At 41.1% G+C, this 72,089-nt stretch overlaps 3 protein-coding genes across 4 annotated transcripts; 1 reads left to right on the top strand and 2 right to left on the bottom strand.

The window, feature by feature from the left end:
* Positions 1–2,691: 2,691 nt before the first annotated feature.
* On the bottom strand, positions 2,692–8,987 carry LOC119735243 (E3 ubiquitin-protein ligase TRIM71-like). Its single transcript, XM_038208948.1, has 4 exons — positions 6,898–8,987; positions 5,713–5,889; positions 4,712–4,915; positions 2,692–3,256 (listed from the first exon to the last, which is right to left on the bottom strand). The coding sequence occupies exons 1-4, from the start codon at positions 8,985–8,987 to the stop codon at positions 2,692–2,694; spliced, it is 3,036 nt and encodes a 1,011-aa protein (XP_038064876.1).
* Positions 8,988–33,943: 24,956 nt separating this feature from the next.
* Positions 33,944–61,425, top strand: LOC119735922 (igLON family member 5-like). The gene is made up of 11 exons (XM_038209873.1): positions 33,944–34,092; positions 45,160–45,300; positions 46,338–46,517; positions 49,190–49,328; positions 50,238–50,407; positions 51,221–51,383; positions 55,562–55,662; positions 55,873–56,036; positions 57,078–57,285; positions 59,395–59,448; positions 60,596–61,425. The coding sequence occupies exons 1-11, from the start codon at positions 34,017–34,019 to the stop codon at positions 60,697–60,699; spliced, it is 1,500 nt and encodes a 499-aa protein (XP_038065801.1). The 5' UTR covers positions 33,944–34,016; the 3' UTR covers positions 60,700–61,425.
* Positions 61,426–66,279: 4,854 nt separating this feature from the next.
* LOC119735921 lies at positions 66,280–70,831 on the bottom strand. Of its 2 annotated transcripts, XM_038209872.1 has the most exons (6): positions 70,548–70,831; positions 69,232–69,476; positions 68,248–68,406; positions 67,382–67,390; positions 67,112–67,348; positions 66,280–66,474 (listed from the first exon to the last, which is right to left on the bottom strand). In XM_038209872.1, exons 1-6 carry the CDS (start codon positions 70,597–70,599, stop codon positions 66,298–66,300), a joined length of 879 nt encoding a protein of 292 aa, XP_038065800.1. In that variant the 5' UTR covers positions 70,600–70,831; the 3' UTR covers positions 66,280–66,297. The 2 variants fall into 2 exon arrangements, with proteins under 2 accessions (XP_038065800.1, XP_038065798.1); XM_038209870.1 differs by having other exon boundaries at positions 67,112–67,390; positions 70,548–70,826.
* Positions 70,832–72,089: the final 1,258 nt, after the last annotated feature.

Genomic DNA, 72,089 nt, shown 5'->3' with positions numbered 1-72,089 from the left:
TAAAGACGTCCCGCCCTACAGATTTCAATTTCTTTCCCCCTTCTTTTAAGCGCTTTGGAAGTATTTTCAGGTGTTTGAAGCTTTGGGAATAATCTTTACGTGAAATCTAGACAGCGCCCTCACACTTTACAAAATTGGTGCCCATGCTTAAACCACCCAAAACCTGGCGACACGCCAATGGCTGGACACGGGAGAAGCGTGTCTTCGAAATGAAGATTGGAGTATCATCACCTGCCAACAGCGTACAAATATGAATGCTCGGTCGCTGGTTTCATTGGATTCTAACTTCTTAGCAACGTGTATACGCTGAGATTGTGTGACGTCACCTCCTCGGGTCATCAGGCTCACTTGCTCGACAGCGGTTCACGTGCATTCCGTAAAGACAAATTTCACATACCTTAAACACACAAGACCAATTGTACATCCTATTGTATGAGACATTTTCACAAATTATTACATAAAAATGGTTCCGCTTTTCTGCTATGGTCATCTCGTGTATGGCGACAGTTGTGCTATAATTCGATTCAAATGCAGTCAATTTCAATAAAGGTCACACTGAGTCAACCGAAACCGACCGGCACCCAGAGCACAGCCTGGAACTTGAAGTGAAGGTTATCAACAGAACCCACATAGTGCTGTAACTAGGTTCCAAACATAGTAGGCGGCCTATGGATGACAAGAAAGCGAGACTCGAATGATTTTTTTGAGATATATGAATGGGTCGGAAACATGAATATGAGAACAAAAATTTTAATACATTTCAAATGGACTGAAAGTTTTGAAATTCTTTGCCAGAGTTTAGCTTTGATACCTTCACGATGAAAATGTCTCTTAAAAAAGTGTCTCTTAGAGGTAATGTTTTTAATGCAATCCTTGAAAAATGAAACTTTGTGACCCATTTAAACTTATGTTCAATTTTTTGTGCAGTTTTAAAGGTGTATTTCGTGCCTTTCTTTATGTTTTTATGCTAAATAAAATGTCCATACATTCATGAGCAAAACTGTGATGTCATTCCGGGCAGAAACTACAGTGCTACGGCTATTTTAGCAAAAACGATTGCTATTTGTAAAAAAAATTTGTCATAACTTTTTTGTTCTTTTGGTAATTCGTTATTGGGTAAATACATGGCAGTAAGCTAATGATCAACCCTTTCTCACAAGCTTTTTCAATGGGAAACTTTTGGGTTAACCCCTAAGGGTGCAGTGAACTAATTCAAGTGAAAATTTCTACGCCAGCTGATTAGCGTAAACAGTGCCCCCACAATTTCTTTTTTTTTAAAGGAGACCGTTTGGCTTTAAAAACGGAGCAATTGTGTAAAAATAGCCAAGGAACAACTCCCTGGTTTTGGGGCTTCCGTCTGAGGGCAGGCTAGATACAACTATGGTTGAAAATGGATCCTATTTGTAAAATGGCTACATGCAGCCGTTGGAACTACCACTTCTCGGGAGGTGATTTTGTCTTTGTGTGAATATTTAAAAATGTAATCCGCTAGTCCACCAAAAATTAAAAAGAAATAAAAACATGAAGGACAAGACAATAATTTACACCCCCAGTAACATCGGCTTGCGTGTTATTTGGCCCTGGACTCTGTTTACACTGTTTTCAATGTGGCTTGAATTGGTTCAGTGCACCCCTAAACTGAACAGTGTATTCCTGGAATGAAATCACTGCAACAGCACCCTCAGTCGTCGGGAGAGCATGGATTTAAAAAAAATATTTAATGAAGTGCACTTTCAATAATGCAAATAAATTCCTATCCTATAAGTGAACTCAAATAATTTCCATACATTTAATCCAAAAAGGGACTGGGTTATTTTGACCATCTCTCAGCCGGGGGGGGGGGGGGGTGTTGCGGATTCCGCACCCCCCCCCCTAAGATCTCGGCCATCGATTAGGGAAAAATTTGAAACTCGATACATGCATAGAGCAACTCTTCATGAACATACCGAAGAAATTTCATGACCAAGGGTCACAGGGTTTGGAATTATGGCCAATTAATTATTCATATGTATGAATGGCAATTCTGGTCTGTGTACACGACGTATAAATTATGGGAAAATTCAGTTTTAAAAAATTCGCTGCGCAACAACCCCTCGTCCGATTTTTATGTTTTTGGTGTCAAAAGATGCGCAAGGCTCGAGGCTAAAAAGTCCTAAAGGCTCAGGCCCCTCGGCCCCTTTAGGGTTAAGAGGAGTAGAACATTTCACAGTGTGTTCTGCGATATTAAAACTGAGATAAGAGTGTAAAGGAGAGTGATACATTACATCGTCAAAACCACAGACACTACGACTTTGAAACTATTAGAAATGGAAAGAATAAGCTCGACCAGTTTGTCTGGAAATGCTCCAATCCTTACAAGTCATGTATCGAGTAGGGTTGTTTTGCGAAGGAAATAATATAGTTTAGTTAGAAATGTTGGACTTTTTAATTGTGTTTGCAAAGTTACCAAGTACGTTTGATACATTTTGATTTATTTTCCATGAAAGACACAAAAATTGGCTGTTATATAAGACTGCCCTCAATTTACAATGTCATAAGTATGATTTTGTCCTTTAATCGCAGCCTTAAATTGTTTGCCTTTGAACAATCAAATATCACAAAAGGGACTATTCTTGCGTCTCTGCTATTTCTTAGTCTAACCTTAAACGTGTACCTCAAAACTATGAGTTGATATTTCAATAGGTTATGAAATTAATCAACAGTTTTGGGGATTTCCTCATCAATTTCATGGCCGGTGTTCGGTTGTTGAGACGTGTAACTGTATTTAGCCAGATGTTTTTCTCCGGGGTCGATTGCCACGAAGAACCCCTGCTCTGCCAGGGCCAACCCAGTGTAGATGTGGTCTGTCTTGATCTCCCTGACAGACGTGCTAGAGCCGCCCGGTCCCAAGATCAAGATGCCACCAAGCACGGCAATGATGAGGGCGCCCTCAGGCGTCGAGACCAGTGCCAGCTGGTTGCTCCGGGCAGGTGAATCCCGGAAGACAATCTCGCCGGAACTCTCCGGAGAAGAGCGGATCAGCTGGAACGGCTCGGAATGCGTGGCTACCAGGATGTCTCCCGTTGCACGGTCCACACAGACGTTGCTCATGCCGGGTGCCAGGGAGCCATCTGGGAGTTGTATGCGGTGGCGGGTGGCACCAGTCTGAGCACCGTAGACGAACAGGGTCTGCGTTTGGCTGTCACCGACGATCACGTTCCCAGTTGTTGACACGGTAAGATTAGCCGGCTTCTCATTGTCACTTACGCACGGCCATCTGAAAAGAGAATCATTGTGTGCCACTGCTAGTAAAATGTGCATATTCCAATTCGTGCAAATTCGAAATCCGTTGCCTTTTGGTTCGGATTTGTTGCTCTTATAGTTATGTATTATGGTATGATTCATAGTAGGTCTTATCTTGTGTTTTAAAGAAAATATTCAACATGTAATATGCTTTTCCTGAAATTTAAAAAAATGCATGGATTTTGGGGGTCAGTATTTTTTTAGCAAACATTGTTACACTTTGGTCGTAGCTGCTGGGGAAAAACAATCATGTTCTTTAAGTCTGGTTTCCTGACCCCACTTAGGATGAAACATAGCAATTTTTGGACATTGTAAAGTTAGGAAACCAGTCTAGCTGGCTTGTACCAGTTCATTGGTGTGTAATCGATTGCCAACAGATATTTAATTAGTCGGCAGCTCACTCAATATGGACACTGGGGAAAGTTTTTGAAGAAAAGCCATTTTTTTCCAACACTGAGCGGCTGACCAGCGTTGGAAATTGATACAAAAATACCACTTTTCCTTGAAAATGACAGCACAACAGGTGCCACAATTTACAGGATGCGTTAGACTTTCATTCACTAAATATCCAGTAAGGTATTTCGTAATAATTTAGTAGTTTTGAGTTTTGATATTTGCAAATGTTGTAAATTCCTTTAACATGAAATGAACCTTGAATATTCAATTGAACGTTTGAAAAGTTCAACATTGGATGTTTGCCTGTTTATGATTCATGACCATAGTCGTAGCCAGCGGGGGAAGGCGGGGGATAGGGGGGTATTTACCCCCCCCCCCAATATTTTGTAAAGACTGCCTTTTTCCATTCAAATGACCTTTTGTCCACAGGCTTAACCCCCCCCCATTAATTTTTAAATAGTGCCCCTTTTTACGAAGTGCCCTTTTTCTTCTGAACAAGTGCTTTTTTCAAAAAGAAGTGGTGCCCTTTTTTTTAGGCATCTGCCGTTTTTGGTGCCTTTTTCAGAATTCCGCACATGTATCGACCTGAAAAGCACCATATAATATTGGCCCTTTGTGTGCCCTTTGTGTGCATAATTGTCGGTTTTGAACAGCGCCCCCATCGACAGATGTTCAGAACCCCCACCCCCGGTTTTTTTTTTTAATTTTACGGAGGCCAAGTGTCCGGAGAAAAACACATGTCTACATTTCACAACGGATGTGCAAGTGCCCTTTTCAAAAAAAATGTCTTTCCCAATAAAAATGACCGTGCTACGCCCCTGATGACGGGGTAGGAAGTTGGGGGAAATATGAATAAGGAAAATTTTTTAAAATACATTTTCTTACAAGTTTGAGTATAAATGGATAGATTTTTTGGGGAAAAAAGTGTGATTTGAAAGTCTTTGCCTCGGACATAAGTACTTATTACTGTAATATATCTACGGTAACACAGTGAATCTTATCCCCCCACCAAAAAGAAAGGTTTTCGCCTCACCTTAACTCCTCCTCTCCCTCTGTGCTGCAGGTAATAACACACTTGGAATTGGGAACCAGCAACAAGAGTTTCCCCTCCGAGTTGACTGCTATTTGCAGAGTCCTGCGTTGACAGATGCTGATGGCGCCTTCAGGCATGGAAGAGCCGTCGGTTTTCAGCCGGTGAATGCAGCCATTCTTCCCGTCTGCCACGTACACGATGTTCCTGTAGAATTTCACAAAAGGGCAATTCCGTAAATTCCAGCTCTTTTTATGCGTCCGATCACATGATTTTAGAAGGTCGTAAAGGTGGTAGTGCAATTGTTTGGTCTATAATTGTTTTCTCTACTTTACATGTCACATATTAGTAATGTATAGCATTCACACTACCAACATAAGCTCATTAAACTGCCTGATATTTAAGTCCAAATGTACGAAAGGCAAACATATTGAAATGATATAAGTCTTACAGTAAGAATTTTTATACTTTCTAATAAATTATAGACGGTTTCATAACAGTTTAATATTGGATGACTAAACTGCAAGGCCCGGTACGGTGCATGGTATCTACACGACGCGCAAGTGCCGAATCACAACCAGACATTTGGGGAAGTCGTTTATCCTTGTGTAGCTGATCCGTGTTCAATCTAACACGGCTTTCTTTGCAGTGTTCTAAAACAAGTTCGGGAAAAATACAAAAAGATTTTCCACTAACTTTGTTTTTAACAGTGCCCACAAAATGTATTGTCGAGTGATTTCTAATAACGTCCAGGTTCATTAACAACTGGTTTTCTATAGATCCTGAATCTAGCAATTGACATGATTTTGACCCCGTCAAAAGGTCCTCCAGAACACAATTTTTTTTGCGAGTGCAGATATACTGTCGTGGTTCCCAATGTGGTTATTCCATTCAAGTGATCAGTAATGGCAAAGCCTCAAAGAAAAGTCATCATGCGTTTATCAAAAATTATAAAAATGTTTCATTACTCCCCGCCCCGACCCGAAGGCAAACCCCAAACACACCTGCTCCTGTCGACGGCCAGTCCTGATGGGGCTTTATAACCCCCTGGGGGGTCTACAAACGGCAGGCTGTCCTGGACGACGACCACAAGCGACATCCCAGGCATCAAACTGTGGCCACATATCTTAATTTGCATGATGTGAGGCTCTGTACATCGAGGCGTGAACGCTACAGTGTAGCTGAATGAGGAAAGCAAAAAATACGGCTGGTAATTCCTAGTACCATACAGTACACAACTCACGAAAGAGACACAAGGTGCTACCGCAAAACATCCTGCCATGCGGACCTTCAAATTTTTGATAAACACCTCGTTTTGTGTTTCGAACACAAAATCGTTTCCAGCGAAGCCATGCGTTTATTAAAAAAAGACGTTAGAATGATTGACCAAGAAAAAAAACCCTCCAAAACTTGCGGTTTCCCTGGCATGACAACTACTAGCGATTACAAGTTCGGGACACAAATTTGCAAATATGTATTATCTCATGCCAAAAATGGAATACAGTCACGATAACGTTAACGGTTGTACTAGAAGAGGCAGAGAAAAAGTATAAAGAAGGTAAACTAAAGGTTCAGTCTGTATTTAACGCAAAAGTCATTTCAATGAGATCCATTGCTGGCAGTTGAAGTAAATTTATACTTCTTTATATTATTATCTTTCTAAATATCCCTTACACTGTAAAACCTGATATTTTAACGCTTTCTTGTCAAAGTTTAAATCACTTTAACATGTTTAAGGGACGGGTGTTCATTTCCCTGAAATGCCCAGGTGAATATTTTAGCCAGATTCAAAACAGTATTATAGACATTCAACATTGTAAACACCTCGTGTATGGTTCTGTTGCTAAAAAAAAACCCTACCATATTTTACGTGTAAAACACGAGATACATGTTAAAGACCATGGGTCAAGTTTAATAATTGTTTACAAAATAAACGAATTCTTAATCTTTTTTCCCATTATGTCAAATTTCAACTCAAAGAAACCTCAAAGTTGCATCTTTTTAAGGCTTCGTTTGTGATAAATGCAATTACTAATTACGCTGAATCTTGCTAACAAAATAATGGGCATTTTAATATAAAAAACATCCTTCCCCTTAAACCTATTAAATTTTGATTGTTTGTTTAACTGTTACAAAAAAGTATTGATAAATGAAACACCGGGTTTGACAGTGTACATCTAGCTTCTAACCTGCCGTCCTGGTTATCAGTGACGTCTGCCCTTTGCGGTCTCTCTTGGAAGCTTGACGTTGTTAGGGTTGCCGTGACGTCATAGCCCCCGGTGGTCAACCGTTTCTTCTGATAATCCTGGGTCAGGAGGGTCATTGAGTACGGCATGTCCAGGACTGCCGTCAGCTGCGGGGACTTGCCCATCGCGGGTGAGGAGACGAGTGTTGAGTCGGGGTGTAGAGGGTTGATGTTGATGAGGCAGGGACTTCTAGGGATTGGTGTACCGTCCACGGTGATGGTCATGAATAGCTTCCCAGCAGCTGGCGGGGTGTAGACAATTCGGAAGGTTCCTGGATATTCTGTCTGTTGTATCGATGCTTGGGATTCACGATCGGCGGACTGGTCCATCACATCATCCGTATAAGGGCTTGCTCCTGATTGAGTGTGATCGCAGTCAGGCATGACGTACCGTGCACACAGGCTGCCGAGTTGAGGTCGGAGGGACTCGGGGCCGAATAGTTTGACGATTACGGTGTGCTCGACTCCGGCGAAAGCGTCGGTCCAGGTAACGTCACTGGACAGGACTTGTTTGTCAGAGCTCATGGGGCTGGGGTTTTGAGCCGCTGGCGAAGACTGATTTTCAATAACGTCGACTTTGAACGGGCTGCCTTCAATTGGCACACCAGATGCGCTGATGTTCAGCTGGTGCAAGCCAACCACAAGGGGTTGGAACTCCAACTCGAAGAAGTCACCGCATTGCTCGCCGCCCTTGCACTCTACGCTACTGCCGTCCGGTGACTGCGAGTAGGCATGTAACGCCCCTTTGAGACGATCTAAGGATGGTTGAGATGGATCTTCAGGGCGAATACGGACTATGTGTGTAGATTTGACAGCCAAGGTTGGCCCTGTGCCCCCAGGAAAATCCACCTGGAAGTTTGGGGTTAGCGCTGGGACCGTGATAGATGTGTTGATCTGTCCTAGGCTTGGAATAAGTCTCTCAATTTCAGACAAGACCCTGTTGTGGTCTTCAGTGAAGGAAAGGAAGGCCTCATTTGCTGGATGAAAAGGTATTGCCTTGTGGACATCGAGATCGATGAGCTCGTGCAGCCTTGAGATGATCTGCGCTCTGGTCTTGAGCAGATCGACGTGGTTGCCGATGTCACAGGCTCTCTCAGCGAACTGGCAGGCCGAGTCGAACTGGGAAGCTAGCGACTCGGCAATGTTGGTTGGATGCTTGAGTTGATCTGCTCGGTCTACACACAATTTCCTCAAATCGGCGATGATGGCCTCTCGCCTGGTCTTTAACTGGCTCTGCAGGCGATCGAAAACTGCCTCAACGGTAGACGTCATCTCCTCACACTGGGTACTTGTTTGATTATTCTCGGTGCTAATGCTCCCGGAGATTAATTCAACCAAGACCTTTTTACTTTCAGCCCGCTGAGCGAGGCTGTGCAACTCCTCCCTCGTTTCTGAGGATTTCTGTTCCAAGTCAACGACCCGATGGCCCTGGTGACATGTCGTCACACAAATTATACACATGGCTCGTTGACAGCACTTTTCGTTGCAATAGACAGAGAGCAGTTCGTTCTTGTGTCGGTCGCACTGAAGCTTTTCCCGAGGCAGTGGGATCTCAGGATGCTCCTGTAGCTGCTCCAGCGAAGCGACGGTATGGCTGTTGAATTTACGCATCGTGCGGTGGGCCAGGTTGCAGTTCTGACAGAGGAAGGTGAGACAGGTGTGATCCGAGCAGAAACTTACAGCGGGGCCTCCGTCTGCGACACACGATCCACAGCGGAGGCCGTGAGGCCTGGTCACATCTACAGTAAGCAGGTGCTCCAAGGGCTTCAACCGTCCCACTATGAAATTCTCTGGTAGATTTTGAACGCCGCCCTCCGGAACAGAAAATCCTTGCCGGCAGAGCGGGCATTTTAACTCCAGCCCTCCCCGCACCAGCCCAGCCAGACAGCCCACACAGAACCCGTGCAGGCACGGCAGAAATTTTGGTGCTCTGTCGGTGTTGTCATACCTCTCGTAGCAGAGAGGACAAGTCAGTAAATCTGCAACTTCGCCTCTTACCCCAGTGAGAGAGAGGTGTGCCATCGATTCAGCCATACCGGCCCAGCAAGAAGAAATGTTTGCTGCTAAAGCTAAAAAAAGTGTGATTAGTACACTAAGAAAACCTTGCATGCAGCACAAGCAGTGTACTCGATGAAGTTCACTGCTACATTGCTTCGTAGCGCCACGATTGGTCCGGTCAATTTACATCACAGTAGCCTGACATGCCCTACCTCGATGCACTTCAACAATGAAAAAAAAATCATATTTTTACCTATGAATGAGCGAAACATGGGGTTTTTCCTTTCCTTCCCACCTGAAGGCTCACAATGGGAACACGTTTTCAGACTTTTTTTCAGACTACATTGCATGCTCGATCGAGCTGAGGCAGGGATCCATTTTTGATCAGTTATTTCGGAATGGGCAATACTAGCAGTACAAGGATTTAACCTTGTACTAGAAGTGTACGGCTTGTTGAATGAGATTTTTGTTTAAACTTTTAATTGTTGCATAAGAGGTCCTACTTGTTGCCAGATTCATAACTTTCCCCACAAATTGTGATTTTAACTAAACGTGGACGGCAAGTGAATAACCCTTAAAGCTTAACGATTCTGGCAATATTAAAGTTCCCAAAGCGGCCCCATATAGACCTCATGAAGCTTGAAGCTATTAGGCTATTGCGGTAAAATTGATTTCATTTTCATAGTGAACTGTTCATATTATTAAAGCTGAAGCCCTAACCTTGCTCCACATGTTGATGTACAGAACATTGATTGCAATCATAAACAGTGAGACACGCTGACGTCAGATAAAGATTTACAAAATAACAACATGTAGCAACATGTAGCAAATCTCTTTTATGAGTTTGTGAGGTTCTAAAAGGAAGCAGGGGAAACTCTACGTTTCGGACAGTACCATCTGGCCGTCGTCAGGAAACTCAGGGATATCAGCGTTGAAGAGTTGTGTTACGCTGCAGTGTGAAACGTATAGCAATACATTTCGGCAGAACAAGAATGTTGAAAGTGTAGACCGATTGTGTGGTAAAGGTCAATGCAAGTATCGGTATTCCAAATACAAAGGGCGAGGTCGGAGTTCATTCGGGTTGGCTGATGAATCTGAATGCTATATTCATAGCCCAATTGCACAACCATGACTTGTGGTCTCGTGAGAAGCAGTCTGCGCATGGGCAGTGGTATATTTGTCCTCTGACGTCAGGGTAAATGGCCTAACGAAATCTGTTTCACATGCAATCCGCCATTAGGTTGAGCACATTCCTTTGGTTAAAATATTGCCACATGTTTATTGACAGTTTTTTTGGAGATGTTTACGCGAAAACTGAGACACCAAAACAGAGGATTTACGGCAAAAGTAAATTTAGACGAATGAGCCGTATCGCCACCGGACCCACGGGTTGAGTTTTCGTCGTCCTACTCTAATACACGAGATCCAGTGCAGGCGTATAGGAGAGGATGGCCGGTGCATCACAAAACAACAATGTTCTGAGCCATTTTCAAAGTAAGTGGTGGGTTTGAAACTTCTAATTTTTTTTTTAACGTGGACAGCATCCTGTTCGCGTATTAAATACGAACAACTAGAAAGCACTCAGAGAGCGCACACCTCCGCCAACCGACGAATACATTTTACGATCAAATAAAAACATATCGCACAACTCCATGTAGTTTGTTTAACTTTTAGGGAAAATATTATGCATTCTACATGTAGCGTGCAATATTATTATGATCATAATAGATAAGTGCAAAATGAATTTAGTCTTAAAAAGTCACCGTTTACGTGACATTTTTGACAACCACAGCAGCACATCATCCGTTGGTACTTTGAACGCACACCTTACATCAGCTGGTTACGAGCGCAATTCCGTATTCATCACTATGTCAAATTATGGATTCGTTATTATGACTGATTCGCCACGGGGGGGGGGGGGGGGGGGGGCTCCGAATCTCAAAATCCAGACAAGAATTAAGAATGTTCGCATTAATACTTGAAAAGAGCAACCTTTAAATAACACCAAAAATGACAAAATCTTAAAATCGCCAAAATGGTCGATTCACCGGTTTGTCAGCTCTGCGACGAAATAAATCCGTGTTCCCAAAAATCATCAAACGTTGCCATCGGAACGTTCCTTGTTGGAACACTTGGTGTTCCTAAAAGAACACGCGCTGTTTCCAGTGGGAACAGCGCGTGTTCCCAAAAAGAACAGTCAGTGTTCCCAACGGAACGTTCCGACTTATTAGACGCTCCCTAACACAATTGTCACACAGAGCGACCTGGTGAACGTTTTTCATATGATGGGTGAAAAAAGCCTTTAAACAAAATTCTGCATCCAGACGCAGATCCGGTTCACTTCCAAAATCTAATCGAAAAACACCCCTAACAAAAAATCATGAATATCCGTCCAGAACTTTTTGAGTTATCCTTTTCACAGACAAACGAGCTAACCAACCAACCAACACACACACACAAAGCAACGCCGCGCCGGTGAAAACATTATCTCCTTGGCGGAGGTACAAAAGTCTGAGGACATTCAGTATACTGCAAATTGTATGATGCACTGAACTGTAGACTGATTTTACGACTTGGGATTTCCTCGTTGTAAAAACTGAATTTGTTAGGTATGTGTTCTCTACATTAACGAAGAGAAACATCATATAGGGATCAAAGATCATGAAAACAAAGAACATTATAATCTATTTGTTAGGACATCCAAGTGCACGCCAAATACCGTTTATCTGGTCTTTACAACAACTTAGAATGCAACCGTGTACAAATAAAATCCAAAATGTAGCAAAATATAATTAATACAACCAACCACTATAATTATATTGTCAAAACTGTGAAAAGTTCAAACTCCGAGCACTTGCATCATGTTTTACACAAAATGAAAAGTGGAGTTGGTTCCTTCTTTCGTTAAATGCTTCCCTCCCAGCTTATGTCAATTTTGAATGGAACTGCTAAGCACAGAAAAGTGCTGATTACAGAATGTGACTTGGCTTTCTTCAAACAGGGCTTTGTTAAATGGCTCTGCTAACCGTTAGCGAAAAAAAAATGCCAGCTTACTGTAACAGAAACGTCCGTACTTACGGTAAGCGCATTTCTTTTACGGGTTACGGGGTTATCGTAACATGTTTTCTTCTGCTGGCGCGGAATGTTGTGGTTAGCAGAGACGCAAAATTGGGCCCAGGCAATACACTGCTGGTAAGTGCCTTCCGGCCGATTGTTTTGGGCAATAATTCCCGCTAAGCAGCTCAATTGAAAGTACATTTAGAGCTTAGCAGCTCAATTGAAAGTACATTAATGTGCATTATATTTCGAACGAAATAATACAATTACTCAAAATCTAATGAATGGTGTATAATACTTCTTGCAGTTTCATCTCAGTTGATAATATACACTATGCCCCATTTTGGGGGTCTCGTAACTGGATTCCTTTGCTAACATAAGAACTGCCCGCGGGCACACTTGTTTGAGTGGTGCACCTTCAATGACTGTTTTCTTCCACCTCATACAATTTCATGCGGAACACGTTTACAGAGTATTTTGTACCGGACTTATCTTCACTTTGAGCAAGGATTTTCTCGCAATTATACCCGGAAACACACCTACCGTACATTTCTGTGGATAATTGCAAATGCTCCTATGTGTCTTCATCAATTGGTATATGTTATTGCAGAAAACGTAGAGCTATAGAGATACTGGTTGTCTTCAGGACATATACATCGTGTGATAATTCGCAATACAGGGGTGAGTAAAAACAAACAAGGAAGCCCAAATGTCACGACGATTTTTTGTAGTGAAATTTTGCATATGAAAACCCAATTAATACGCTTCCTTTTAGCATAAGAATCATTCTAATCACTTATGTTCTTTTCAAGTTACGGAATTTTAAACACAAACACCGCTTTGAAGATCTGTCAACAGATCACAACAAAAGGTAAGTGTTCTTTCAGCAAAACGAAAACAATTCACATAGGGAAGCTTTTGTGTCCTAGATTTAATAATAATAATAATTTGGGAGGCTAATCATCCTTACTCGCAGCTGGTATGCCGAATTGCGATGGACGCGGCTACAACGTGGTCAGGCCGCTGGCACGTAAAGGCGACTATGGCTGCCGGCCACATCGACCCATATATGACCACGGAGCATAGCCTGAGATCGAAAGTGTTTGATTTGTTCGGAGGAAGGAAAACCGGAGGGCCCGGAGAAAAACCCTCGTGGCACAGGAGAGAACCAACGCACAACTCTACTCACATGTGATCCGCGGCCAGGATTCGAACCGTGGTCACCTTGGTGAGAGGCGAGTGCTTTACGCACAAACCACCCACAACGTGTTACATGCAGAGCTAAAATAATTGTCGTGACATTTGGGTGTACTGTTTTATTTTGACTCACCCTGTAGAGCTGTGGTAGTATTAGGAATGATTGATAAGATGATGAAAAATCTGTGTGTGTTTATAGAAGAAACCCGGTGCAGTGTTTATGGGATGAACTTACATGTAAAACTATGTAGGAAATTTAACCAAGAAGGCATCAAACAATCCTCTCTTTTTTTTACAAAATAATTATTAATATTAAACTGTATACTATGGCATAAAAATACCCCCTTTCAAGAACATGGACAATGAACTGGGACTTTCCAATAACGCTGGCCAATGATGCATGAATTATATTTTGTTGTCATGTAGGCACGAACACGTACATAGCGATATCGATTATTTAGAAGCTCCTTGTTGTACTATTGTGTTCAGTTGTTGGCAAAAAGCTAGTGAGTGAGTCATACATGTAGGGTTAAAAGCAACTCGTGTGACCTTGTTCTTTTTCCTTTTTCAAAGGTACGTGCTTTGTGAAGAAGTTCAAAAGTTTGTTAACCCGGTTTGCTCTGTTTGTCTCTATGTGTGTATTTTTTCCCTGTTCGTCCATTTTTTTTTAATATCCTGTGGTTGAAAAGTTTGAAAAGTCTTTTCTTTTTACCGTAGAAGTTACCCATCAATGCCTTGTTAATCGCGCCTGTTTCAGAGTCGACAATTAAATACAAATATTCTTTGTATAATATATGAATTTTGAACAAATACACTGTGGACTGTATAATGTACTGTACTGCACACGAAAATTACGACTGAGAAACAATGAAAAATTTCATCGGTGTAGACATTAAACTTGTAAAGTGTGTGTTACCTACAAGACGGAACGATGAAAAACGTGATGCGTGGAACAAAGATCGTGATAAGAATGAACGTTTTCATTCCTTTTAAATGAGGACATTCAAGAGACATTTTAAAGGGAAGATGCAACATATGCAAACATCAAAACACGTAATCATCACATCATCACGAAATGCTTTAATATACAGTTACGGAATGACAGTCTAAAGATTCCTGTAAAACCCCAAGGGCGGATCCGGGGGGGGGGGAAGGGGACCATGCCCCCAACAAATTCATTTGTTTTAGATGACTTCGCAAAAAAAGGCAGGCACTGAGTACACCACCATCTTTTCCTAAAATAAAATGGTTAAAGTGGTCAGAAATTGCCTCAGATCGCACCACAGAGCATCTAGAATCCAAAATATTTTCGGGACCCTGAAGCAGGCCCCGAACACCACGCCGTAATTTTTTGGGGCACATTTTTGGCCACAATTTTTTTTTTGCCCCCCCCCCCAAAAAAATGTGTTCTGGATCCGCCCTTGTAAAATCATGACTCCTGGTGTACTGACATTTTTAAGTAAAGTGGAAAGGTTTGTATAAATTTCCAAAGCTGGTTGGCAGACCAGCGTTAGTGAAATTTTTTTTACTGCTCCTAATTTGTTATATTTTGGTATTCCGCATTTTCTTTGCAATTGATTACACACCTGTGAAGGGGTACAAGGTAGCTAGACTGTTCCCTGTCCTAACAATTCCCTGACGTCTATAAATTGCTCCGTTTCATCTTAAAGGTATAGTCCATCATTTGTAATTTGTGCATTGTGTTCGTTTGAGTCAACAAAAGTGCTCACAATCTAAAGAAGGGAGCTGAACAACTAACCTGATGAAGTTTCAGCTCAAAAAATGCTTTACATTCCGAGAAAACAATATTAAAGGATCTCGATTTCAAATCAAAAGTACCTGAGTCATTGTTTTGAATTGGGCATGAAATTCAGCGTCCGAGACACGTTCTCACTGAGCTGATTGCAGCTATACGCGATGTCGCGCACTAAACCGACGAATTATAGCAACTGCACGCGCGTGTGCGTCGTGTCAACGCTTCCATGCGCTTCGCCGAATAAACAACCCGATTTACTAACGGACATTTCCAACGATGGAAAGGCCTTCTTTCATTGATTTCTTCAAAAATGACAGCTTGCCAGAAAGAATAATTTCACAGAGAGTTTAGTCTTATCACTATCTTTAAACCAAGTGTGCTTTGCAACAATAATTACGTCAGGTTCTTTTGGATAGCTACAAATGACGGACTGTAGCTTTAAGTGGGGTCAGGGAGCCAGACTACACGAACATGATTGGTTGACTTGGTTTTTCCAACATCTACGAACCCAAAACGTGAAACAAGTCAATGTGACAGTATTTCGTACAACATACTGTTCTTCCAAATCCATTTATTTCTGAAAATTAAAAGCAAATGTTGTACATTCCCTTTAATTGAAAAACGTTTTTATAGAAACATAATCCAATAGAAACGAAAGTAAAATCTCGGTGTATTTCATTGTGGGAATTTAATGTTCAAAAATCGTCTCGTCCCTATTTCAAGTCGAAGGGAGTGAGTTCATTTCCTTTCTTTGGAAAGGAATTGGACATTCAGGGTCTGACGTTAAAGACTGGGTTTCCCATTCTCGAGACAGTTAGAATATAATAGAATATAATTGAAATTACTTTATTAATCCATCAAGTAAATTTCATTTGTGCACCGGTACAATAAAAAAAGAATCAGAATTGCAACGAAACTTGGCGGTCTATTAAGGACTTACATTGATGCGCGCGATGGCTTCAGTGAGATGGCCCTCGGTTTAAATGATCGCGGGTGTGGCGATTTTGTCCCAGGTTTTTGCAGTCTCATCCTATCATAACCCGGAATAATATGTCTGGTTAGAATGACATGTAATGATGACTCTCATCATTCCAAGCCGAGCAATGCGAAGTTTCCAAACAGTGGCGCAAATCTGTGCCGGCGAGTGGTCGAGTGGAGCGGATGGGGGATGACCAAAATCCTAAAAGTGCCCGGCCGTTGAAATTCGAAAAAAGGGCGGGAGATATATACCCCCACCCCCCGGGATTTACACCCCTGTTTCCAAACGACGGTGATAGACCGAGTCTACCTCATCCTGACACTCACCGATCACCCTTGCGGCCTGCTGCACCAACTTATTGATTTGATCCTTCTCTGCCTGAGCAGCATTCCTTCCCCAGAAGACTAGACAGTAATTCCAAACAGAAAAAAAGATTGATTTGTATAATGTTGTGAGCACCGGTTAGGCTGTGTCGCCACATGAGCGGCGCCACCAACAGTTATATTGAATGACAATTAATCAGTTCCCTTTTCTTAAAAAAACACTGTAAAAATAAACCGACTGTAACACGTCAGTTTATATACAGCAAATGGAAGGTGCAATTAAAACCGTCTTTGTTCTTAAAACAGTGTAAACATACAGTGTAGTGTGAACACAACAAAAAAACACCCATTTTCAATTCAATTACTATTCAATTAATTGAATGGTTATAACAAACATTATGTGTCTGTAAACCAAGATGGGAGGACCTTGCGCCTATACGTGCGTCTGTTGCTTTGGAAACAGAGCTCGTTCTAACCATCACGTTGTACAAATAAAAAGTAGGGTAAACACTATTTTTGCTAATGTCATTTGGCCAAGATTAGTATGATGTGACCTCATTGTTGGTAATCCGGTAAAAAAATGACAAAATTTAGGAAAATGCAAACCATTTGCCTGACTACTTTCAGTGCAGCAGGATCTAAATACCGCTACTTTCCCTTATAATTGCAGACCTGGAACCAGTCAAGGGCACGATGAAGTTCGTGGACCCGAACACCGGAAAGGTCATAAAGCTCCAGATCGAAGAACCCATTTCCAAACGGCGATCATGGGGTTTGGGATTTAGAAAGCCAAGGAGAAAGACCCAGCCTGTAGCAGGAGACTACACCAAGCAGCTAGAGCCGCACCAGATTAGACGTGTGCGGTCCGAGGAGTTTTCACCAACAGAAGCTTTACCTCAAGCCGGTTGCAACCCACGTCCAGAGATACCACCGGCTGGCTCCGAAGATGACTACGTATACGAGGATATACCTGGCGGGCTACCGCCGCCAACCGACGACGCCAGCCAAGACGGCTACACGCCGGCAGTAAGCTCGGACGAAGACAGCTTCGATGAAGAATGCGAGGAGATATACAACGCGCTGAAGCTCAAGGCCAGCTACGGGTACGCTAACGTTAAGACCAACGCAGAGCCGCTGTACAGTACAGTCTCCAAGGGGGCGCCCTCGCCTCCGTGATAAATCTAGCAGCGATTGGTGCAGAGAACCGCCAGCAAGTTAGTGTATATACTATTCGCCCTGTTTTCAGGGACTCTTTTAGTGGGGCAGTATAAAATCGACGCCACTATTTCTAGGTACAAAAATATGGCAATTAAACAACAATAGTCCTTATAGAGATTATATCGATCTTGATTGGCTATAACCTGTGAAGACTTATTTTCCTATAATTTGTAATATAAAAACACTGGATTATCTGACATAGGGCAATTTGACCCCCGAAAAAACGTCGCAGGAACTTTTTTGTTTATAGCACTTCTCTCTTCACATCATAAATGATTTTTACACTGCGTACTTGTTGTAAAGATTAACACATGAAAAACACGGACTCTTTTGATTTATTGGATCTGATCACAAATCTCTCCTAGTCTATAATATCATAGTCCGTAGAATATAGGGAACTGGTTTGTTCAAAATCTCCTGTTGGCCTGTTCCTGTGTTAATTGTAAATATTTAACACGAGTGGGGTGGTATGGTCATAATTACAAAAGAAACTGGAATGGTTTTGTCCATGTCACTCGAGTCGGTTTTTAGAGACACGTTAAGACGTAATAAATTAGAACTCACTCGAAGAACAAAGTTCCTGTACCCCAACCCCAATTGATATAAACTAACATTGAATAAAAATTTGCCTGTATAGTTTTTTACTTAGACAATTCCTGTAAATGACCTTGAGTCACACTTCCCTAGGCATGAGCCCTCGCCCGTTCTCCCTCTTGTATAGTTATATTCAAGCGTTTAGCAGCAGTCAATCCCATTTTTGCATAGGGGATTCCAGCGAGCAATTATTGACCCGAATCAAACTGACGTCATTTATTTACATAATGTGCTTTGCTATGAAAGCCATGTATATTTGACTGCGGTATAACGGAACATTTGAAAGCAAGATTATGCTTATTATAGCAAAGAGTGTGTTTAAAGTGTATAGGGTCGCTGAGGGAGCCCTCTGTCTCAAAGCGTGCACGGCATGTAGCCGCGCACTATAGTTGTTTTGCAAAGGAGTGTAGATTTCGTATCCAGATTTCTTCATAATTTTGGACATGTGTTTTGTACTATAGTATTATAACATTTTGTAGAAAGCGTAATCTTCCTGAACGTACCTCAATGGTCATGGCAGTTGTTATTTGTCCGCCATAATAATTCAGGAAATTGAGAAGAACATCATGGAAGGTATTTCTATGGTCTATTAAGTCAGCCGGGTACCCCTCAAAAATAGTCTGGCGCCCTTTTGCGTTTCATATTGTCGCCGGATTCGGCTCTACAGTTAAACATCTCTGCTATGAGATAAAATAAAGTATTAAAGAGGTAATGCCTCTGTCCTTCAAATTATATTTTTATCTGCAAATTCAGTTTATGTTATATTTTAATATAAACGCTACTTTGTTCCTGTTTTGTGTGAACAGAATTCTCTAAAAGATTTTTAAACTGGGCTGCTTTTGCCAAAAAAAAAACACTCTGCAAAAGATTTGGAAGTATAATCGATCTTCTACAAGGGGAGCCTTCCCTACGCGACTTGAATTGTTCTCTAGCAGTAGGAAATATATGCACTTATTTTCCATAACTGAACGCGATGTGAGATTTGATTTCTGTTCGCAGTCTCATTCAAACCTGAATAACTAAGGGTCACGTCAATGTATTGCTAGAAAAAAAATGCAATGAACGTTTTAATGTAAAAACAAAACTTGAGCAGTTTATCTTTAAATCTTGGTCCATGTACAATGCAAGGTGCAGGTTGTAAAAAAAGTGTATCTTTTCTTACGAACAGTTTATTGAAAAACAACCAATACTGTAAATACTCGTAGCGTAGAATAACAAAAACAATATAGTTCATTTAAATTTCTTTTTTAAATAAGATAATGTTTTGCCTAACAGTGAATAATAGACGATAGCTCTAAATTTAAATTTAACCCTAGCCAACAAGAAAATATTATGATAAACGTGATACTTAATGTCAGCATCTGCTTTGTCGAGGTAGAAGAATGAACGAGTCTCACAGACCGGTAACGCGACGAAATCGCCCCTCGAGGAGACGATAAAACCCCGCTACGTTCGTTCAGTGTACATGTACACTGACTGAACAATCACTGCGTGTTTTGGGGTCAGAGGCCCAGCACGACAAGTTACGGCTTCGCGTACGAGGTTTTTTTTCTGGCTTTGCCGGGGGTTTGATGATCTCTCCGATAGACGATTTTTACCGGCCTTTGAGACGTGTTCCTTCAACTATAAACTCGAGCAGTATGCTGATAGCTGTTATAAATATGATTTGTATTTTATTATAAGTACAATGCAGATAGTTAGTTACGTATAATTTTGCTTGATTGCTAGGGTGTACCTAAAATATCGTTGTATGTTATTCATATTTTAAGAAAAAGGCAATAAATATAGTTATCACTGTAGGCCTGCAGAGAAGTAGAAGCAGGAGAAATAACAATAGCAAGGCAAGTTTGTATGATAAATTAAAATATTAATAATTTTAAGAACAACGTTGTCAAACAGTAATGATTTATCAAAATAATGACACGTATTAGAAGGTAGCTTTCTTGATTAAAGTAAACACTTATTGGCAAATCAACGAATTGTCTCCATTCTTCGGCAATTAAGAATCAAAGGCGTAGATTGTTAATGAAGTCCTGCAGACTGAACGGAAAAACCCTCACGCGAGACAGCGTCGTCCAATATTCGCTTCATGCATAATTGAGCGTGAACTAATGGAGCGTGGAGTCCCTTAAATAGGCAGTTGATCTTGTGGGATGGACAGTGTGTTCAGCGACTAGACTCCGTGGATTGCTTAGTCCACACTGACTGAGCAATCGCTGTTATTGGGGCCTGTAGACTAGCACGAGATTTTACGGCTTCGCGATAGAGGATTTTGCCTGCTTAGCCTGGCCCGGGGTTTTACGGTCTCTCCGAGGGACGATCTTTTAGTCGTGCTGCCGGCCTGCTACATTGTTCCTTCTATTACTACTACGACTGAGCAGATGATTGTGGTAAATACAAAGTACAAATCAATCAATGAATGACAAGCAAGGCTGATGGACGACACGTGAACGTATAATCGGAACATGCAGTAGATTTTTTTAGTCAGATTTGCTGTTTCACCGAAAAAAAAATACTATTCAGGTTTGGAGTTCATATATCCAAGTTCCATTTCAAATTCTACTTTGTGCATAATATTCAATAGATAGGTAAATCTTGAACAGCACAAGATGAAATCGTTCAAACCCAAAAGTGTGTTTTAAAAAAAATTGATGGGATTTATGGTCGACAATGTGAGCAACGGGACAGTGATATAACCGCCTATTAATACGAGCAATAACCATTTCGCCAGCGTGCACGTCTGGTACTTATCAAATTTGACTTCTGCGAAAGGACATCATCAGCTGCCAATTTCAGCAGCCGTCTCTCAGCCAGACGGGACAACATCCACGGGTTGCGAGATGGGACCACGAGTACCTGCTTCACTGCTGCTCCTGGGCGCCGTGCTGTGGGCTGCTTGCCTTGGTAAGTTCAAACCCTTGCCAGAGACAACTTCTTCAGTTTTGGGATGATTTGTTCATTGTTCTTATCCAAGGCTAAAATTCGTCGAGTAATACTAAATGCATAACATTGTCAGAAACGGTGATCGGATAGACGTTGAGTAGGAAAGAAAATTAATTGATACATTCATTTGGAATTGTTGGGAAATATTTCAATTGTTTTTTAACGGCAATACCATTATTATTACCGTTACATTCTTCATGAGTTGCTGAGTTTGTAATTTTGGGACGTCTTGAGGATTTCCTGTTTGGACATTAGTTTTATGAACTTCGTCATCAATCATCTTAAAAATGAAACTGTTTTGAACTTTAGGTTTCCTGAAATAAAGTTTTTGTTAATATTCAATGCATGTATTAAAAGTAGTATTCAAATCAAATCCATCGTTCTAAAGGCTTTAGTTTACTTTGATGGATAAAGAACTAAGATAATCAAACACCGAGGGCAAGTTCAAATAAAAATAGGTATAAATGCGTATTTGCGTAGACGAAATTGGAGTGGATGAACAGAAATGCATTTTTCCGGTCTGATTTAAGAAGCCCCAAATGCCGGCTATTGGGGAGTATACTCTTCCTAAAGCGACTAAAGACAAAGTGTTTTCCGCGCCAGAAATTGCAAGATAAGAATAAGTTTTTTTTTTTTAAACTAAGATTTCTGGCCCGTAACTGCTGTTGTCATCCAGCTAACAGCTTTGAAGGAAAAATGTACCCACCGTAATACATGTAGGCCTAGTAAGTAGTATATAATTATAGACATTGGATCAGAATCCGTCAAGAAGTCAGTGCTTTCATCATTGCGTGAAAGCTGCTCCCTTAGGTTTGAAACAAATCTCTAAGATGGTGGTCAATCATAGGGTTCTTGCTTTTGCACAGCTTAAGAAAACTGCAATGATTGGACCACTTGAATGATGCGACATGAAGCTTAAACAATTGTATATTATGTCCATGTTTGTTTATGCCTACCGTGTTGACGTGTCAGACACGGCTCACGGTACTCGTTAATTCCAGTGAGATTATGTGATTACTAATACATGTGCTGATGATAACATCAGGATTACGAGTAATTCGTTTACCGTCTTGAAAATCACAAGAGACAGGGCTGAATCGGCCAGGATGTGCTCCTATATCCGTGACATCATGCTACAATTGTAGGTCAGAATATTGAAATACGATATAGCCATACTCAATCAACCGATACGTGTGTCTTCCCCATTTATTTTGCTTTCCCCAGAGGGCCCGCCTACTTTGTACATGACCATTATTCCAAGAAAATAGTGTAGCGCTTATGTAGCGCTTTCCATCGTATCAACAATCTCGAAACACTTTACAATTGTTCCCCCGTTCATCAGGCCATGAGCAACGGCCGATCGGGGGGGGGGGGGGGGAATGCCGGCCATGCCCCCCCCCCCCAAAAAAAGATTATTATTATTTTTTTTAGTAACATCGCAAAAAAAGGCAGCCATTGCGTACACCACCCGCAAAACTTAACAAAAGCTATTCATTTGCACCCTTTACCCTTGCTTTTCAAATTAAATTTGGTGTGTGCAATTTTTTCCACCCACTTTTTTCGGAAACAGAAATATTTTTGTTCCCCCCCCCCAAAAAAGTGTTCTTGATCCGGCCATGGCCACTAGACCACGCAGCAGCCGATATCAGCGCACATTTGGCCCTCTACCCTCACAGGTACCCATATATACTCCTGGGTGAAGAGAGGCAATTGTAGTTAAGTGTCTTGCCCAAGGGCACAAACACCATGTTCCTGGCAGGGTTCGAACCCACGCACCATCATACACGAGTCAAACACCGTAACCACTGGGCCACTGAGACCTACAAAAGTCTCACCTTGCTCAACAATTTTGGATGACGTCAATGAGTGCGCTGGCCGACCAATTGTATAGACCACAATACAGATTTAAGTGAATAGCTATCCTGAGTCGATTGAATAGAATATTGTGTGCCGGCTCGCCTTGTCATTATCTTATCAACTGTGAATTTTCTGTGCATTTTGAATTCATGTTGGTTATTCCACATCACATTCAAACTTTTGACTTTTCTCACAGGTGTGGTTTTCGTCATCACTGTATTTTGATGAAATTATTGAAGCTTTACAAGTGGATTGTTTTGCATAGCTATTCCAGAAAGTGTCACATCCAATAACTTAAATGTATTGCGACAAGTGCTTGATGTTTTCTTAAATTTATTAATTGTAGAAATTCCCACTATTACATTTTATCTATTGTACAATCTTTGCATTTTGTGCATGAGTGATGAAAGATGAACATTTGATAATATTAATATTAATCTTTTATGATTTCTTTCCTTAATATAACTTTTGTTAATATTATTATTTCAATTTGTCCGTTTTTTTCAATTTGTCCGTGTGTGCCATGGGTTTTGCAGATAAAAATATTACTTCAAAAGTTTAGAATTATGTAACTAGTAGAAAATGTAACTAGTAGAAAATGTTATTTTAACATTGCAGAATGGAGCATTAAGGATGGAGGTGAAAGATTGGAATCCTGTTGTGCCATATAAAGTAAAAAAAGGAGGGAAACAGAGATGGGGATTGGTCATATTACTTATTGAGATAAGTGTTGCCGGACAAAAAATATGAATTTTCATTGCTATTTTGAGCAAAAATGGCAATACTTAAAGGCATATGGGATCGTTTGCTTTTCCTGCATTTTGTTCGTTTCTGATAATAACTACTAAAAATCCATAGAATGATGCTTAAACCGTTGTAGTTTCAGCAATATATTCCTCTTTTTGGGAAAACACTGTTAAATCATGCACACTCCTCTTGGTCAGGAAACATAATTACGTCTGTTTAACTGATCGTTGGAAGTAGCCACATTTCTAGATTTCTTCTAAATGACAACAAGCAAGACGGAATAATTGTATGGGGTGTTTGACATCATTACGAGCTTGAGTCCAAGTTGGAATTTTGATAAGCTTTTCGATGATAGTTTTTATTTTTCGTTAGACGTTAAGTTAGACCTACAGGATACGATCAAAAATATAATCTTGGGCTGTCACGAAATGAACAGAAGTATAAAAATTGTCTTCAGATGATGTGTTCATCCATACCCCTGATTACAATTAACGTAAAATTACAAAGGTTCAGATAAAAATAGACATTGATAACAGAAATGAAGAAAACAATTTGGATGAAATAAAAAAAAAATACCAGAGGAAAATTTTTAAGAATATAAACCACTAACAAAAACCACCACAAACACGCAAATATATGACCATCCGGAGAACTGCATTAGCAGGACTTACAAACAATTGGAATTCCCATCTAGATAAAAAAGTGCTGATAATGAGTGCTGATTAAAAGGGCTGATAAAAAGGTCTGCTAATGATCATATATTATGACCTTAAAACGGCACAAGGAGAAATCCATTTTAACACTTCCATCTTCTCAGCGATAAATTTAGCTTCGGTTGGTCGTTTGCTTCGTGAAACATTATTTTATTAAAAATAATTCATTAAAGCATTAGTCTGCCTCCATGGTAACAACTTAAGTTGATCTTTCTGACTCGCATAACATCAATGTTGGTAAGAAGTGTAACTGTCTGAAATTCAACAGACAGCCAAATCCGGCAAACGTAATTTGTGTGTATTAATGACGTGTGTATATGCTCGAGCGAAACTTAATTCAGTGGCTTCGCTAGGTACCACTTCGTGTTTTCTTCAAGTGTTGACGCAGGAAAAGGCTAGCCTATAATTTCATCTATTTCCAATCACCGACGCATCACAATGAGACACGAACGGAAATCAGCTATTAGCGACGGGACCCAGGCTGGTTCGCATCGAAGTAATTACTTTTTTACTGCACCAAGTATTGTCACTGTTGATAATGCGCATGCGTCAGTTGTTAACTGAGTGGTTCACGGGCTTTACTTCCCTAAAAAAAGTCCTCCTGAGCCATAAACCAAGGGGGAAAAGTGGAATATTTCCCATTGGTCCGTAGGATTTGATTAACACAATTATAAAAAGAAAACCACTTTTGATATAAAAACCATATATAGTTTTCTCAAATCACACTACTATATTATACCAATCATACACAATTATAGAAAGAAAACCACTTTTGATATTAAAACCATATATAGTTTTCTCAAATCACACTACTGTATTATACCAATCATGTGATATGTTTCACGCATGCGTATTATGGTAAATGACTTACTTGATTGCAAAGGAAAATAAGAAAAACAAACTGCCGCCCAGATTTCAGATTGACACATGACGTGCGTTTACACAGCATGCAATATTAAACCGATAAGGTATATATCCTCAACACTTCTGGATAATTTTTTTTTGTCTTGGCACGAAGTGGGCGTTCCATGCGCTATTTATAGGCTGTCGTACTCGCGATGTAGGAATCGCTTCTGGCTCCGTGATGTTTCATGGTTAATTACGTTGGCTTCACGCCTCGACGCCTTCAGTCAAACTCACTGCACGCCATATTTCCCTAATCGGTTATTCAAACCTTAGAACATGGTTGTAAAAATACTCCTTATTCGTAAAATCAGAAGTGATATTGCTCTTTAGTTGGTTCATTATGCTCTATTGAGGACTTCTTCCCCAGGTTGGTTCCATTTAATTTCATTGCATTTTAGTTCATAAAAATGGGATTGTTTGATTTTTGGCTGTGGTCATTAGTTGATATTAAGTATTGGGTTCTTTTTCTTGAATTGTGGTTATGGTTATAGTTGAGATAAGGCAAAAACAAAAAATAAGTCGGTCTCTGGTCAGCGCGCGCGTCGATTTTAACCATGCGCGTCAATCTTTTTTTTCCCCAAAATGTTCCGCGGTAGCTCCAACAGCGCCCTCTATTGCCGCACCTCCTCATTTTTTTTTTACCAAAGAGCACCAAGGAATGGGAAATTGCACCAAGGCAAATTATCGAGAGCACCAAGGCAAATAATGGAGGACACCAATGTACATGAGGACACCAAACAAGCAAAATAGTACCCCACCTTGTCTGTACAATCCAAGCTTGAAGAAAAAAAAAAAGCCGCGTCCCCGCGTCAATTCCGGAACTTTGGTCTGACCAGAGACCGAATATTTTTTTTTTGCCTAATAATGGGAATTTTTATTGTAATGACTTTGGTTATGGTAATGGTAATGCTTACGGTTTGGTGTTTGGTTTCGGTGAGGGTGTTGGTTTTCCTATGAAGAAATATTATCAGTGTATTTTTTTTTGTATCGATCCTTTAAAAAAAAAATAAAGGCAAACTGTACTTTTCCATACCTTCTGCTCAGCCATGACGAAGTGATGAACTGCAGATCTTTTGTTACATTCTTCCCTTTCAACAACTACATCACCCCTAACGCAACAGAATTTTCTCACCTCTCTTGCATCTCGCAGTATCGTATATAGACGGACAGCTGGTATACATTGCCCGGGGCGAGAACCCCGGGCGCCCCCGGGCGAGTGAAGCTAATTCACGCGGCGGAAAGGGTTTGAATTCATTCGAAATGTAGGTGTTTCCCACTGGGAACCTGATCATGGTATTTTACTCGAAACCCTGAAAAAAAATCCGATCGTTCAATTATTCTATGTTCAATTTCACTGTTGTAACCCCTCTCCAGAATGATGGGGTTTAATCTGCAGAATAAAACAATATAGTATGACATACAAAGTCAAGTCTAAAACAAGAAAAGGGGAAAAGGAGAAAGCACGAGGGAGAAAGATTCAAAAAGAGGTACATACCTATGTTCCTCAATACCTATGTTCGCCAACCCTAAGCTTACCCTAACCCTTATCCTAACCCTAAGGATTTTGGGGAGCATTGGGTACACCCATCAAGAAGAATGAACTGGTTTTCATTCTCGTCGTATTGGTTCGGGTCCTCTGTTAACTACCCTTCTCCATTTCAAGGCCTGCCTTTCGAGTTTTGGTTGGAAAACTTGACGGCCCCTCCTTTTTTTTTTCGTGTGCAAAATCTTGAATTTTTACCGCATTCGAGCGTCACTACATCTCGGTTTCCGGTCGTCTCTTGCACCCGCCCGCTATCGTAGGACAGTATCTGTTTAGTGACCATTAGTTTCTTTGTGAACGCATTTGATAAATTTTGGACATAAGTCAAGGCAGGTGATCTTGCTTTTCGATGTCTTATTCACTCATTCACTCACTCAGCCGCAGAGACAGCGTTGGTCGGTCGCGCTGACCTCCTGTGTCCGCATCCAGCAGCTTACTTCCAAGCGCTCTCGACCTCGCTCAGTCGACCCATTAGATCAAACCAAAGTGTTCTTACCTTCACACGTTTTTATGAAAGGGCTTCGCAGTTAAGACCGTTGTATTCCCATAGGCACAAATGATAAATCCCTCGCTTATAGAAAAAGTTGAAAATAGTCTTAAACTCTTACAGGTGATCAAGACATACATCAAGTTAAAGCTTAATTTACCTTATTTCACTGTCTGTTCGATTTTGTGGGGGCTACCGGATTACAATTGGGAGTTTTCTCACCAAAGTTTATTACCCCTAAAAGCAGTCCTAAAGCCCACCGCCATTTTTAAAATGATCCATCCACTTCCCAACAAAATAAAGTGACTTTCGGTGTCATCCCACATTTTCAGATATGCAAGTTCAAATACCGGTTCAGAGTTTGGACCGTTCTGACCACAAAACTATCTTCGAACAGAAAACAAAACTGACAACATGCAAATCGTGATTTTGCCGGCGTATAAGCGATCTGGGGTCTACTTATGGTCCTTCACTCGTCCCTTAACGATTATCAGCGTCTTGCATAGAGCGGCTGTGACGAGCAAACGGTCGGCTTAAGAAGTCCCTGAAATGTTGGGAGAGTTGGCCCTTGCGCGCTCACACCTCTGACTGGCCACTTTGCGGCTGCAATCACAATTAACGCCTTTCAAGGAGGTTAATTCCGCCCCGGTCAGTCTCCACCTTGTCTTCAGAAATTCAGCTGGATACGACGCCTCGTCATTCTGGTATGATGATTAAAAACCATGCAGCTCGTACGTAGGTATAAATGCATTTAACTGAGGTTACTTGACTTACTTCTATTCACTCGTAATGATAACTGCATTTCGTTTCCTTAGTTTTAACTTCAGAAAGTCTAAATAATAGAGTTCTCCATTTCACACAAGGTTTATGGCATTGCATTATTTTTATGTGTCTGCGGTAGTAATTTTTTGGTTTCTCCATTATTCAAAACTACTCTTAAAACGTTATTGGCCGGCATCAGTCTCTTACGCACGACATGTGTTGTATTTGTTTTACCAGTAAAATGCAATTTTACGTATTAGTTTCAAATATCAAATGATTTGAAGACTGTCTTGTTAAGAATTTGGGAACTCTTTCCATTAGAACTTCCCAGTGACGGATATAGTTGGCGACAGCTGCGTTTGTCGTCTTGTAAAATTCACCAGAATTAGAAAAGATCCTCTGTGTTTTTACAGCCATCTTATTATGTCAGTGCTTTTGTTCCGCACGCTCTGCGTGAGTAGACTTCTATTATAGTGAATTCAGTGTTGTGATAAGAATAACAAAGACTCAAGCTGAAAAGGGGTCAGGATGTGGCAGGGGAGACGGAATGGGTTGTGAAGCGTAAGTGTGTTCCAATATACGAGGACTCATTGTTCAGAATGTCGAATTACATCGGAATTATACCCATGAAGCTGAAAATTGACAGGGACAACTGCAAAACGTTGTACGCTGAATGACCTGACAGTGCACTATGTAACGCAGATGCAGTAGGCATAAACCAACGATCATTAAGAACGTAATTATGTGCATCATTATCATCTGCTTAATTACTGAGCACACGCGGGATCATGGAAACGTGTGCAATGATGGTCGGGAGGTCACCCCTTAAATATACTCATTCACCGGTTTTGCTATTCCCTTCACGGTGGGGTCGAGTTCGCACCTCGTGCCCACTATTTTATAGAGTGTCTGATGTCCGCTATCCTTCCCCTCGGTAGAGACTCGTTACGGCCACACTCCCCTGGGGACGGTTCGTTAGGTAATTTATTGCTCCGATGCATACGGGATGTGTTGTGGTATACTGCGATAGGTTGTGGTACCGGTGGGGGTAGAGGTTGATATTGCTGCTAACGTTGCTGATGGCTCCATAGACTCATACTCCAGTCGTTCAGTGGGTTTATACTAGACCGAAATTAAATTTCCAATGAGCGTGTTGAGATTGATATCAATTTCGACAGATCACAACGTTTTGGGGAAAATTGTCGCTGTTTTTTTTTAGTCTTGACGGGAGTAGTTAGTTTGTGAATGGGTCTCTGTCCCGTTTGGGCCCTTATTTGTTTAATATATATATATATATATATATATATATATATATATATATATATATAGGTTTTAATTAATATTTTGTTTTGCTGTAACAGCCTTAAAAGATTGCAAACTTCAATTTGCAGAATATCCGCAATGCTTCGCCTACAGTAAAATGTTGCTCAAAACATGAGTTGAAAAAAAAGTATCTTAATTATTATTTCTTGTTCTTTCAGTGTTCGCGTCATCATCAAAATATAACCGTAATTTTTGATAATAAATCTCCTCTGGAGAAAAAGATAGTGAAGAAAGAATCAACAATTCAATTGATGCCGTTGGTTGTATAGAAATTAAAAAGAAACGGTCTAGAGTATACGGCTGTGCGTGTTGTGTCTTACTTTGACAAAAGGGTTTCCCAAGCCAAAAATAAATATGGTTACCAGCTAAACTGTATACGTCATATCTATACTGCTGTCGACTGGTACTCTAGATATTGTCTAATTTGCTAAGCAGTATTGTCTGAATGTGCCTTTAACAAAACTCGTTTACTGATGAAGATAAATAAATGACCTCGGAGAGAAATCTGGTTCGACGGCGTTTCGCGCCCGGACGTCCCCCTGAAGAATTCAGAACTTTCACGGCGTACCAAGTCGCAGGGGAGACGCGTGCAGTCACCTCCACTCAATGATTACTAGACACAGATTTACTCTTTTTTTCATGATTGAGGTGAAAGGTCATGCTTGAGGGACCTGCGTGTGTATGTTCGCTTTATGATGCTGGGACGATGCGTCGAAATGCTGCCCTCGTAGTGCACTGTGGGAAAATCATTCTACTCGGCGCGTGCTTCAAAGTTAACTTTATTTTATTATAAAAAAAATATTCATGGCTGTCTAAGCAACCACGATTTTTTTTGGAACTTAAGTTAATTCACATTATCTATATGGTGACAATCCTTTTTTATTGAATTCTGCAGTACAAATTCAGTGAATTGAAAATGAATAAATAAATAAGCAAATACAATTGAGCACACTATAGGGAGTTGAATATTCCTTTTAAAAATGCAATTAGCATGAGCAGAATAAGGTTGATAGAAGTTGAAAAAATAAAACCTGGATATTTAAAATAAAAAATCCAGTACTAAACCAGAAAGCACTCAGATTGCGCAAACCTCAGCCAAGGCTAAACAATTCCCCGCCATATTGTCAGTACACTCAAAAGAAATACTCGCATAAATGGTGAAGAATCCTTAAAAGAAAATCCTGGATCCAGACCCAGATCCGGATCACTTCCAAAATCTAATGGATTTGTACTTGTACCAAGGACCACCCCTAAATTTTGTTTAATGCAAATCCGTCCTTAACTTTTGGAGTTATCTTGTTAACAGACAAACCAACAAACCAACTGACAAACTAACCAAATCCGATGAAAACATAGCCTCCTTGGCGGAGGTAATACGTAAACATCAATACATTTGGGGGCTGAGGGTCCTTACTCGCAGCTGAAGCTGAATTGCGAAGGATGCGGTAACAACGTCAACTTGGTCGAGCTGAAGGCATGTAATGGCGTGTGATAAAAAGTGTTCTTTTCACAGATGGAGGAAAGCCGGGTAGTCCGTAGGAAGAAAAAAAGTCAAGGGACAACGGTACTCGCCTATGACCCGAGTTGGGAATCGAACCCGGGCCACAGCGGTTGGTGGCCAGCGATTCACATGTTACGTAACTAGATATTACCATCGCAGATGAGTCATCTGTAAATTGATGAAAACGATTGCTGCAATACTTTGCGCCTTGTGATCAGTTTATAACGTTTGTAATAATTATTCGTTAGCTGATGAACACGTTTGTCCTATGGGCGTTTGAACACTTTTCCAGTTTATTCACACAAAGAAATGGTGTTCCAATGCCCTAGACTTGTAAATTGTGTCAAATGATTGTACGAATTCACCGAGAGCCCATGGCAAAATAGAGACATTTCAAATATTGTTAAAAACAAAATAAGAATCGACGGAACCTGAATTTTCGCCCGCTGGCGAAGTAACGGCCAGACGGGTGTCACTTTCACACCTACTGGGAAACCATGTGCTATCCATCAGGTGACGAACGCGGGATATCGCGCGCGTTAAGTCGCCGCGCAGAAGACCCCATAAAAGAGAAGCACAGGATAGTGTTTCACTCGAGGAACAATGTCTCAAATGACAATTTATTTTATGCTCAGATGGGGCGAGTTACAGGCTGCTGCAGATATTCCTTTGTTCCCCTTTGGTTCTGCATATTAAGCGTTATTTTTTAATAGATCCACTACATTTTACACCTTAAAAAATGACTGTTTTCTCTCCGATTCCTGCATATGCGCTCACATTGATTAAATCTAAAATTTTAAAATACAATAACGAAATAATATCATAAAATGGCATCGAATGTCGAGAAAGTGTTTTTCGTGATAAAGATCAGCATTTGGTATTTTTGCAATGCTTTTTAACATGATTTTTTGTTATTATTTGAATTTCAGTGTGTGTTAATTACCTCGTTTGTAATTTAGAGCAATTTCTCGTGATTTTCAGCAATGTTCTGAATGAAAGTTACTTGTAATAAACCTATTAACTGGTAACCACACTTTGTTTCCCTGTAACTCAGACGGTTGTGTCCGGTGGAAACCAGCTGCAAGGAACTGTTCATCCTATATACAGATTGACCCTTAACCTTTCTTACAAACTTGTGTCTAATTAGCTTTCATTCCCTCCACTGATGCCAGCAGTTAGAGGCGCCTCACCAGGGAATATCGTTATCGGCACCACCGTCTTCCCGGCAGGGCGACGGGGACAGAAGTGCGCCAACCGGGTGATGGCCGACACGCGCACCACCCGGCCTGGTCAGGTCATGTCGGGGTGTATGAACGCGGGCACCACGGCCTTCGGTACGGTACATGTACAGTGAGCGAGGCGATGTCAGTGTATACAACCCCGCCGCAAAAATCCCAAAATGCCAGCCGTGTCTCGCAAAACGTGGTAATTTGTGGCGTTGGTGCTGTCAAGGGCCCAATTATTTAAGGAGCTGCTCAGTTGACAATGTTAGTTTCTGGTAAAGCCACACGCAACAGTGCACACTCCAGGAAATTGTGTACAGTTGAATACTTGGTCAACTTGGCAAGCTGCTGAACACAGTGCTAGTGATTAAGTAAGCCTTTTAAATAGTTGCTTATAAAAATACCAATGTGGTAATCGGTTGCTAAAAAAAAGAATTATCAAACGAGATATCAATGTACACAGTAACTTGTGACTTGTTCGTTGGTGTTTTTTGCTCATCAGTTAAAATTGCTTCGCTCAGAATGCTTAGCACAATACTCCAAAATGGTATCAATCGAAAACTTGTGCAGGGATTTTAACGGGCTTCGATTTCCTTTTTTTGTAAACACATTAATGCTTAGCATCTTTTTATCAGCTGAGCAGCTCCATTTATTTAGGCCCTGATGTTACGAGGCAAAGACATTTTGTTTATTTCTGAGTATCATGCTCCTGGCTGCTCCTTCAGACTGGAACCAGTCCTTCCAGCGTTTGCAGCTGTCACATGTGGTGTCTGTGTGTGGCGTTATAGAGGTCTCCATCGGGCGGTGAACGCGAAGGACCACGTGCGCGAATCAGCTGAAATAAAAATCACACTCCAAGTATTTCTAATAACTGATGGATGTAAAGAAGACAATCTTAATACCCCAGCACTTTATGGTAATCTTCTCTTGGAGTACTTGTTATGTCCAAAAGAGTTAACCGTATCCTTTGTCCAACATAATTGTTATTTAAGAGATACAACAGGCCTAGCTTACGCACACTCCCAACGATGTTAAGCCTACATATCAAACATCTAGACTCTTTTTTGATGGAAGTGTTCATCTTGACTGTTCATATTGTGTGAACAATGAGACTATGTGTGTTCACAAACGTTTATATACAGAGGCTGTCCAGAATCCTGATGTATATCTTTCACGTCGGCGTGCGTCAAAAATGGTCTCGTGAAACCGCTGGATTCAACTTCTCAGCTGCTGAATTCAGAGTTATCTTGCTGTTTTGATTTTCTATTACAGGAAGTATCTAATTCCTGCGCATACCCGAGTCCGAGTCTAGGCCCGAGTTCAACGGAAAAAGGGCCCTACTCGAGTTCGTGTACTCTTAAAAGTTCTGGATCAGACGACCCGGAAACCAGGTCAGACGATCCGGAATCCAGGACAATGTCCCGGAGTCCGAGTCAGCTGACCCGGAATCCAGGTCAGGCAACCCGTAATCCGGGACAATGTCCCGAAGTGCGAGTAAGCCGACCCGGAGTCCGAGTCAGGCGACCAGGAGTCCGAGTCAGGCGACACAGAATCGCATCGGGGTCAGCTGTGACCTGACTGTCTTCTAGTTCAATATTTAAAACAAAAATGTGCAGTTTAAAGTGACACCTTTTTTATGCGGATCAAATAGGCCGATAAAAGTGACTCCAAAAAGTGCCACTTTGAACGAGAGAATTTCCAGTCAAGTCTGACTCTGTCGATTCCGAGCGAATCTTACCCGAGGCTTTTAAGAGCTTGTCCGGTCAAGAGTCCTGAAGCACTAAAGTGAAACAATGCCGACAAGCGCTCTGAAATCATCTTGTTTTCATCTTGTATCCATTAATTATTGCTAGTCCTACCAGGAACCAGTAGAGAGTCGGTAGTGATCGGCACCACCTCGTACCCCTCGGGCCGACGCTCGGCCGAATGCGCCCGAATGGTTGCCGAATCAAAACCAAAACGGCCTAACCGTGCCATGATGCGATGCATGAACGCGATGACCACCATCTTAGGTATAGTATACTGCAGTTTGTCTGCCCGCCTAGCTCGTGGATGTGTTTTTCAGTTGTCCCGTGCCCTCTCGTGTGTGTGTCGCTCGTTATAGAGGTCTCCATAGGCGCGATCAACGCGAGTGAACGACCGCGAAGTCGAATTATTTTACTGACAACTGACAAGTACTGACAACACGTGTCGACATATTGTTGAATATTTTTTGAAATTGTTAATCTTTTGAAACCACTTTAATCATAAATTTAGTAGAAGACAACAACTTAATATTTGTAATATTGGAGAAATATTATGGAATCGTTTCTCTCCCACGATGATTTTGCATTACTCTTGTAATTACATCGAGGTGAATGGACCGTAATCGATAACTTCCAGGATAAAATTGTGTAAACTGTTGTATTTTGGTATGAGATGTAGCTCCACAGATGACTAAAAAAAACTCTCATCCAAACCAACGTTTGTAGCCATTTGCAATTACTTCATAATTATGTAAAGAGTGTTAGGCTTACAAAGCAAACGCAAGACTTACACTTAAAATGGGATTTAAAACATGTCTTTACCACTTCATCGAAGTATCAGCGCGGTGTAGGCCTACTCAGCACTGCCCGAACGCCTGTTATTAAAAATTCAAAAGCTGTTCAAGGTTCAAGGTATCATTACAACCTCCTGCTTGAGGCTACATTGGCAGACGTCTCCACCACCACTCAACCACAAAGCATGCCGGAATCGGCTGGCCATAGCCTACACTGTAAAAGTCCTGGTCAATTTTACCCGACATCCGGGTGATAATTTACCTCATACCTTTCCGTGTCGAAATGACCAGACAAAGTGTCATTTTGAACCGAATTAGTGTCAGGTCAAATCTGACCCCGATCTTGGGATAAATCTGACCCGGACTTTTTACAGTTACTTCGGTCATTTAAAAAAAAATGTATAATGTAATTCGATTATTACCAAGATTATTATTATATATCTGTTTTTGTGAATTTCGATTCTCATTGGTAATGAATCTGATTAAGGTTTCTGCATATAGGCACTTTAGCTCGGAATCCCAAAGGAACCCACGATGAGAGAAGTCTAAAAATGCTTGTATAGGTAGGAGGAAGTCTTAGGAATTATATCGCAGGGAAACAAAGGGAATCAGATAGGGAGTGGAAACCAAATATGCAAACCACGGGCTTAATTGGATGGTATTTGAGCTAGGCTATGGAGATGGCAGGCGAGAAGACTACCACTGTGCAAAGCCGACTCCCCCCTGCTCGAGTGAGATATTAACTCCAACAAACAGTCGTAGGCTAGACACCGTATTTGACCAGGTACCCTAAACTGTTCCGTTGCTCTGTTCAAACAGTGGCACCGACCTCGCTGGTTATTGGCACAGTTTCTGTGCCGGAGGACGCCCTCACCATGAAGTGTTTGGCCAAGTTGCTGCGAACCAACACCAGCATGCCCGGCTGGTACGTGGACGAATGCCGCAAGACAACCACAACGGCTCTAGGTAGGGACGGGGTCGGCAATGGCGGGTTGAACTCCATGACATCCCCTCATTGACAAAATAAAAATCCTGACTGTTCAATTTGACAAGGTGTAACTATATATCAAGCATGGAAAAAAGTACGCATGGAATCATAAGGTAACCACAATTGGAACCCAGGCGAAAATTCCTGTTGAAACCAGTTTAACTTTGTTCAACTGGTGTCAACTGGACCAGTTGTATAATAGACATCGGTGACTGGTTTTAACTGGTTTTGAACTGGTGGTTTTGAAGCAGTTAAACCAGTTAAAAACCGGTTAAAACAGTTATACCAGTTGAAAAACAGTTACAAATTTCATGTTAAACTGGAATTTTCAACTGAGGTTAGAAAACTCTCATGCGCAGGACCAGCGCTTTCTTTTGGTAAGGTGTTAACATTAGTCAATAGAACGATTAGCGCAATTGGAAGCAGACGAGCTCAATGTTCATGCATAATGCTGATTTCCCCGTCCATGTTTTGGACAAATTGTTGGTACCCCATATGTTGCAAATCGCTCAATACTTTACCCGCCATTGAGGCCCCGTCTGGGGCATAATGCTATGCACCGATGCCATCTACACTTCATCGCACTAACGTCTAACATCTTCGAGTTTGAACTAATATCTTTTCTATCTACCAATGCAAGAGTTAATTTGTAATTATTATTATTATTATTTACTAACTAAAGATCCATTTTCACTAATACATTGTACTTATATGCACTAATTTGTTAAAGTTTGTTTAAGAATGTTCAACTAATTTTGTTGCTCACGAAACTCACGATTAACACTTTTGGTTATTTTGCATGACCATAATAATTATCGTATTAATCTGGCACTAAGCTCGCAGCACCAACACACTAATGATTGTATATAATAGCCCGTGTGTCGACTAGGATTTGAACATTATGTAAACCACTCTTTCGAAAATAGAAATATAGATGTATTTCTTATTAGACTGTTCTGATCACACGACTTTTAACTAATATGTTTCATTTGCGTAATCTAAAGACACACCATAATGTTGAGAGACGTCGCTCCTTTATCAGGGCGAAATATTGCGAAAGTAGTAGGCTAAACTTTCTTAAAAACAATTGGCCAAAAATATGAGGTTATTACAATTCAGTCAAATAACTGTTTCAAGTCAAATTGGAAATTGTCCAAGACAGAGTAATGTGTGCAAACATTGGGACGATAATTCTAATGAGCATATCTTATAATGGCACTGAGAAAATGAGGACACTAAACAAAATTAAGAACACGTTTGATTGCCCATCTGTTTTACGAATTAAACAGTAGGCCGTCTTGATATTATCATTTTTTTGTTATAGTAAACCAACTTGAGTTAATGTATTCATTTTCAATTCATTTTCAATAACGCTGACATTTTACGACCTTCTTAGAGATAGCCCAATCAATGGCAACTAAAGAAAAAAAACGCACTCGAGTAAACCCTCAATTCCCAACGGTTATGAATGTGCATTCATAGCTGACGCCTTTGATGTCATAGCCTTATGCCGTACTCGTCATTTATTCATGCGCGTAGAATAATATTACTTTCAGATTGTTTACACTATAATTCTAAGGCGGGCTTAAATACAAGCCAATTCCCTAGGGACAAATTAGTGATGCTATTTTCCCTAAAGGATCCCGTCTGATAAAGTGCTGTGGAGATGACATTTCGACAATCAAATAATGCCAGTCGTCATCTTTGGCTATTAGCCAAATGTGATATTCAAGAAATTACTTGTTTTAATTCGGGGGTTTATGTTGAGTAAGGGACATAAAACTGACGATATTTAGGTGAAATGATAATCACGAATAATGTTTGCGTCATTCCCGGGAATTGATTTAAGAAAGAACTCAGTAAATTACCGCATTATTGTAGGGCAAGTTGACAAAATTATCGTCACTCTGTTTTACTTGCAAGGTATTTTTCTTTTAAAATAGCGTTTATGAGGGAGTTGGACCGTTAACAAAATCGTAGACGTAGGATAAGCACAGGATCTTCACAAAATGTATTAAGTATCTCTTCGGACTACTATTTATTTCTTTAGTAATAATATATCAATTAAAATATAGGTTCTCTCTGTGATTATGAATAGCAAAAATCTTTGTTTTTCAGAATATAAAAACAACAAATTCGGGGGTATTTACTCCCAGTGAACGAATTCAAGTGTATTGTTTAGCTGGAAAATTAAGACTTATTGTACAGTTATTATTTCAAACTCTCTGAAATAATACCAAAGACGAATGTTAGGAATAAACTCTGATATGTTGTTTTGTAAGCAAATCTGAGAGTGATCAGAGTGTTTTTGAAATTGGTATTGATCTTGACGTCACCATTGTTTGGCAAATTTCGACCTCAATTGTCACACTGACACTAACATCGGTCCGTCATGTGAAAAACAAATTGATGTGTAAAATGATCGAATGGAGAGAAATGAACCATTGGTCTTTCTCGGCGACTCGCACCCATGCAGACCTCTATAACATCAAAATGTTCGTCATTCTAACTCGGAATGCTCCGTGTACTAACACGCACCGCCAATGCACACTAACCATAAAACGTGCTCGTCTGTCGCCTCAAATATTGTGTATTTTTGTTCACGCCAGCTGCACCAACTATTTTGTACTAATACAGTTTTTCATCACAATTTGCAGTTCCTCAATGTGCTTATATAATGCATTTTTTGTATCAAAGTGTTTTTATGGTAAGTGTAATTTGTCTTTGATGCATGACAATTTTTTATACAACTAAACGATTTTCATATTTCAGCTCTAACATAATATATTAAGTCGTTAGATGAATGCATCACCTACAATACATGTATGAAAACAAGGTGCATGGCCGTTTTCCAAGTTCCGATTTCGTTTCGGTGTCTGACTTCAGTCACCAGTATGGCAATGGAGCCGCAGCCGGAGACGAAGCCGATGCCGGGGTTTGGAAAACGGCCTTGGATTCACCCAAGCAACGAAAGATAAGCATTAGGCCAGTTCTGTGTTCGTTTCTATATGTTAAACTGTGGAATGAAAGACAGGAATTAGTCTAGAATGCAAGCTCGTACCTCACTGGTTCTCGTGTGTTATAAGTATGTGTTGAGTGTTATTGTTCACCAGGGGAGTGCCCCGCAGGCCTTAACATTGACAGCATTGTACTCGTAACCCAATGGATTACTCGATAGTAACTTGAAGAGTTTGTTTTAATATACATTTAGTATTTTAAAAATGATGTCAAGTAATACCCGACTTTCATTCTAAATGTTTGGATGTTTTAATAGCACCAGAAGCTAGAAAAACCAGGCTTAAGATATCTGGTAAATTGAATGAAAAAGTAAAGTAGCACTTAAATAACGACTAATAAAACTAAAGTTTGAATCAGCTGGGTTTTTTTTTAGCCAAGCTGTTGTAGCTACGGAAGCTTATGCAAACTTTGAGTTTTATTCATTAAAGTTCTACCTTATACGTAGGCCTATTTCCATGTTATTTTCCTGACTAACATGGCTAGCTTGGTACATTAAAGTGTGACTTCTTGACAATATCGCCAATCGTCTTATCGAATCTTTAGTTACGTGCACTGCCAAAACAAATAAACTCGAGAAGTCTGTTGACTGATTTTCATACTACAAACGGACCCCTTGCTCTGAATATGTACATCTTTAGAGCACACCGCTTGTGAAAGTTATGACGACAGCTTAACTTTATATTCGATTTCTGTATACAGAAGCTAAAAGACTACTGTATAATTCCTTGGGGGAGTGGCGGCCAATTCTAACACCACTAATGCTTGATGTAATAACGATCGATGTCCACATTGGGATTGAATTGCTGATAATGAATTTCTCGCAACAAAAATAATGAAAGTCCACACTAAATTGAAATGAATTGCTTCCGAGGAGTCGTCATCGTAAATTGTCCGGAGCGGAACGCGCTGGCAACACCCGGGGCTTTAGCACACCAGAGCCCCGCGAAGGACGCGATGACGAGACTCGCTGCATTCAAGCAGGCGAGATGTGTAAATCCATTTCTAGTTTGGTCACGATTTGTTGCAGCCGTTTGGATGACGCTAGCGTTGCCTGTTTGCTGGCCGTGAGGTGACAACCCGGTCTATCGTGTGCGCAATGGATGCTACGTGCTCCGGATGATCACTTAGCAGCTTGAGTTTTCAAAAGGCATAATTGCCGTACTGTACGTAACTTTGCTATATGGCTTGACTATGCCTCAGCCATGTACACAAAGAAGATTAAAAGTTAAAAAATGAAGATCAAATTCGAAAAGAAGAAGAAGAAATAATTAGTTAAAAAACAAAGGCCGCTAAGTCAAAGTCAAAAAGAAACCTCACTATTTCTTGTTTTTGGTAACAAAAAGATCCAACAAGTAATTAACGATATCATTTTGAGATGATCGCACAAATTGTTTATTTTTTTTATTAAGTTAGTACGATAAGAATTTACAATCTTTACGAAACGGCACAAGTTTTGAGCATTTTCCACAAATTGCTATCGTAGTTGTTGGAGACAATCAATGGCGGCAATTATTTTGTTTGTTTGTTTGTTTGTTTCTTGTTGTTGTTGGTTTTTTTTTGGGGGGGGAGGCTCCTTTCAATGATACAACCGACCTTTGGGCTCACGGAGCTACTAAGTACATACGATCATCATACGATATTTACTGAGCACACACAGGTTATCATGGACTATACTCTGACGACTTCTCAGCAAATTGATGCTTAGCAAGTCCTATGTTCCACTTAGCAGCCACGCCAAATTGTGCCCAGAGCGAAGCAAAGTGATGCGACATCGGATCAGCGACAAAAGCAATATTTGATCTCAAAAGCTGAGCCGGCTTGTGTTTTTCAGCGAAGCAATTTGAGGAGACAGGCTAAAATAGGGATTTACATGCAAGAACAAAATTGCACAAAAAATGAGAAGCTAAGCCACGTCATTGCAAAAAGGCAAGCCACACGAACCCCACAAGTAGACTCTGCCTCATCACTTGTCATCCGTTAATTTGCAGTGAGTCAGATGGACGTAGCGCCATTACCCCAACCTCCTATTAATGCGCGACGCGCGCCCTCCGCGGCGCTAACGACCTACTCGTTATCATCAAATGCTGTTAAGACACCTGCTCGTCCCGTAATTACCTCTGCAACTTGTTTTACTTTTCTGCCTCATTTTTTGCTTGCTTTTCTGTGCACGTCTCAATTACAGTCTTTAGCTTTAATTTTTGATGTGGCTCTTTCGCGATTCGCAGGACCATTTTATGGTTCGCTACTGCGTTGCCTATTTATGGACGTGTCTGTATATACTTTGGAGAATGATGCATTAAGTTTACCTTTAAAAGCTTTGGGCCAGGCAATATGAGTTCGACTTTGTAGTTGATGCTTTAAATGTTTGATAAATTGGTTGCTTGATTGTTGCTTGAGTGGGAAGGCTCGTTTCTTTAATTTCTCTAAAAGTAACTGCTTCTCATGAAGGGCCTCTTTTGTTTAAATTTTAATGGTGATTGAGTGCACGATAATTGCATATTTTTTTTTTGGAATTTGAGCTTTCTCTTGTCTCTTCGGAGATCTCCGTTAAGTCTGTATGTTTTACCCGCTTGACTTTGTCCACATTTTAAGCAAATTAAAATTTGTTTTCTTTTGTAAGTATACATATTTGTATTAAGCCACATCTGAAGTATTAAATGTTTTAGTTTTAACAGTTATCTTAAACAATTGCTGACGTTAATATTGTCTGTAGATCTTACATTTTGTCGCAACATTTGTTCAGTTTCCTTTGAAATGTGTGTAATCCTTTGCACTTGTTTCCTTCATTTGTTTGTTTCGTTAATACATTCCTCATTTCCTTCAATCACTTGGAGGTCTCTTGAAATGTGATATGTTGTTGGACTGCATTTTGTGAATGAATTTCACCCGTTACAAAACCAATTGTTTTATTAGTATTGTTGTTATTAGTCATTAACGATTTTCTTGTATTTTTTTATTCCCATGTAATTGACGAATGTGCATGAACGGTAAATGACAGTTATTTTACTGACTGATCTCTCTTTTTCAATCACGATTTACCCATTTCCCCCTCTCTGACTATTGCACTGTCTAAGAAATGGTTATGAATAGCGCCTGAAAAATCACCTGCCTACATATTTTTCTAGACAATTCGAGCATCAGCTCATGAATTTGACTAAATCTCACACGACTTCCCGGTGCATCGGTACACTTTATTTTATGTATTTCTAATCAATTTCGTTTCAACACTTCCGAAGCAAATAGGTTTATCAAATGATTTTAACTCCTTAAATGTCATATAGTGATATTGACACTTTTGAATTCGCAGAAGATAAAATCGTCCATCATCTTTAAGCATTTTAGACATCCCTTGAAGCTGCAATATTACCCAAGCCTTTATTATATTCTCCCAGTAGTACAATTCCCTAGGAGGAACATGATAAGATGCGATTTTTGTTTAAATGAAACTTAAGCAAAAAAAATCGAAACCCAAAGTAACGGTGTATTTGCAGATTCATATAACAAAAATCTTAAATCGTCTGAATTATTTAACAGAACTGAATGCATGGTGTCAAATGTTCCTAAGGGTTCAAAAACTACTCCATGTTAGGATAAACAAAGGGGATATTAATATTCCCAGCCAACATCTAATACTCCCACGTTGGGTACAAACAGCACTTAAGGTAGCCACAAAATATGGCGACATTTCCAGGCAAGCTTCTGAATCATTTATAAGGTCGAACGTTGGTTGCAGCTATACAATACCCCCTCGGCCCTGAAACCTGTTCCCTCTGATATCACATTTAATAGCCAATTAAGAGACTTTTCACAGCAACGAATGTCTTCAGAGCTTCATACTTATTCATTAGATGGCCTTTCGGTGTTTTTTCCCCCGAACAATCACACATTTACACCGAGGTGGACTATGAGGTGACGGTGCCTAGCGCGATAGGTTAGCCCGTCGGGCTCCCGACCGGCGGCAACGGGCGAGCGTGCACTCTCGACGCTGTCCAAGGTTTCGTGGGTGTGAGTCCCAAAAATGCGAAGCGTGGCTCTTCTCCTGGTTCTTTGCTTACAAAAAAAAATCATCAGTTCTTATAAACATTAAGTACATTTTATATCGACGTTTTTGCTTCTATGAGTAAGTCTTTCCTCTTTAAAGTAAACAGTCCAGTTATATTAGAGTACAAAATCTAAGTGCGTGCACATTTCTAGATCTGTCCCTTATTCTTTTACTTTTTTTCTCAAGAAGACAACTGCTCCGCTTTACACGTTAAGTACGAGAAAATTTCTCTTTCGAATTTATGGTGAGCTAAACAGGTTGAAACTCTCAATACCTTTCGGTGTGGCAGCTAGATGAAAAGAATGCCCCTTACTTTTGGCCGTGATCGTTATTCTTCTCATTATTAATTAATTTGAGTAGGAATTCGAGTAGATCTTATCCGTTGCGGGTAACATAGTTGTTTTTTTTGTCGGTTAATCTAATACAATATCAATGAATCTATGAAGGGTCTATCTATGCCTCAGCAGCAAAGCAAAACCATTACCATCAAACCCCGCCTCAACAAGGTTTACTAATAAAAACGTTGTGATATGTTTGCCTTGAAAAGCTGTACCCCTGCATTAATTTATCTCACGTACTTAAGATGATGTCTACTAACTTTTTAATTTTGGCTTCATAAATTCTAACCTGACGCCTTTTCCACTTTGAAGCACAGTCTACCGCACTAACTGCCGCTGGTGTATTTAGCACCCGCTTTCTGTTGCCTTACAAACGCTTTTGCAGCGCGTCCCGAAATACCCGCAACTTTTATATTTTGCGCAGCTCTTGCATCGGCGCGGAAACACGTACCGTCATTAGGCCAAGTAAAAAAAAAAGTTTAAGGTCTTGCCTTTTTGAAAACAAATGGAGGAGGCAAATTTTGTTTTCAAAATGGCCGCCCGACCCATTTTGCAAAACTACCGACGGGGCTATTTTTCAAGAGGGCCGCCAGCTTTTTTTTTAAATGGCCGCCACTTGGACTCAGGAAATGACATATCAGCTTTATATGGGCTAGATGCAACATACAAAGACGCCAACATGGTGCCACTGTGAATTTTTTTTTTTTAAATTAAAAAAAAAAAGGCAGCATCCAAAAGAGAAGCGGGCGGGAACGCTAAACATTTTTTTCCTGCATGTTATGCCATTTTAAAGCTTTAAAGATCTTTATCCCTGGCGAGTATTGATTTCATTTCGAATTAAAATAGTTTTAAAATTTGTTGTGTTCAAATAAAGGCATGTCGAAAACAAACTCAACCGATTTCAAGGAAAAATCGATGATGCACTACATCAGATGCAAACTCGAGTCACACTTTGAGCGCGCTTTTTAAATTGGTACATACTAACACTTGAATTTCAAATTGGACTTACAACGAAGACCAATATTGTGAAATCATTTAAGGAGTAGAAAATAAAAGATAACGAGATCGTCACATGAACATGAATAACCGTTTCCACATTGAGAATGATTGATTTACAATGAAATAAATATAATGGCGGTACGTGTTACCGCGGCAACGCTAGAGCCTCGGAAGAAAAATGTTGCGGGTATTTTGTGACGCGCTGTGGAAGATAGCACTGGTTGTTTCACTGCACCTACCATTCCCACTGTTTTCAGCTTGCACCATTATCTTGCCACGACAAGTGCACTTTATTAAGACCCATCGGTGTTATAACCTCCCCTTACAGTGTTCAGATTGTTTACGTAACTTCTCTTTGGCATCTCTTTCTCTGTTTCTTATATGGACGCTACTTGTTTCTCCTTTGAAGAGAAATGCGACTTCTGTCACATGACTGCATATTCCACCAAACAAATACAAAATGCACAGTTAACTTTACATCATTCGAATTTGAAAGAGCTTATAATAAGCTGTCAAAAATACGGTGCCAACAGATACACGTTGGTCCTTTCGGTAGACTCAACGATCCCTAAATGATATCAGGCAAGTCACTGATTAATGTAGTCATGAAAGCAACTAAGAACTAACGAACGTCGACAGAGAAGACTCACCGTTCCGAAAAGTCCATGCCGTCCATATCTTGATGCAGCCGAGCAACAAACATTATGATGCACAATTATTACAGTGAAAACAAGTTGGCAGCCCGAAAAAAAGCTGAGTAAAATCAGCGCCTTTAAACCAGTTTCAGGTCTGACAATAAGCTCCGACTACCGGACGAATGTTGCTGGGGCTTTATGTGAAACGAGAATCCAGTTTACATGCTGTATTTTTCTGCCCGAAATATACAAAATCTATTGAACCACAAACGTCACAATGTCATTTATTAAAAAAAAACAATCATAAGGGATGATACTACACTTGTTATAGGGATTGGGCTTCGATATAGTAGACATATTTTTCGGAGTTGTCTATATCGAAGTGGCACCTAAACGTGGTCCAAAGTCTGCATTCAGAACCATCAGGCATGGGATTGTTGAGCCTGGTGACCCCATCTGTAGAATGCCTGACCCCACCCAAGCCAGTCTGTCCCTCCATCCCTTCCTTTCTCACTCTCAGTCCCAGGCTCACCCCTGGTGGAGACAGAGTCCAATCCTTTCATCTCCCAACACGAGGGGGAAGACGTCACCCTGACTTGCAAGGTGAAGGACAAAGGGGACCACACGGTGTCATGGATGCTGAGTGGATCCAAGCCTAAACGTGAGTATATTTCGATTTTGTTTTTAGAATCACTGAGTTAACAAGACTGGGTCAATGCTGGAGAAAGTTCACTGAGGACCACATGTCATGTTGGGCACTGTTGTAGTCCAGTCCATCACACGTCTATCACAAGTCCTCCAGTCCCAAGTCAAGCCACAAACTATTCAAAGAACTGTGACAAAAGCATTCCTCTATTTTTTGATTGATTATTCTCTGTATTTTGTGTGACTTTGAGTGCTGAAAGGGCTTGTGATTTACTTATGATCGGACTTGTAGTGGACGTGTGATGGACTTGACTACATTGGTTGATTTGATATGTAACTTCGACTGCGTATAAAAGCAACGTGCGAACTTCTTTAGAAGTCACTGAATTTCAGAGTCCTAGCTGTGCATTGTAATGCTCAGGACAACTTTAACCAACAAAGTGACCGACGTCGAGATCCTCGTCTGAAAATCTCATTTTTTTCTGAAAGTCGGAAAAATTGTCAACCTTAGGTGTCGCTGAATCTTTCCCCTGAACTGAAATCGTTGCTTGAAAATATTAAAGTCACAAATTTTGAGCGACGAATCTCGCCATAACTGCCATATTTCTGGATCAAACAAAGACTCACTAATTAGGCTTCAGTTCTTTGCGCTCGTAGATTGGCACGTGCGCTTCCTGCGGCATTATATGTGTATCCAAACATTGACAGAAGATACATCATGTTAAAGTTTATTCGATAGTGTAACCGTGATTGGTCTTGAGAAAACTGTTATCATCACTCCCATGGGGTTGGTGCTCACTGGATGGTGAAATCTCCCACCAACAATCAAGTAATGTCATAAGGCTTTTCATCTCATACAAAGCTGTAGTCAGGTCCTTCACAATTCAAATCAAAAGGCAACATTATCACATACCAAATCGCGAGACAAATCGCGAGTCAAATCACGACTCAAGTCAAGTCGAGGTGTGAACAAAGATATATAAAAACGCTTTGCACTGTACATTTGAATTTTGTCATGACTGAATCTCTTTTTAATATATCATTATTTTCCAGCCCTCTTTCACGGGACCATGCGAGTCCACCTGGACAAACGCTACCGGATCGAGTCAGACGGCAACAGTACGTATAACCTCAAGATAAGCCGTATAACGCGGTACGACGAGGGCAAGTACCTGTGCCAGGTGAACACCATGCCGCAGCCTACCTCAGTCAACATCACGCTGCAGGTTGTCGGTAAGTGTGACTCGAATTGCGACCACATTGACCCATTACATCACGCTTTGACATCGGAGTGTTAGTGGAAAGAATTAGTGGTTCATTTTATGGCCTACTCGCGAGAATCATGGACTTTTCCGAAACTTCGGGCAAGTCTCAAGCATTGGCTTTTCTCTGACTCGGATATAATTCTTCCACCGTTCGCTGATTGAAATCATACTATTAAGAATGTGGATTTGGTTTACGTCACTTACGAAATGTGGGCATTTTTCCCGAATTGAAAATCGTCGAATCTTGTTTGCACATGCGCAATTGCAATACAAAGATGACCTCCTGAAGTAATATCATACTGCATGGATAGCAATAGATAAGTTGTATAACACTATGGCAACAAGCTTGAAGAAATCTAGGTAGAATTGAACGCACGCGAGTCTAATGATAGCGATTTGTTATGCCTAACCGCCTGAGAAGCAATGCCCCGCCAATTTTTCTTTCAAAGTACGATTGAGTGCCATGGCCTTGTGATTGAAGCATTGAACTTGCGGTCTGCGGGCAATTCTGCAGGTTGTGGGTTGCAGGTTGCTGATTTTAGCTGCTTCGCGCTGGAATGGAAGCTGACATTGTCTTTGGAATTTGTGGACACGTGCGCTTTATTAATTCTGTAAATTGTTATGGACAGCTGTCCATGACTCGGTAGCCTTGGTCAATGCTCTCGTCGTTATTCGTCCCGTACGCGGTCAATCGTCGGCATATATCCTCATGCGCTAGCAAACAGCGCGAACAGCGACCTCACGCGGCCACTATTTTTATGCAAATCAGTTGGAGACGATGTCGAGCCTTGGTTCAATCGTCCATGTGAATTTTTGGGGGTGGTGCTCATTATGTTAGTAGCCTTAGCTGACCTTAAATGTCGTTTTCTTATTGGTCGATCGTTGCGTGGAAACTTGCATAGTGAAACGTGGCACCGTACATAATCCATACACGAACACATTGTGTGTCTCTGCACACGGCACCAATGCACAAAAACTGTGGTTCCTGTCACGTCCGCAAAAGGCGGAATAGCTGCAAATAATTTGATGACGTCGGGATTTACCAAGGTGTGATTGGACACTCCACATATTAGCCCTGCCTACATTATCTGTATTCGCATACGAGGTCGTGCGCTGGAAATCTAGCGCAAAGTAAAGAAAAACATAAGCTTTGGCCGACGATTGAACCAAGGCTCGACATCGTCTCCAACTGATTTGCATAAAAAATAGTGGCCGCGTGAGGTCGCTGTTCGCGCTGTATTTTTACATGCATGTGCATAGCGCGTGAGGATATATGCCGACGATTGACCGCGTACGGGACGAATAACGACGAGAGCATTGACCAAGGCTAATGACTCATTCGAGATGTAGCCCCAGTGGAGCCTCCTCGGTCTATTGGTTGTAGCTTTTCAGGTACAATGATCCCACCTTAAAGTCGAACAATTCGTTTCGTGACAGAACCCCCTGAAAATTTGATGGTTATATTAATCACAGTGAAAACACCTGTCGTTTCTTGTCTGCGATCGCGGGCTGTGTGACAAGTGGAGGCGGATGACGCGCCAGCATACGTAGGCTAGGTTGATTGCTTCATGAAGACATGAAGGATTGAGGATTGTATTTTCCAAATATGGATGATTCATTGATGGCCTGCAGCTAGCTTCATGTTCGTAATGTCATGCACAAACGTCAAATTTCACTCACTTGGTGGGTTAATTAAATATACATCAGAGAATAAATGATGAATGTTTTGCTTCTTTGTTTCAGTCGTTTAATTTGGTTTGACTTTGTTTTTGTGTTGTTTTTTTCTCAAATGTACATAAAAGAACAAATCATGTTTTTTTTTCGTGATTTTTTTTTTAACAAGAAAAAAAAGCAACTGATTGCACTTGCATCTATACAGGTTGTCCTGCAAATAATGGTGCATGTAAAACCCCGCCATTTTTGACACTTTACAATTTCGTTTTTTGTAAATCCAGAGATATATTTGAATAACTGCAAAGCCCCCCCCCCCAAAAAAAAAAAAAAAATCTGTGCCTTTTCTAGGAAGCGAGTGCTTCAAAGATCAGACAATGCCAAAATGGCTCATTTGATAAGATTATCACTATGGGTGTAAGACAAACATTCCATTGACACAAGAATATAGAGTTTTGTTATTATGTTGAAACATACAAATATATCTTTAAAACTTCAATGAAAGAGATCAATTAAGTATAAATAAGTATTGCACTCTCTGCTTAAAAATGTTAAATCACTAACAGTAAAGTGATTTGGTTTTAGACTAGGACTAAACTGATTTTAACTGCTTCACAGAAAGTGGCACAAAATGGGTTTCTTGGCTTTGCCGTTATTCAAACATATCTTTGGATTTACAAAAGCAATCTCAATGAAACAAACGGTATTCTCAATCTAAGTCTATTACCTTGAAGATGGTGTAAACATCCGCAAGACGCCCTGTATATTGTATAAATGAATAGATATATGGAAGGTTTAAAACTAGCTATACAAAACTAACAAAGTCAGAAATGCCCAGCGCAAAACGGTAACTGATATTCAAATTATGTGAATACAATGTCATATATTATCGTCTCCACATGTACATACCCTCATCTCATACTCAACATTATTTGTTTACATGTTATGTTATCTTCATACGCTAAACAGTCGCGCCGGAAATAGTGGGGATCCTCCCACAGCCGGGAGCCACGCCCACCATCGAGAAGAACAACAGCAACCGATTTGCCTACAACGAATCCGATGACGTTATGCTGACGTGTCTGGCCGAGGGATCACCATTACCACGGTAAAACCAACAAATTTATGCTAAGCCTAGTTCTTAGCTGCGGGTAATTACAGTTTAGCAAATCATCATTTCTCTCCCTTAGTCCGTTAGTTAGTTTGGAACAAACCTTAACATTGTTTATTGCTCCTACATATTTTGACCGATTTCAACCTAACGTTGTCAAAAGCATCAGTAACCCAGCCTCAACATGTCACGTGACCAAACTCGGGTCCAAGTTCACCATGGAGTCAGAAACCTGATTTTTTGTTGTTTTACTCAAAACACTACTTCCAGAAATAACATGGCACCATAGCCATGACACGAGCACGAACACGAAGTCGTTGGCCCACAGTTTCCGAGATCCCATTGAGCTTTTTCTTTTTTCATATCCCGCTAAGAAACGCAGAGAGCAACTCAAACAAATCCCCCCTTGCAACAAAGACATATGGAAACAATTCATCCGCAAATGTCAACGACAGCACAGACAGACGCAAACTATCTCCCCTACAATCGGCAAAGTTGAACCCTGTTCAACTTTACCGACGGTCCCGCGCACTTTCTGCGCAGTCTGTGTCAGCTTAACGGCTATAGATATAGGGAAACTAGGCTTTATGTCTCTTAAAATGAACTTGTCAAGCAAATATCAAGTTGATGAAAAAGGTTACCAGGCACATTTTAACAGGCAACTTATATTAAAGTTGGGTTGGTTCTCTACTACTGATCTTAGGAAGTTTTTTTCGCAGCTATCCCTTTCGCTAAATGATCACCATTAGTTGCTGCAGTTGTTACAGTGGTACTCACTGAGGAGCAAAGACATGTCCATAGTGAGGACGCCCTTAGCAGGGAGAAGGGGGCGGCTTATTATGTCTTATACGGTGCCTTATAGTGTCATTTCTAACCGTTGAAATGTTCCGTTTGTGGAACTTTTAGGATCACATGGCGACTAATGGTAAACACCAGTTTCTACCCAGTGGTATCTACCAACGCCACCTTGAACATACCCAACATACAACGGGACCAGGCTGGGGTCTTCACGTGTACAGCGGAGAACGGCTACCGTGACACGCCTAAAGAACGCTGGATAACCGTCATTGTGCAGTGTAAGTTGGAAGTCCCAATTTACGTTATAATATGGTTTTTTTGGGGGGGGGGGCTAGCAGGGTGGATCCAGAATTTTGTTCAGGGAGGCGTGTTGAAATGTAGACCGATTATTTTCTCCAGACACTTAGGCCTCCGAAATTCAATGGGTTGGGTAGGGGGGGGGGGGGGGCTCATCCCATATTTTCAATGGGGAGCGCCAATAAAATCCTAAAATCATTCACACTATATTTACTACAAATGCACCCTTGTCATGACTATTTCTTTAGGGGGAGACCGTTCGCATGTACATCACAATCCGGAATTTATTGGGGGGGGGGGGGCTAGACAAAAAATTTGGGGGGCTAACCCCCCCCCCCCCCCAGCCCCCCCCACAGCCCCCCCCCCCCCCACCCCCCACCCCCCCCCCCCCCCCCACCCCCCCCCCCCCCACCCCCCCCCCCCCCCCCCCCCCCCCCCCACCCCGTAGAACCGCGCCTGAATTACACCTTAACCAGTTAATTAGGTTCGACGTTAAAGGCATATAGGATCATTGCATTTATCCCAAGAGTGACCTACTGAATTAATACTGAAATCACAATCTGAAATCACAATCTCATTTGAAGATCTAGGAGCGGTTCTGGAACGTATCGTTAAGCTTATGTTTCTCGCGCAGACCTAAAAAAAATGGGGTCATAGTGGAGTATCTTCTGGGCCGTTATATTATAACAATGAAACATGACCCCCCTTCTCTGTTTGGGGTGATGTTGAGCCTCCACTACCTCCGCTTGCCTACCGGATGCTAATCGATTCTTGACCTGTGTATCGTCTTGAAGTCAAGCCAGAAGTCACTGCGGACGAGAGAGATATACGGTGCGGCCAGGGCGACTATCGCCAGCTACGGTGCCAGGTCAGGTCCCAACCCCCAGCGATATACACGTGGACAAAGGACAACCAGATTCTCACGGGAAGAGACATCTCCAAAAGATCCCAGATGCTGTAAGATTCAATTATCCGTGGGTTTAATTGCGTTTTGGATCATGAAAACATTTCATAGTGCCCAGTTCTAAATGTTTAACGTTACCTCCTTTACCTTCTACTGCCTTCTTTTGTTTTGTTATTTGTCTTTGAAATATACCTACAAATGTTGATGTTTCTATCAGGGTTACTCTCTTTCCATTTAGCTTCTGTGTAATTTGTTTCCGTTGCTGTCTGTGTGTGTGTTTTTTTAATCAACGATTATTTTATCGTCACTAAGTACTTAGAAGGTGGGAAAGCCAAATATCAAGAGGGTTCGTAACATAATAAGTTGCATATTTGTTTTTGGGTGGAAGGTGGATTATAGAACAAACGTAATTAAGAGACCTTTATCAGGCTACGCCATCTTGAAAATCAAAGCGAGACATACATCATGTCCCAAAAAAAATGTGTTAGTCTCGCTGTTTTAAAAATAAGTACAAAACCATGAGATCAATTTTGAAAATTGTTTAATTGTGCAGATACTCCAAATCCTTGGCCTCAACACCTATGGGTTTTATAAAATTCAGTCGCGCATCACTGCACAATTGTAGATGTATTCGTAATAAACTAACACTTAAACTTCAGTCAAGCAACTGATTTGGTGCCTTAAGTCTATTTGAGATCCTTCTTTAAAATATAGAATGATGATTTATAGTACCGGGATATTTGAGCTATATCTATCCGCTTACGAGAGTGTCAATCTACTGTAATGTTACGAGAGTCACTCATTCACCGTACACACTATTTGCGCCGCCATATTTGTTGGCGTTGTGGCACCACCCCAGTAAATAGGCCCTCAATCCGTCTGCCGAGCTCATGGATAATCGTTATACACTCAACTCATTTTACATTAAAGAGTTCTGAGAGCCATGGAACTGGGAAATGAAGACATGTGGCATTGTACCTCGGACCTGGACTTGGAGCTTCCAATTCTGATTGGGTCCGATAAGTGGCGCGATTTAGCAATGTTATGGAGGCCATGGGCGTCGCCAGGATTTTTTCTAGAGGGGGGCAAAATTTTGTTTTGACATTTTGCCCCCCCCCCCCAACTCATTAAATTTACACCACTTTGTCTTCGCGCCTCTTTTTTTTTTTTTTTTTTGCTTTTCCGCCCATGATGGAGGCATCCTTTTTTAAAATGGCTACAGTTCTGGCAACATCAGTCGTTTTTAGGGCCGGTCTTCTTTGGATCAAACCACCAAAAATAGAAAATAAAATAAAAGACGACATGTTGATCATTGTTGTCTGTGCCGCATGAACAGCTGTGAGAGTTCTGAGTATTTTAATAAGAATTTTGAAGTACGGGATTTAACACTGGTGTCCATGGGCATTTGTATACTTGGGTGCACCTTGTATTCCTCGCTTTTATTTTTAAGATGGCGTACCCTGATAAAGGTCTAATCCCCTGGCACCGTCTCCTCCAATATTACATGTACTGAAATAATTCATGGGCAACTAAAATTAGAAATGGTTAATCCGGGTAAAATACCACGTTTTTTTTTAAGTATCTTCACAAGTGTAGGTAGTTGGCATGTTGAAGAACACAGGGCTAAATAGTGCAGCTCAACGCCACGGATTATTCATTTTACGTGAACTGTCTTACCATCAGTAGGGCAGGCTTGTCAAGTTTCTTTTTTTTTCTATTTTATGTTTCTGTTTCTGTTTTATTTTACCTATAATTTCAAAGTACTAAGTCTCTATGTCATATAGAATAATACCCAGTCTTTCTTTTCTCGTACTAACCCGCAGGCCCTCCGTAGATTGCGGGAACAGAACTAGGCAAGTTTTGTTTTCACTCAGACGTGCTCAGCCCCTTCCCAGCAGACAAGCCTGCCCACCGTTCCTCCCTTGACATTTCCATCTTTGTCCATGACTGGATTTGGATTATGTTTCTTATAGAAGTCGGTCCGATCCTGTCAAATGAGGTCAAACCGCCGTGGCTGTAGTACAAGTAAATTAACAAAGCGATATGGCCCATCGGGACGGATCTTATCTCCAGTTTCCGTGTCATGAAATGACTGGAAATAAATCTTTTTTTCCAGGAAGCGATGCAAGTCCATCGCAGGTTCCTCCCAGCCAGTGTTCCCATTTACTCCATGGCAGAGAGAGGCCAGTTGGGGTAAAGTAGTTTGCCGGAGGACACAACATATGCATTAAAACCCAGCCCTAAACCTCTGGCCATGGTTACGGGTCAGGAACCCTGAAAACGAAGCCACACTCACTTGTTGAGGTAGGCCGCTTTAAAAACAAGATAACCTGACTTTGAAGCGTGTTTGTTTGAAGAAAAAACTGCGCGTAAGGTATGATTGGGTTTCCTATTAATGGGTCCGAGAGTCAGAGTTTCCAGGACTGGACTTCTTTTACCCAGTGTATAGCGCCCTCTACCGCTGCGGCAGCGTGGCCATATCCAACTCCAGTCTTGGACCTAGACTACCCTATACACTGCCTGCAAGTACCTTTACTGCTTCGTTATTACCATGCTTGGCCGAGGCTGCGTTTCTTCAGACACTTGTTGTTTTCCCGTACACAAATATTTCACCTACCACCAAGTACAGCCACTTACAAGAATACACATTCGTTAAACATATTACGTGATTGCAGTTAGGCCAATATAAATCCATGAGTTATATTTAGAAGACTTTATAGGCCTAAGGTTTATATTTAACGCCAAGCAGTTGCCTGGTGGTTTATGCGGTCATTTTACGATGTGCTGAATGCCAAAATGTTCGGATCTCGGACATTCTTCTTTCCAAAATCGTAAATAATCAAGTCAAACAATCCAATGAAATGAGTTTTAGCTTTTATTTTCATCATTTGTGGCTTTGGGGGTTTTCAAAAGAGAATTTCAGTCTGAAAACCAGTCCGTTGATAACTGACACATGCGCATTGTTGTCAATGACTATAATCGGTTGTGGACTTGAACAAAAGAAAGATAAATGCCGGCTACACCAAGCCCCCTATCCAAGGGCGATTCTGTGGCGGTTAATGTTTGAATCGCGTGAAAGACATGATTGCATACGATCTTGGTATCAAACCTGCGCATGTAGGCCTACTACTGACATGTATCTGCTTGCAAAAAAAACACACGCTGATACCATGCACCTTGCACGCATTTCGCAGCAGCCTACTTCCTTTCAACACCTAAATTCCTCCGTCGCTCCTCCATGAAATCACGGCCAGAATGTGACACCTTGAATTCCTGTACCTTTTGCTCGTTTGATTTTCCCTTCTGACGCATGCCTATATCTAGTCTTCTTTTTATGATTTACTATTCACCACTTTACTTTTCATAATTCAAAACTTTACTTTTTATGATTCAAAACTAACTTTGTTTTTAGACAAATTTTGAGTTCATCTTCACTACCTGTTTTTCCATTGATGTTTTCCCGGCAAAATGAGATCTCCATCCTCCTGCATTCGCTGTTCAAAAAAAAAAAATTCGCTTCCCTTCCGAGAGTATGGGCCTTATTCGCGAGTTGGTCATTTTTGTCGAGTTCCCTGAATGTATTTCATTAATTATTCACTGTTGAATGGATCAAATTAGGTAATGCCCTTCACCGACGTTTAAACACTGTATACTCAGTGTGTTACCTCCCGAGTGAAAGTTGAAAACAAAAAATCACTCGGGCAGGACTCGAATCCACGACCTCCTGCTTTCCAGTGCAGACGTCCCACCACTCGACCACCGAGCTAACGGGATCGGTTGGCTGGTCCGAATCTGATGTGCATAGCAGCGGATACCGCATAAACTATTATAAGATGCAATTATGCGTCGGGGTGATATAAATCAAATAAGGTTTGCGCTTCTGTTGATTGGGTTGGCGCCAGACTATTTATGAAGGCACAATGCGGCCCTATTTTACCGTAGTTTTTTTTAAATATGGTTTTAAAAATTACAAATGTACAAATAATTCATTGAAGCAGACACGAATTCATTATAAATTACCTTGCTTTCATTTCTCTTCGCAAGTTCAAAAAAATTATGGCTTAACCTAACTTTCAATGCAATATGGCCGATTCGTAAATAAGGCCCATCAAATAATTTCATTTCTCACATAACAAACTGTGAAAAAACTGTAACAAAACAAACGCCCTCAGTGGTTCAATAAAGGCCATTATTCGATTAACAAGCCATACATTTTTGCACGCTACCACAGTTTTGTGCTTGTGAGTGTCAATCCAGAGACAGACTACGGTGTGTACCGATGTCAAGCTACAAACATACTAGGAACCACAGAAGATGTGATTGAAGTTAGTGGTGAGTATTTTACTACCTTTTTCAACTCTAGAGGGCAGTACACATGCCCGCCATTTTGTTTTAACTCGTGTGCGCAGAAATTTGTTTTTTGTTGTATTTCACTCTTACTTCTGCATACACAACAAGAGACTATGCTGACACCTGGGGTGAAGCTTCTGACAAATTGATGTTCTCGATATTTATTTATTTTTTTATTCATGAAATGCTTAGGCCGTCTTCGCCCGCCCAATATTGTGAGCAATCCGATCGGAATACGTCGCCACTCCTACAAGTTAGTTTGGACCATGGGGAGCCGCATGCAGCAGTTACAGGGCACGGCTGGATACACCCCCATTGATGGCTACACGATGTCTTACTATGGATGGTGGTTCCAGGTAAACAAGCAGTACTGATATTACTGCGTCCAAATGTATTTTGTTTCTTCTGCAGTAGCTAGAATACAGTCATTTACCTTAATGCGCATGCGTGAAACATATATCATGTGATTTGAAATAACTTTATATTTTTATAAATGGGACGACGTTATCCGACAACTTGTCGCCAAATTTTCGAACCAGCGTTCTTCGTTAAGGCTTACGTCGCTGTGAGGAAATGCGGTGAATTTAACGTTGATGACGTGTGGGGTCATCGTTCCAAGATGGAGTAAAGGATAGACGCTGCTTATAAATACAAACGTATGCACACTTTTCTTCTGTTTCATGGCTCTGAGGTACTCTTTTTTAAGGGAAGCTAAAGGGCCCATGAAAGGTAATTTTGTTTAATGTAATTATTGAAAATGCACCCTTGTGTCCCATTTAACCTTATTTTCAATTTTCATTTTGCCGTTTTCAAGGGTATTTTGGTGGCTTTTTGGTTTTTATGCTCATGCAAATTTCCATATTCATGAGCAAAAAAACCTCAATGTTGCAACTTGTTTGTGATTCGTTGTTGTGTAAGTACATGGCAGCAAATCTTTCTCATAAATGTTATCACTGAGCAGATTTCTTGGTTCACATTTGTACACAAAACCTTTAACTGAGCAGTGTCTCCCGGAAATAACATCACGGCAACAGCGCCCTCAGTTGTCCAAAAAAGAACATGCACTTTTAAATAACATAAACCAAAAATGATATCAAAAAGTTTTCATACATTTTAAAAAGAGTAGAAAGTAGCATACAGTGTGTTTCTCCGAAAAAAATCATTTCGTGGACCCTTTAAATGCCAGAACTATTCGGATACCACCTGACGCATGCGCATTACGGTTATACCTGATTGCAGTAATTGCCGTCCGAAAAAAACTTGGCTATATATACGGCATGTAGTAACACGCGTCTATAATATTGAAGTCGATTCTACCACCTTTACAAGAACAAGTGTTATTGCTAGTCGTATAAATCACAATCCAAAGATTTTGAGATCCTTCAATTCTTTGACAGGAGAAAGAGACGGGTGGGGTCGAGAAGGTCAACTCCCACAGTCCCGACTCTCCACTCGAGGTGGACATCCCCCATGACCCGGAACTAGGTCGTCAATTCTACGTTCTACGTGACCTCAGGGCAAATGTCACGTACGAGGTCACCCTCAGGGGCTACAACGGATACGGCGACGGGGACAATGTAACGTTCACATTTTACACATCCCTGGGTGAGTCGGTCTTGTTCCTTGGTTGTTTTCTACTGTTTCCAGCACCACATCTATTTGACAAATATCAAAACATTCAGTCCTTAGACGATCGACACATTCTTGGTTAGGTTCAATTCCGGCCAAAATGGCTGGGACTCTTGGAAATAACCTTAGCCTTCGCGTACGGTCAGCAAGTCCCCCGCTCCCCAGTCAATGTTGTATTCTCCAGCTGATGGAGCACACACCGCGCAATGACGGACAACATTGACAGGGGGCCGGGGGGTTGGGGGCCCAGCGAGATTTGGCCAGGATTGTAGCAAGAGTCTTATTCATAGCTGTGTGCAAAACAACTGGGCAAATGTAATGCATGTGCTCAGGGTTCGACTTTAGTGGTAGCCCACTAGTAAAATGCTAGTTAAAACAGCGGCGGGCTTGTCAACTATCCCTTGAGTAGCCCGGCTGGCGAGTCAAACATTTTGGGCTACGGCAAAGATGAAAGGACAGGAAGAAAGATATCATTAAATTCAGAAAGCAAACCGTGTATCAATTTGTGTCTAGTTTTATTAACTGTTTAGGTTTAAACTATTAAATCTCTAACAAAAAAAATGACAAGATTGCCTCATAGTACACTTTTTAGATGTATGCGCGTTATTTTTTACGAGACACTCTAAAAAGGAAAACATGCGGGCTAGTGAAAGTGCGCGCGGGCTAGTTAAGAGTCTGTTTCAGAAGCCCAGCATGTGGTTTAATCAAACAGTAAGCCATTATTACGACATTTATGACAATAATTTTTGTCGACCGATGTAAGCATAATGTGTCTCGCAATCATCTTTTGATGTTGGTGTCGATTTCTCACCAAATTTCTCGTACAATCTATTATTTCACCTCATCACAATGCACTCAACACGCCCCCATGTGGTGACCTTCGTCCATATGACCTCCCATTTATGTTTCATCTTCATTATTCTTATTTTTTTCACGTGTCATTTACTTTCTCTGCACCCATTCATACTTTGCACAGAGAAACCTTCCAGCACCGCACAAGGTAACGAAAAGACGACTTTCACTGATAAGAATAGTGGAAATATAAATGTTTTGGGGCTTTTTTATTTAAAGAAATCAACATGAAACAAGAAAAATTCTACATGAAACAAGTTACAGTCTTAAACAAATCTGAGCCCGAGCAGTAACAAAACAGCAGGACTTTGCTAATAATGTTGAATTCGTTGATGCCATATGTTATTTTTGATTTACAAACATGTATACAGCCATGTTAGTCTGCTAGATACAAGTATGTGAAGGTTCTAAGGCAGCAATTTAAAGACTAACTAAAACTTAAAATGTGGCATAAGCCTTCTTAGTTTAGCTACTTCCTCAGATGTAAACATACCTGAAACCCAAATGATTCCGTCAACTCTAAACCAGAAACAACAGCATAGAGCTATATTTTGAGAACCTGATTAAGGCTTACACACGAAGTTTTCAGTGAAAGTCAAATTTGGCTTTGATTTTCCATTTTTTATCTCCATGCCATTCTGTGCAACATTCTTTATTATTACATTTACATTTTGAATGGATATTTTTCCTTTTTGAATTCTCATATACAGTGTAAACGATATATTTTTTATATTTCCACGTGCATGCTTTTTGGTAGTTTTTGTTTTGAATTGCAAATAGTCACTTTGTTTAACTTAGACTGCGACACTATTTTTATTTTCCCTCTTTGAATGATAAAGTCAGTGAAGCACGGACTTTCAATTTTCGAGTGCGCCCTCTGTTGATGTGCAATTTAGTTTACCTGAAATCGTTCAAGGTTTTTGGAATGTGTTGCAGGACAACTGCGAATGGCCAGCAGAAAGCAGAGTTCACTACAGCTTGCCGCACTCTCTTTCGCTCAAATCCAGTGACAGTGAGAACATATAATTCAATTGTTTTGATCCATGGTATTAAAATTACTTATATAAACCCAAAGCAAAGTTTGGCGTCAATAGAATATTGCCTGTAGATCCTTTCACATATCCACATCAACAGAGGGCGTCCTTTAACTAACAGTTCAATATTATCGTTTTACACAAAAGTTTAATAACGTATTGGTCTATAACCTTCTCATCACGCTTCTGTCTGTCGCAGTGAACTCGTGGGTTACAACAACGGCTGCGCCAAAGAAAACAATAGCCTCAAAGGGTGAGTAAAGTTTGGTTCAAAAAACGACAAATATCGACAAAAATGCTACTGATGAAATGTAAACAAGATTCTAATTATTATATTCAATCTTTCTTTTGTCCCATTTAAGTTCCTTTATTTTTGATTTCAGTTCCATATTGTCCAAATCAATTTTGTTAATAAAAATGAACTCCAGGCTGGTGTTTTTAATGCGGCTTCAAGCAAACACTATCTACTTTACAGTTCGTTCCTTTGCTTTATTATTTTTTTTATTTTGGTACAGAAATAGACACTACGCCAGCAAACCGAGGTATAACTTATATGTCATTGTCTGATTCACTTAGATTATAGATATTTTATGTACCGTACACAGGCACAACTGATACCTTGCACTTTGTTAGCACACAATCGTAATTTCTAGTATCAAAAGGACCTACCTTATCAATAATGCATTGCATGTTTACTGAGAAGATCGATTTGCATTTAGTCATCTTGTTACTCATAACCCGACTTCACCTTACCAACTCAACTCAACCCAACCCAATCCAACTCAACCCAACTCAACCCAACCAACCCATCTCAACTCATCCCCACCTCACCCATCCCACCCCAGTCCCAACTCAACCCAGCTCAATCCAACTCAACCCACCCCAATCCAACCCAACCCAGTCTCAACTCAACCCAACTCAACCCAACCAAACTCAACTCAACCCAACCCAACCCAACCCAACCCAACCCAACCCAGCCCAGCTCAACCAAACCCAACCAACCCAACCCAACCCAACCCACCCCAATCCAACCCAACCCAGTCTCAACTCAACCCAACTCAACCCAACCAAACTCAACCCAGCTCAATCCAACTCAACTCAACCCAACCCAACCCAGTCCCAACTCAACTCAGCTTAACCCAACTCAACCCAACCAAACTCAAACCAACCAAACCCATCACCACCCAGTCCTAACACCACCCAACAAAACCCAACCCAATCCAACCAAACCCAAGCCAAACCAAACCAAACCAAAACAAAACCAAACAAACCTAACTAAACAAACCAAACCTACCTTGTCTCCTTTCAAAGATGTGGACGACGCCACTCCCCCCCCCCCATATTGATAGTTCCTCGTTTGTATCACTGATTTCATTCTCCGATGTGACTTTCTCTTACAGGCATTGTGAAGAAGTGGAAGAATGCTGGACCGTCAGTGCACTGCGCACGCGCAGATACAATCCTCTTCGTTGTGTCACTGTGGATAATAGTTCAATATTTGTAGTAAATCGTAAATTGCTTTTCAGGGATCGATCAAAATAATATCAAGGTTTCACTGACAAACACCGTTTTGAAAACGTTGGCTTGCCTCTCTTGTTTTCTGTCTTTTTAATTGCTAAAAACGATGTGCTCCCAATCACGTTCGGCAACTATTCGCGCCCGCGTCAGATAGATGAGAGAAGTACTACAGGTGTACATCATCCGTTACAGTACTGTTCACTCACGAGGCCCCCATTCAATGGAAAATACATTGTTAGATACTGTACAAAGCAACTGTCCCGTGACGCATTATCTGACCAGTAGATAGCGCAATGATTTTGCCATTGAAAGGGGCCTCCGTGATGATAGTGTGAACGGATTGCTCTTCTACCCAAGTGGATAAAAAATGTTACATATAAAGGAGACTTGATATGAGCCTTGCTAGTAGGTCTGGCGTACTGCAGGTCAGTACTATATTAAGGAAATGAGTAGGGACGCACGGTTTCGGTAGGCTTACTAGTTACCATTGTTAGATTTCAGACACTATGCATAAACTGTAGGTAGTTCTGCTAGGGCTACTCATGAGAACCGTTGAATCAGACGCTGTAAAGCTCCAGATTGAAATTCCAACATCCGCGCGATCAAGATGTTTTAACCGATCGCATCCGTGCGGCATGTCCGATATGCGTGCTCACAAGTCCGACATGTATTAGCCTCGACTCCATGGGCGCGTGCGCGTTCCTTGGCTGTGATGTACACGTAAACGATGCTGACTGGCTATTCAGTGCGTGCTGCGCGGGCATTTCGAAGATTGCACGCTGGGTGTGCCCATAATGAGCTCGCGTGCTTTGCACGTCACGTACGAATATTCAAAACTGCGCGATGCCTGTAGATATGGATTATAGCAGCTTCGTTTTTCGCTAAACAAATCCCTGTATCTGCGGTTGTAAAGGGACGAAAGGGGTACGTGCATTCAATACAAATCTGTGATAAAAAATGCAACGTCCAAACCTCATGTTTGAAAGCATTGATTCTTCAAAAACACAACTTTCAAAATTCTAAAGATGGCGTCGGCACGTAGAACGGATAAACTGCAGCCTAATTATAATGTGCTATATTTTGACACATTTAAATTACACAATTCCAGGGGTTGAGATTGCGCAAGGCATGATGGGAAAGAACATGGCGAAGCAAGATCGTACCCATGGGGAACGAGGTTGGACATGCGTGCACGCGCATGTGATGCTGGAATTGGTCTGTTTCTATGACCTGACAATTCCCCGACGCCCTGACGTCTCTAAATTGATTGAAATTAAACAGAAATGGTCAGAATATTTGGTCTGGGAACCAGACTAGGTGGGAATATCCAGTGCGGCGTGGACAAGGCGCACTCGTTACTGTCATCAACATTAAATGGGCAGTGGGCGGGAACTAATGCATGGACCTGTACACGTGGGCGTACACACCCAACAAACATATCGCCCAAAGGTTCTACAATGATTTTCATTTTTTGAGAATTAGAACTGAATAAAACTAACGACTTTGAAGCTTTCAGTTGCATTTCCCCTTTTATTTGATTTGGAAGTAGGCCCTATATTTAAATACAGGACGTAGCATACCTACAGGTCATAAATGTCATAGCCTTGGTCAAGGCGCTAGTTGTTATTCATCCCGGCCGTAGCGCGGTAAACGATATCCTCGCTAGCGCTATGCAGGCAGTGCTAAGTACAGCGCGAACAGCGACCTCACGCGGCCACCATTTCTATGCAAATCAGTTGGACCCAAATCTAGCGCCTTGGTTCAATCGTTGGCAAGAGCTTATGTTTTTCTTTATTTTGCGCTGGATTTCTAGCGCACGACCTCGTATGCGAATACAGATAAGTGTAGGCGGGGCTAATATGTAGAGTGTCCAATCACACCTTGGTAAATCCGGACGTCATCAAATTATTTGCAGCTATTCGCCTTTTGCGAACGTGACAGGAACCACAGTTGTTGTGCATTGGTGCCGTGTGCAGAGACACACAACGTGTACGTGTATGGATTATGTACGGTGCCACGTTTCACTATGCAAGTTTACACACAACGATCGACCAATAAGAAAACGACATTTAAGGTCAGCTAAGGCTATTAACATAATGAGCACCACCCCCAAAACCTCACATGGACGATTGAACCAAGGCGCTAGATTGGGTCCAACTGATTTGCATAAAAATAGTGGCCGCGTGAGGTCGTTGTTCGCGCTGTATTTTTAATGCACTGCATGCATAGACATATGACTGCATACATGGCATTAGCGAAGCTATCGTTTACCGCGTTCTAGCCGGAAGAATAACAACTAGCGCCTTGACCAAGGCTATGAATGCCAAGGATGCTCCAAGGGCGCACGTACGTCGATCAAGTTTTATTTTTTTATTTTTTATTTTTTTTACCAAGAAGAATTTTTTTGTCATCCCTTTTTTCTGATTTTTTTTCTTTCAAAGCTCACTTTAAAATACTACAATGTTTGTGATTGTTTCAACTTTATCGGTATGGCTTCGGTGCAAATAATATCCCTTTTCAAAGACTTTTTTTCGGAAACTATAAATCCGGTGTGTGTACTGAACCTGTTCTGCACACGTATTCAAACTGGAACACCGTAGTGAAGATCATTGGTCACAAATTCAAGGAAACTTTCACAAATTCAAAAAAAAAATTGGGAAAGTACAGAGTTGCAGTAACCGTCTTAAAACAATACAAAAGAAGCTTGATAATGTAATTATAATTGTAATTTGCACTTGTCTATATAGCATTATCTGTATATATGTAAATGTGCCTATTGTTTATCAACTCGCGTGTATTAATGACGAATTAATGCTTACAATATTTACAGGGTCTTGTGGTGAGTGTGATGTTCATAATCTCGTTACAACAATCGTTTCTGATGTATACAGTTATGGAATTTCAAAGGACTATTGTGTGATCTCAGAATTTCTCCATGTATGCTGTTAATGGCTTTCTTACAATTTATAATTTGTGTGTGAATTTAATACATAAAACATGAAATGGCGAGTCCACCCAACATAGTCGTCCACATTCGTTAAATAGCGCCCCCCAGTTGTAGACTTGATGACAAGTCGTTAGAAAGTCGTATATTGTCAGTGAACTTCAGTCGAACTCTATCGGCGCGACTGGTATAAGAATAGTACGTAATCGGCAGGGTTGCGACATATATAACGACTTGACGGGCACGTTCTCAGAACAGTATTCATATTATGCGTGCAGCGCGAAACATATGCAGTGATCTATGCGGTAAGATCCAATGGCGCACAGCAATGCAAACGAGGACTCGTTCATTCCGTTACATGGGGAGTTCTTCTCAATACGTCGGGACATGTTTGCAGATCAAGCGACGTTTTAACGGCCAAATGCCTCAGCTTGGTCAACTGTGTATAGAAATAAAATGTATCATTGTTATATACTTGATTTATTTGAGTCGTGTATGCCCTATAATAAATTTTATGGAATGTTACACAATACAAAGCACAAACTCTCAAAGTAATGAGACTGACCTTCTGTAGCTGCCTAGAATGCACGCTTGAATCCGAACGAATCAGAGTGCTCGCATAGAATTCGCTAGCGATTCAACATACTCTCATATTTTGTGTACAAAATAGAAAACGTTTTCGCCAAGTCGGTTATTGAACATCGATAGTCAGCATCATTTTGGTCTGGGCCACCAGGCTACGCCACTGATCTCTACACTAACGTGTATAGATCAGTGGGCTACGCGCAATGCAGTGATATTTTGCGTGCATGGAACCAGTAACCGGTACCGTACGTACGTGAACAATAACCGACTTGGCACCAAGTCTACCCCAGTTGTTGCGATAACTCATGACAGCCGATGAGTCTCATCACGCAAAGTCCATTATTTATACAACAGTCACGGGTATTTCATTTTTTTTCATTGCTGAAAATAACGAAAGTAAAACAAAAACTCATTGCGTTGTATTCAACGTTTATTCACTTGTTTATTTTAATTATCAATCGTCTAACTGCTAGTTATCGTTTGCTACTTAGAGTTTGTTTTAATTTGTTATGATTTGTTCCTTCTTAAATTCACAAAGATACTTTTGGAATGTCTTGAAAGGTTTTTGCAGTAAAATTTAAATTGGTTATTGAAAATATCCAAACCGCTGTAACCTAAAGCTGCGGAAGAAACTGTGAAAAATATTTGCGATTGGTCCTGCCCTTTATTTTATCCCAATGATGCATTGATGCCCATTTCTCTTAAAGGAACTTTGAAAATCAAACACAACGGATTGATTTTTTTCTAAAGTTATTACATTACGCTTAACTATTTATTAAACCTGTTAAGGAGTATCTGGAATGTAAATAAATGATGCAGTCATATAGCCAATAGCGCCGACACTGTGTTACTCGTGACTAGTCTCTAATCACGAGTCGGCCATAAATTGAAAGCGAGGTTAAATCTTCAATTTTGGGACTTGCGAGTAGAAATGAAAACAATAAAATAAAGGTTCATTACAAATTAATACCAGTGCGCTCTGATGAATAGTTTCAATTTTAATTTAATTTGTGATTAAACATACCATAATGTTTAAAGCCACATTCAAAACACGAAAGTGAGGCTTGGAGCGCACTCCGGTCATAAAATAGTCTGGCACCACACCATTCCACCGTTTGCAAATTATACAACAGACTCAGGGAACATGATCGAAAATCGCTCCCTCGTGAAAACGTTTTTTGGTTTATTTGTTCGGTTTGGCAACCAATCCTGTATTGCTTTTCTTTTTGCATTTTGTGAGCGCTTTTTCTCCATTTAATTAATTTTGGACATCGCAAGTTTACCAAAAACAATTTCAATGCGGGATGAAAATTCCAAAATTTAATTTTAACAATGCGCACCTGTGTTGTAATAATATCATGTCAATTGTTTTATTTGGTCACATCAGAAAAAAACAATAAGACCAAATAATGAATTTCATTCAATCAACCAAATTAAAGACAGTTTTATACCATGAAAGGCCATTAACCGGATGCGTTTCGATAATTTCTTCTCTTAATATTGCTGATAATGTTTAACGTGTCCAAATTTAATCTTTGCTTTCAATAGAGTTCCTTTTTTAGTATTAAAAAAACACACGGCGTATTATATCTTTAAAAAAGCAATTACATGAAAATAAAACAATTAAAGCCAACTTATTTCACTAAGATTTCAATATGGGAGTGAGTTATAAAAACCCCACAAATATTACCGTAAAGAAGCGAAATATCACGTAATTTCAATAATGACACAATTATTATAATGCTAAGTGTCATCGTATAAGTAGAATAATACACTACTAGCGTCTACTATGCAAAAACAATGTAACAAATAAAAACAATTGAAGAAAAAATCGTGAAAGACAAATATGAAGCTTTTTATTATTTGTTTTTTTTATGGTTAAAAATAGAAAAATGGATTGGAAGAAATTATTATGATGTTCGCACTGCTTCTCAAATGAAAACCGAGCTTGGTAGTTGAGGGCGCCCTCAAACATATCCAGTGTCCCTTGACTACTGCCGGTAACTGTTACATGTCGTACTTTTTTTTTTGCGAAACTGTTACTGCACAGATGACCTATATCATGTGAGCATTGAACACGAACTTGCCGATGTATTCGTGTTGGGTCGGGTTCCAGACGCCTCCCCAACATACCACGAGGGCGTACAGCGTTTTCCAGGTGCCGGAGGCCGTGGTGACGGTGTTGCTAGGCAACTGGCGACCATTGTGAGCGATGACATTCGGGCCGTCCACCTGTTTTGAAATGATAGAAGAAGTTGTTAAGAACAAGGGCAAATCTTTCCTCTTTTTAATTTCGTTTTGGCTATGCATGGCCTTGATGGTGCGTGCAGTGCGAATAGCACCCTCTTGCGACAGTTGTCGAGTAGCATTCCATCCGAAGGAATCAGTGGCGTAATTTTAGGGATGGCACGGTGGAGGGGGAAGGGGAACCGGGGTGGGGGACACAGGGGGTGGGGGAGCGCATCCCAACAACAGATGCCGGTTGCCCCCTCCTTTAAAATCTTGGATCAAATTAAAATAAATTTAAATATATATATCATTTTCCCTCAGTACACCCCCTTGAAAAATGTATGTACCACAGGTGCCCCAGAGGCTTAACCCTAGTTTCGCCACTGGAGGTACAGTGATCCAAACGTTTATTAATTGATTAGCCTCTCAAAGATTTTGGGAGGACAACAAGAGTGCGCTAAATGGATTTGGCAATAAGCGCCCGGTGTGTCCGCCACAAAACTCACAAAAAGAGTAATAGATAGCGTGCACAAAACGCCCAGAATGTGACAAAGGTTCTGTTTCAATTCTGGGTAGTACAGAGGAACAAAGACCATTGAGGGCGCTCTTTGCAAGCTCTCTGTAGTGAACAATGACTCACCACACACGGCAGCTTGTCACAGATGTACAGCGCGTAGGAGCTTCGTCCGTCGATGGCCGTGACTACCGCCTGTACTTCGTAGCGCGTGCCGGTCTGCGGAGTTGGGCAGAAGGTGAAAGTCAACTGTGCCTTCTGGTGATAGGCCAGCGATTGCGAGGTTGCCAGGGTTACAATCTCGGACAGGTACACGGTCAGCTCGTTGGCCGAGGGAGGGAAGTCCAGTTTCCGGACGGGCGCCTTGGCGAAGGTGATTGGTTGAAGTTTAACTCCACGCCTGGCCTGTGAACAGGAGGTAGGGATGTAACTAATCATCATCAACTAATTTACTTCTTTTAGAATGCGACTTAGCTGAAGTGAGGCTTTGAATAAAATATATACTAGTCCAATTGCCGACGAAAGCAATGTTATCTTTATTTGATGTCCCAAATCTTCTTCCTTCTCTCGTTCTTGCCTCTGTTTTACTATGAAAAACGCCCCAGTGCTACAGAAAAATCATATGTTCATGAGCTCTTGGTAATAAAGCCCTTTGTTTAACTACCTCTGGGAAATTAAATAGCAAAATACGTCAGCTAGAAAAAAACACAACTAGGCCCTCCTATTCACCAACGTCTGGCTTTTACTCCGATTTTCGTGAAGTCGAAAGAAATAACATACACAAACTGATATTCCAGTAGATCCGCCAATGATTTTAGTGCAGACAATGGGCTTGCTGTGTTGTCTCGTGAAAGCATTTTGTGAGACTTATTGCGCGGTTCTAGAACCGGTCATTTTCTCCAGACACTCAGGCCTCCGAAAATCAATAGGGGGGGGGGGGGGCTCCATATTTTCAATGGGGAGCGCCAATAAAATCCTAAAATCATTCACACTATATTAACTACAAAATCACACTTGTCACGACTATTTCTTTAGGGGGAGAACGTTCGCATGTACATCACAATCCTTCTTTTTGCTAATGCAATTTTTTTACGGAATGTTTTTTTTTTGGGGGGGGCTAGATAATTTTTTTTGGGGGGGAGGGGCCTAAAGCCCACTCTAGCCCCCCCCCCCCGGTAGAACCGCGCCTGCTTATTGTCAAGTTTATCTAACGGTGAAGGAGCAACTTCTAGGGGGTGGGTCATGGTTAAAATGGCACTCACCGCTGGTCTGACCTCCACATCAATCGTGAAGGAGACGGCCTCTGATTGGCCAGCATGTCCTTTGATGTAGATGTCGCTGACACTCGGCCATGCTTTCACCGTGCAGTTAGCCCCTGGAACACCTGCGGGGTAGTTGCTGCACAGCGCGGCGGTACTATTCTGAAATAGGCATAAGGAAATAAAACAGATATTGAAAAGGTTTGCTGGCAGAGTGAAATAAACACTAACAATACGATCGCGAAGAGTCTATACCGACTGAACCCCTATATGGACATTCAGTAACGGGTTTTTAGTTCATTCGCATGAAGTTATTATTTAGTGCGTACGAATTACTATTCAATATCCCTTTCGGGACTTCGTATGAATGAATGCACTGAGAAAAAAAAAGCATTTTATTTTAATGTACAACGTGTAGCCGGCCGCGCAAAGTGAGTTGAATCATAAATAATTCGCTTACTAGAAACGGTTGGAATAAATTTGATGAGTTCAGATGCAAAACAAGCTAAAGGCGATTTAAACCTAGCCCCCCCCCTCCTACAAAAAATAACAAAGTGAAAGGAACCGTTATGAACAAAGCAGAAGCTATAAAGGGAAAACTGAAATTTACAGAGGTTCTCTAAAACGAGTTGAATCGAAAATTCACTTTCATGTGTGACGGGTAAAAAAACAATGTCCATACCTGGAAACTTATGGAACGGATGCATTGTATAGGAACCCCCCCCCCCCATAAGCTGGATTTGCACTTGAGGTCTATTCTTTTTATTGAGTGACAGAACAGTCGTGTGTGCTTCCGAAATCAGACTAACGCTATAGAGTCTCTGCAGCATTGACGCATGGTGCCACACTCTATAACTGACGAAGACCATATTAGGCTTACTGCCCTAGCTGCTTACACACGGACGTACGACCATGATTGTACGACTCGAATTGTACGAACAGAAACATCACTTATAGACTTTTTTTCAAATTAGGAAAGGTCTTTACCTTTTTTGGGTCGTCCACGACGTAGTACCACAGGACACCAAAAGACGTGTCCCAGTCAGGATTGTTGTTGAGTAGCACTGTCACCTGGACTCCCAGACCCTTGGACTGCTCACACAGATGACCAATCAGCGTGATGCTTGCATCTTGAGCCAGCGTCTGCACCTCGGACGTGATGTACTTGGTTACAACGGGCACTGTAATTGGTGGAGGCGGGGCGCTTACTTCAATGGGCGGGGCGGCAAAAGCTGAGTGGGGAGGGGACATGAAGTGTCGGAACATTTGAAAAAAAATCTTTTGTTACTTTGTTAATATCAGATGAAAGTGGTGAGTTCATCTTCAAGAAAGGAGTTTAAATATATCTTTCTGAAAGTCTCTGTGGGGACCTTAATTAACGCTGCTCCGTGTGACGTTAAATGACGCGTATTTCTGCAGGATCCACCGTTGCACGTTCCCATCAGCACTTTACATCACAAATATCACCATTAATGTCCTCATTATCAAAATCGCCACCACTGATCACCAAGCAGGCCTATCATTCACAATTTAGTTTTCACAATTACAAAATAAATACAGGAAGTCAGCAACATTATGTACATTACAAAATCATGAGATGGTAATTCATCATGTTTTATGAAACATGAGACAAGTTCATGTTGAAATGTAGACAGGACATCACGTAGGATAATATAGACCTGGCATTGCAAGGCAGAACAAACAGGAAGAGCTGGAAAATTAATAGCACAGAGGGGGGACGGCCACATGCATTTATACTAGGAGCAGGTCCATACGGTTTCGGGTATCGAAACTCACTCGTGTCCCTAAACGAGTGTGATCCTAGTACAGTGTTACATCCATTTCCCGAACCCCGGGTGTTTTTAAGCAGTACCCAACACTCAGTATTCCCATATCTCATGTTATCTGTATCTGTGTAGTAAAACTACGAGCCAATACATGTTATGTGTGATAAGAGGCTTGTGATTATTTATAGTTACCATTGGAAAAAAAGGCTTGGATTATAGTGGCCCGGTTTCCCCCCCCCCCCCTTCAGTGGATGTCAGTCCATTACAGGTAGACACAGCTAGTGCGTGCCGGTACCCACTTTAAACATCGGGCTGGAGAGAGGCAAGTGAGGGACCAGTAAAAGCTAGTGGCCTGCCCAAGGACACAACACAAAAACAACATTCCAGTTACTGGATTCAAACCCCTGACCATCGGATCATTAGTCACGCACCCAAAACCGCCTCGATCACACTGCCCTAATACAGGCAAACCGATTCCGACCCTATACCCATCAACCACGGCAGTCTTGTACTTACCGACCGTCAGGAGCGTCGCAAACCCCATCAGCACTGCAGGTACCTGCCGCATGACGTACGGTTCTCTCGAGGTACAAAGACTCGTCAAAATTGGACTGTAGCCGATACTACAAGACGCTAGACGTGTTTAAATGGTGCAAAAGACAGGCCTCTTCTTTTTTGAGCGCAGCAAGACAGTCTCAACCAGTGCTCACTTTGCGTACTCTTCCCCAAACTAGCTCTACCCCGACCGCGCTTGGGCTTTTATAGAAATCCAACACCGTCAGGCCCCCTGGGCTTCCTGGTAAAGTGCTCCATTTTTGTTTAGTGATCGCAGCCGACGGAAGTAAAAAATTATATATTCAGTCGTTGCGCAAGGTGTCAGAAATTTCCAGAGTGCGCGGGAATTCCCACCTACTCCGAAACTTTGACAAAGTTGAGTATTTAAAGAAAGGTCACGAACTGGGAATTTTGAAATATCTGACACTGAGAAGCTTGTTTGTGCGAGCGCAGAAATGAAAGATACTTCGATCGATGCAATCGATGGACACTTTTGGGGCACCAACACTTCGCAAATGACACAAACAAAAATAATCTTCAAGTTGGTGTTCTTCCAGGTATAATAGAGGAAGCGGGATGCTTTTTGAAAGTGAGAAAGCACACAAGGAAAAACTCTCAAAAACTTAATAACGGGAAGGGGGTAATGTACTCAATGTGTTACGTTAAGTTTAATTAATTCCTTCACTATCCATTTTCTTTTTCCATTCTTGTTTCCCATCCTTTTTGTTTTGTGTTGTTTATGGGGGAGGGATATATCGTTCAGGCATGCCTGGAGTACATGGGTGGCGCCTCACCAGGGGAGGGGGGAGGGACACATGTCCCAATAATAAGTGGGCGGGGGATGGCGTTGTCCCCTATAATGTATCCCAATGCGTATAGTCAAATATACCCAAGTTCGCATCCCCCCCCCACCCGATGAATAGGTCTAGTTTGACTAATTTTAAAACGTTCTAACTACATAAATGCAAAGTTATTAAAATATAAGAAGAAGATAACAATGGGCAGTATCATTTCTTTTTTTAATACACTCTATTAATTTGTCTGTCATGCCTGAAAAAAAAACACACCATCCAAGCCAGGAATCTATGCACGGAAATAACCCAGGGTCGACTCATGCTCGTTTACGTTGATCACTGGCGGTCCTCGCTGAACTTCGACCGCCAAAGAATTTCGGGGATTCCCCGCTATTCACGTGACATCCTGTAATCCCAGAGCGAGCCGGGAATTCCCACTCGCGTGCCTACGCGTGCGCGTATAAAGTACAGGGCAGGGATTTGATCCATTGAAATGAGACATAATGGCTGCTTGGTTTTACACACCAACGTTTCGTACATTATGTTATATTCATGTGTAATGCTAAAAGAGGTGGGGATGTATTTTTGAAAGTAAGAAAGCGCACAAGGAAAAAGTCTCAAAAGTATAATTTTGATGAGGGGGGCATGGTACTCAATGTGTTACTTTACTAGTTTCATTAATTCCTTCACTATCCATTTTCTTTTTCCA

Source organism: Patiria miniata, unplaced genomic scaffold (genome assembly GCF_015706575.1).
Source record: "Patiria miniata isolate m_02_andy unplaced genomic scaffold, ASM1570657v1 HiC_scaffold_29, whole genome shotgun sequence".
In the NCBI taxonomy this organism is placed as follows: domain Eukaryota; kingdom Metazoa; phylum Echinodermata; class Asteroidea; order Valvatida; family Asterinidae; genus Patiria; species Patiria miniata.
Note: the sequence above shows the minus strand (reverse complement) of the source record. Positions and strands in the feature narration are given on the sequence as shown.

Excerpts from the sequence above, each read along its gene's own strand:
- LOC119735243 (XM_038208948.1), bottom strand. The coding sequence starts at position 8,987 with ATGGCTGAATCGATGGCACACCTCTCTCTCACTGGGGTAAGAGGCGAA. Across the intron at positions 4,916-5,712 it reads CTGGCCGTCGACAGGAGCAG|GAACATCGTGTACGTGGCAG; the intron begins GTGTGTTTGGGG and ends GAAATTCTACAG. Across the intron at positions 3,257-4,711 it reads GAGGGAGAGGAGGAGTTAAG|ATGGCCGTGCGTAAGTGACA; the intron begins GTGAGGCGAAAA and ends TTCTCTTTTCAG.
- LOC119735922 (XM_038209873.1), top strand. The coding sequence starts at position 34,017 with ATGGTTGCCGAATCAAAACCAAAACGGCCTAACCGTGCCATGATGCGA. Across the intron at positions 34,093-45,159 it reads CGCGATGACCACCATCTTAG|TCCCAGGCTCACCCCTGGTG; the intron begins GTATAGTATACT and ends TCTCACTCTCAG. Across the intron at positions 55,663-55,872 it reads AGATGTGATTGAAGTTAGTG|GCCGTCTTCGCCCGCCCAAT; the intron begins GTGAGTATTTTA and ends TGAAATGCTTAG.
- LOC119735921 (XM_038209870.1), bottom strand. The coding sequence starts at position 70,599 with ATGCGGCAGGTACCTGCAGTGCTGATGGGGTTTGCGACGCTCCTGACG. Across the intron at positions 67,391-68,247 it reads ATGTGGAGGTCAGACCAGCG|GCCAGGCGTGGAGTTAAACT; the intron begins GTGAGTGCCATT and ends TCCTGTTCACAG. Across the intron at positions 66,475-67,111 it reads GTGACAAGCTGCCGTGTGTG|GTGGACGGCCCGAATGTCAT; the intron begins GTGAGTCATTGT and ends ATTTCAAAACAG.